This window comes from Mustela lutreola, chromosome 3 (assembly GCF_030435805.1).
Source record: "Mustela lutreola isolate mMusLut2 chromosome 3, mMusLut2.pri, whole genome shotgun sequence".
In the NCBI taxonomy this organism is placed as follows: domain Eukaryota; kingdom Metazoa; phylum Chordata; class Mammalia; order Carnivora; family Mustelidae; genus Mustela; species Mustela lutreola.
The window spans coordinates 107,084,290-107,155,282 of record NC_081292.1 but is presented as its reverse complement, the minus strand read 5'-3'; the positions used below and the strand labels follow the sequence as shown (position 1 = coordinate 107,155,282).

At 50.8% G+C, this 70,993-nt stretch overlaps 2 long non-coding RNA genes across 2 annotated transcripts; one reads left to right on the top strand and one right to left on the bottom strand.

Moving 5' to 3' along the window:
* Nucleotides 1–46,953: 46,953 nt before the first annotated feature.
* LOC131828090 (uncharacterized) lies at nucleotides 46,954–51,312 on the bottom strand. The gene is made up of 2 exons (XR_009352229.1): nucleotides 51,156–51,312; nucleotides 46,954–48,636 (listed from the first exon to the last, which is right to left on the bottom strand). It is a non-coding gene; the product is annotated as an uncharacterized LOC131828090 (long non-coding RNA).
* An 8,048-nt stretch (nucleotides 51,313–59,360) lies between these two features.
* On the top strand, nucleotides 59,361–63,183 carry LOC131826913 (uncharacterized). Its single transcript, XR_009351804.1, has 3 exons — nucleotides 59,361–59,858; nucleotides 61,229–61,883; nucleotides 62,469–63,183. It is a non-coding gene; the product is annotated as an uncharacterized LOC131826913 (long non-coding RNA).
* The last annotated feature ends 7,810 nt before the right edge of the window (nucleotides 63,184–70,993 follow it).

Genomic DNA, 70,993 nt, shown 5'->3' with positions numbered 1-70,993 from the left:
GTAAGAAGAGCCACATGGTAATAAACTGATAAAACAGAACAAAATGGATAAAGTCCTGGAAAATACAAAATGATGAACAAGCTGGAGAAGAAATAAAAAACTTTAGTAGGGCAGATAGTGATTTAAAAAATTGAAATGATAGCACAATTCTTTTTACAAAAACATCTAGGTCCAGACAGTCTTACAGGTGAGTTTTATTAAACTTACTCTCTCACAAAATTTGTTCCAGAGTTAGACAAAGAAGGAAAGATGTCAATTAACTTAATAACACTGGTTAGTATAACCTAGATTCTGAAACATGATGAGTACAGAACAGACATTATAGACTTGTTTAACTCACAAGCATAATGGACATGGGGTTTGCCCTAGGAATGCAAGGATAGTTTAACATCAGAAAATCTATCATGCAATTCTTCCCATTAATGAGTGAAAGGACAAAATCATACAATTATTTCAATAGCACTTAAGAAATTCTAGCATCAATTTCTAATTAAAAGCCTCTAAGAATACCAAGAAGAGAAGGGAGTTTCCTCGATAAAGTTCATATACCCAAACCTACTGTGAAATCATAATCAATGGAGAATGTTTAGGTTCACTTTTATTAAGATTTGTTGTTTTAATTAATTAATTATTTTTGAAAGCAATCTCTACACCCAACATGGGGCTTGAACTCATGACCCCAAGACCAAGGGTCGCATGCTTTTCCAACTGAGCCATCCAGGTGCCCCATTCTCATTAAGATTTAGAACAAGACTACTATACTTACACTGGCATGACTGTGTTTTTTTAAACATAGTGTTACAGGGATTAGCCAAAGCTGTAAAGGAAGGGAAAGACATACAAAGTGTAAGGATTGACATGGAAGAGAAAAGACTGTCCTCTTTGGAAGACACTAGTAACTTCGTGGAGAGCCAAGTAAATCAACAGAAAAATGACAAGAATCATGATGTGGCAGAATGAAAGACTGACTTAAAAATATCCTCAGCATTCCTTTATATCAGGGGCTAGCCAGCTATCTAAAAACAGCTAAATAATTAATGATTTTTGGCTTTGCAGACCACAGATGGTTCCTATCCTACATTCTTTTTCTTTTCCTTTCTTTTCTTGACAACACTTTAAAAGCATGAAAAGAAGTGTTAGCCCCATGGGTCATATGAAAACAGGCCATGAGCTGGATTTGAACTGCAGGCCATAGCTTGCCACTCCCTGCCCTGTAACTGTAATACTGGCCAGAGCATATAATCAGAGCGGAGATACAATTCACAACATCATAGGACCTATGAACTATCTAGGAATTAATCTAACAGAAAGCAAACAAGGCTCTCTTGGAGACAACAGGCTGTCTATTGAAGGAAATTTTAAAAGATTCGAAAAGGTAAAGAGATATTCTATATGAATGAGATGAGTTGACATCGTAAGGATGTAAAAAAAAAAAAAAAAAACAAAAAACCCTCCACAGTAATCTGTAAAGTAAAAAGAAATCTTCATAAAAAAAAAGTTTGCTGAATTTTTTTCTTAAAGAAGTCAGCAAATTCATTTCAAAGCTTGTTTTGAAAAAGGTCCATGAATAGTAAATCAATTTTGAAAAAAGATCAGCAAAATTGAATGTGTGTGGCAGACATTTCTTTTTGTCCCTCCATATTCTTTCCATACTTTTTTCTTTTGTATGGAATTCCCCAGTTTGAGCCCAAGCACATGGCTGCCCATCTTTCCCAGAATCCTTTGCAGCAAAGGGTGGCTTGTAACCAGGTTTAGGTCAATGAAATGTGAGTAGGTGTATGGGCAACTTTGGGGCTATGTCTTTAAAAGGACATCTCTCTCCTTTTTGTATGCTAGAACAGTGAGCCATCTTTTCCCAGTGAATGAGCATCACGTCCAAAGGAATGGAGGACCAACTGAGTCGATGGAACCTGGAAATTTGGGTGACCATGTGCAGTAGAACTGCCTACAAGCTCAGAAATTTATACAAAAGAGAATTAACTTTCTTTTTGCTAAAGCTCCTGTTAAAACAGCCAAACCAATATCCGAATTCATATAATGGGGTATTTGTTCAGCCAGACAATGAGGATACTATAAGCTATAGTAATAAGATGGGGTACTAGAGCAGGAACACACATACACACACAATAGATCAGAACAAGGAGCCCAGAAATTGTCCCGTCAATATACAGAGACAAGTTAGAGTGTTAAAGATAGCAACATAAGACAACTGGAAAGGGTTCTGGTAGCTCATGGGACAACTGACTATGTGGGAAAAGATAAAGTTGTATTCATACACCAAATCATATTTAAAGATAGACTCCAGATAAACTGAAGATCTAAATGAGAAAGACTAATGTATAAGGTTAATAACAGAAGGTGTAGAGAACTTTTTTTTTTTTGGTGTGTGGCCTGGCATGGGAAAAGACCATCTTATTTTTTACATTTTAATACCTACACAAAAATGATAAGAACCCGTTGGTTCAATATTATTATCTCATATCCAGCTTGAGTTCAAATGGCAAAGATTCTTTAAACAAGATCTAAAAAGTACAAATCATAAGACAAAAAAGAGACAACAATATCAATATTAAAGATTTCTATTCAGTAAAGGACATTGAAAAAAGAAATGACAGATTAGGAAAATCTATAAGGAATTCTGTCTAGAAATTGCAAGGAGATGTCAATCAAATAAGGTCACTAAACATACTGTTTAGTTTACCTGAGATTTTTGTTTTTAATGGCAAGAATTTCTTAAAAAAAAATAATAGCAAGAATTTCTTGATGAAAGAAGAAAGGTACTTTGATTTAAAAGACATTTCTTAGACAGGCTTAGACCGTACCCCTCTTTGAAGAGCACTGACCAAGACTGTTCAAAGGACTCCAAATCAGCAAGATAAAAACAGGAAACTCAATACAAAAATGGGTGATGGATATGAGTGGGCAGTGCTCAGAAGAGGAATCTCGAATGACTGAAACATGTGAAGAGATGTTTCAACTCACCCATAACCAGTGAAACACACATCAAAACCAGGAGTTACCATCTGTATCCATCAGAATGGCAAATTAGAAGGGTGGATGATGGATACCAGGTGTTGGCAGGTGTGTGGGGGAGCTGAGGACTCTGTGCACCTTGAGTGTAGGAGTGTGAACAGGTATGGCCAGTTTGGAAATTTTTTTATTACAATTAAATATGTATATGTTCTTTGGCTCAGAGATCCTGTTCCTGGTTATAGGCCCCAACAAAATTCTTCAAATGGGGGGATGAATGAGGATATTCACAGTGACATTGACTATGGCAGCCAGAAATCACTGGCATCCTGGTTGTGCATTTCAAGGGAGTGAATCTGTGAATGCAGCAGGCCACCATGGAAGCAGAAGCACCCTTGGGAGTAATGAATGACACAGCCCAGGAAGGCGTCTGAAGTCACTCACCAAGTGCAAAATTGTGGAAGGAGGAGCTCGATCACATTTTATCAGCAATCCTCAAACTTTGGTCTCATACACTTAAAAATTATTGAAGACTCCAAAGAGATTTTGTCCATGTGGGTATAGTTCTTTATTTATCATCATCAGAAGCTGAAAATTTTAGGTAATTTATGAAATTATTAAAAAAGACAAATCCAGGGCACCTGGGTGGCTCAGTGGGTTAAGCCTCTGCCTTCAGCTCAGGTCATAATCTTAGGATCCTGGGATCGAGCCCCATATTGGGCTCCCTGCCCAATGGGGAGCCTGCTTTCCTCCTCTCTCTGTCTGCCTCTCTGCCTAATTGTAATCCCTCCCTCTGTCAAATAAATAAATATATATATATTTAAAAAAAAGACAAATCCATTACATGTTAATATATTTTATTAAAATATTTTATTTTCCAAAATAAAAAGATAGAGTGAGAAGTGGCATTGTTTAACATTTTTTAAATCTCTTAAATATCTGGCTTTATAAAAAACAGCTGGATTCTTACATCAGCTTATGGATTCACTCTGCTCTAATGTAACACATCATGTAGACTCTGGGAAACCCCGCCATACCTTCACGAAAGAATGAGACGAAATAGGCAAATAATGTCCGAGTATTATGAAAATACTTTGAAGCTTGTGGATCCCTGGAACATACTTTGAGAACCGCTGCATTTAATGTTTATTGACAACACATAAAACCACATCAAATTTCACTACACATTTTATCCTTCAGGCATATTAAGGCTATAGATCAAATATATTGGGTCAGTGCCTGTGGGATACAAGACGGGAATGGGAGGTAGATGGGCTAACCCAGAAAATAAAATACACAAAGCAAAATAAGAAAAAGTCTGTGTGTATTTTATTGGGGATTATGATTAACTCAAGTCTCTGTACGTGAGGTACAAAAATAAAGTGATAGAAGAAGATAGTCCAGTGTGGCTGCTAAGTGGAGCATGACTGACCAGGGCTTTGTGGGAGACAATGAGGCCAGTGTGTGTGTGTGTGTGTGTGTGTGTGTGTGTGTTTGCAGGTAACTGGGATAGACCCGTGAATTTATCCAGGCTCAAATCCATGATGATGGGCCAAGGATGAGGAGACACAACCCCCACTGCTTCCTTTCTTACTTTCCTGGACACCTCCCAATTCTGGACCAGATCTGGATACCCTCAGATGGACCCAAGCCTCCAGGGCTGAGGCTGGCCAGAGTGGAGATCTCTGTCCTCCCACCTGTACCCCACTACTGCAGTGTTATGGCTCTACAGCAGGGCTGAGGAAAGATGTTCTGGGTGACCCCAAAGGCCCTTTCAGACATCTAGAACATGACATGATGCTCATTTGATGGTCTCTGAGTGTGGAGTGGGGGTGGGCCAGCTCTGGGTCACATATCACCGGACTTCTTCCTCCTATCCTCCATCCTGCTGGGTAAGGCTCAAGCCTCATATCCTTCATGCCAGTTGAGCAGTGCCCTGCCCTTACCTCCAGGAAGGCCCCACAGCTCTGCCCAGGCCCCCTGAAGATAACTACGGTCTTCCTAGGCTCTAGGTAGAATTGAATGGATGCCCTACTCCAAGGCTCACCCCTACCAGTGATCCCACTGCTGGCAGACTAGTTCCCTGATGGCCCTGTCCTATCCTGCCTTGCCTGATGGTCATCTGTAAGAAGGCAGGTGTCCTGGAGAGATGACCCATATCTGTGTTTTACACCTTATCATCCTGCTCAGCCTTTCCCTTTCTTTGCCCAATTCAGCCCTACAGGCCCTTTGTCGCTCTTGTCCAGTTGCCCCTCCACCCTGATCTAGGGCCCCTCCTCCTGTGGCTGACACCCTGTTGCCCGCCCCCTGCCCCGGTTACAGTATAAGAGATTGGGTTGTCCCTGTGTACCCAGAGCCTGGCACTCAGAGGGGGTCTGATGTTTGAGGAATGAACCAGAGAAGTAAAGAATCATGCAGGAGTGATGGCTATAAGGGACAGGGGGAGCTTTGGTTAGCAAGGGCGAAAGCTACTTCCTGCCATGTCCCCTGTGACTCTGCCTCCCTGTCCTCTACTCTTGCAACAGCCAGTGCCCTTCTTATCTACAACCTTTTAAAAAATATGAGGCATTTCAAACAGGCAGAAAAGTTGAGAATAATATAATTAATTAATGTAATTAATAGTCATGAATCCCAAGCTCATATTCAGCTGGGATGTTCAGGTTGTTAAAATACTAAACTACATTCATAGGGGCTGGTATGTAGCTGTCATCCTGAGCTCTTGGATTACCATGCTTTCCAAAATGAAGACCTCCTAGACCTCTCTGCCACCTGGCAATTGAAGGGTTAATGCCTGCCCCAGGCTTTGGGTGTGATGTGGGGCACACCTGGGTACCACTATCTTAGGAATTGTTACATATTTGAAATATCCCCTTGCAGGAGCCATTCTCAGCTTTGTCAGAGCAGAACATATTTTTATGTTTATTCCAGATTTTCTTTAAAGAAATAAAACAACTGGGAACATTGAAGCTCCCTATGGAGCCCTTCCCACTCCATCTCCACCATAATAAATTCACTGTTCTTCATTCCCTTGCATGTGGTTATGTTTTTGTTACATAGGTAAGTATCCACAAACAAGATATTGTACTGTTTTGCATAATTTGAAACTTTATATAAATGCTACCAAGCTGTACATATCCTTCTGCAATTGTTTTTTTGCCCAATATTGTTTCGAGATGGTCCATGTTGTCACATGTAGCTTCGATTCATTCATTCTCACTGCTAAAATGTATTCCATTGCGTGAATATATCATGATTTTTAAATCTCCTTTTGATGGAGATTTGAGATTGTTTCCAATTGTTTTTTGCAAACGGTGATACAATAAACATTCTTGTGCATATCTTTTGGTGTGCATGTGCATGGATTTCTGTTGGATGGGGTTCCAGTTATCTGTGGCTGCATAACAAACTCTCCCCAAACTTAGTGACTTAAAATGACAACCACTTTTATCTCACAATGCTGTGTATCAGGAATTTGGGGGCAGGGCTCAGTTGGGAGATGCTTCTGTTCCATGAGGCATTGACTGTTGTCACTCAGTGGGGTTCACTTGTTGGAGTTACTCTGAGTTGGTCAGGAAGGTGGTTCGGCTGGAAGACTAAGCTCAGTGGGACTGGTGACCAGAGCACCTATCTTTGGTCTCTCCAGCATAAGTGGTCTTTGGGTAATCAGATATGAGGGCTCAGGGACCCAGGGGTCAGTAGCCCAGCAAGCAAGGCAGAAGCCACATGACTTTTATATTACTTAACATTACTTCCATTGAACTTATTGATTGAAGCAGTCATAGACTCATCCAAATTTCAGGGGAAGGAACATAGAGCCCAACTGTGGATAAGGGGAACATCAGGCAATTTGCATTCTTAAAAATTGCCTCACTTACATACTTGAGAGCACAGCACCTGCCTTGTAGAGTATGGACATCTTGGACTGTACTAAGTATCACCCAGTTGCTCTCTCAAGTGCAAGTATAGGAAAAGTATGAGGGTTCCTGGTTCTCCATTGCCTCACTGACACCTACTATTGTCAGACTTCTCCTTTTTTTATTTTTTGAGAAATAGTAATTTACTATGGTCTTAATTTATTTAATTTTAATCATAATACATTATGACTAATGATGAAATTGAATGTCCTCTATGTTTATTGGCCACTTTGGTTTTCTTTTCTCCAAATTGCCTGTTCATATCTCTTGCCCATTTTTCTATTGGGTTGTCCATCTTCTCTCAATTTATCAGTAGGAGTTTATTATATATATTACTTAGATACCAATCCTTTGTCAGATAGATGCATTAGAAATATCTTCTCTTAGTTTGTGGCTAATCTGCTTACTTTTGAAATATCTTTATTCTGATGTTAAATTTATCATTCTTTTTCTTTATGGTCTGTGCTTTTTGTGTCTTAAGAAGTGCTTTCCTGTTTCCTTAGTATCACCTGCTTTTATGCCTCCATGTGCTTGATTTTTCCTTACTGGTTAGATTCTGACTGTTCTTCCCCGACCCTGGTCTGACCTCCACATCTTCACTCCGATGTCATCTCCATTTGGAATGCCTCTCCTCCAGGGTGGTCATGCAATTCCACCACTCCTCACAGCCTGCACTGATCCCTGTTCCTCCAGGCATATTTCCAGAGACGACTTCTCTTCCTTTCCCCTCCTCCTCTCTTCTTTTCTGGACTCCCAGACCCACTGGTGCCTGTTTTAGTTTCTCGTTATTTCCTGTGGCTCCATGCAGGTCTGGATTTGCAGGGCTGGATTTTTAGGGTTGGGGTGTTTCTTTCAGCACTGTGCCTACACCGAGAAAAAATGGTTCTTGAGTTTGGCTGCATAGGCCCAGGGATTATATGGCCCCTGAGTGTCATCAACACAAACATCAAACTTTCAACCATGTTCACAAAACACAATATTAAAACAATCAAATATCTTTACAACAGAATATTAAAATGATAGCATAGTTTAATACCTAGACACCCTGAGATACATAAACAAAAAAGGAACACAATTTAAAGCACGAATTAAAGAAATAAAACTCCTAATTACCAGCAGTCCCTTTGTCACTGATCTCTGCTGTGATTAACTGGCATCTCTTCTGATTTTGAGGAAAGCCATCATCCTTGGAGGTTCTAGGACCAGTGTACTATCCCTTCTTCACAGCTTCCCATGGTAAGGGCAGCCCTGGGCCTCTCTGGCCATGCAAGGAACACATAGCTCCCAACAGATACACTTTTGTGTTCCTATAGGATCCTCACTCTTGGCCCTTTTTCCTGGGTGCTTAGCCTCACATGGAGCTCCTTCTCTTTCCTAAAAGCAGTGAAAATTCCCCTGTCATCTCTAAGAGGAGATTGTAGCAGCAGAAGAAGGGAGCATGCTGACCTCCCTCTGAGGGTGGGAATCAGAATGAGGGATGGGGTAGCCTCCACTGGGCAGGAATGTGGGGGGATAGAAGCAGAGGGATTTCTTAGGGAGGATGGAATCGCCAGGGTCAGGGAGATGCAGACTTTGGTGCTGGGCAGGAAGGGTAAGGGGAGAAAAATGAGGATGAAGGGGGCTTAGCTGGTCCAGGGGAATGACTTGAGGAGGGGCAGTGGGATGTTGGTGTAAAGAAAGCCTGTCCTCCCCATGCTCAGCTCAGTAGTACAGAAGGCTGAAAATGAGGGGGATAGGGACCTCTGGGTGTGAAGGTGGGGGCTGGGCAGGGACACGTATGGTGCTGGCTTGGGCTCAGGGTAGAGCTGTTCTAGAAAGGCACTTAAGGACACAAACTATGGACAGACCACTTGGGCTTGAAGCTCTTGCCCTTTTGTGCCTTAGTTTCCTTACCTATAAAATGCGGGAAGGATAGTATAATGTATTCTCTAGGGTTTTAGGAAAATTAAACTCATTTTATTTATAAAATGATTAGAACAATGACCAACACAGGTGCAATTTAATTAAACTTTCCCAACCCCTTTAAAACAAGTACCAATTACTCCTGAGAGGTAGAAGGTACAGGTAATGTTCCTTATCTGAAAAGTGAAGAAACTGAGGTCTAGAGCTTGGGAATGTTCTTCTGGGAGAGCCAGAAGCCCTGCTCGGGGTTTTCCCAGGAGGCAAGGTAGAAAGACACTCTTGCCACAAGTGCATCCCAAGCCTGGGGAAGCTTCCATGTGACCCCTGCTGTGATAAAAGCGTGCCATCCAGTCTTCTGCCAGTGGAAAACTGAGAGCAGAGGAAGGGCTGCTATCCAGTTTGCTGCCCCAAGTCTTGGCTGTACCAGGAATGTGGGACTCTGCTGCTTGGGAGGGAGTGGTGTGGCTGGCCCAGAGAGGGCAGCAGTCCCTGGAGACTGGGAAGGGACACTCCGACATCCTCTTAGCTCAGGGGCTGCCCTCCACATCCCCTTCCCAGCACTGCTCAGATCACAGGGTGCTCAGACTGCAGAGAGGCCCCTCCCATGGGATTTGATGTTTAACTGTAGGTTGGCTGAGGGAAATGCTAATCCTAAAGGAATGAACTGGGAATGGTGGGATTTCAGCAACAGCAGAGAGGCCTGAAGAGTGGGGGTGGGCCGAGCCTTGGTTTCCAGGCACCAATCAACATCACCCTAACTCCTCCTGACTCCAGCCCTTTGGGCAGATGCCAGGAACAAATCAGTGATTAACTTCAGGCATTGGCCTATTCCCTGCAGTCATCAAAGCTTGCCCACTCACCTGTTGAGTTTTTTTTTTTTTTCATTCTGCATCCATGCATTCATGCATCCACCTATCTACCAATCATCTCTCCATCTATCCACTCTTCTACCCATCTACCCACCTAGCTACTCACTTTGTGCTCGAGGGGCACCACGGTCCAAGCTTTGGGAGTCAGTAGGCTGGGTTTGCTGTCCTGGACCTAGTGTTTACAGGTTGGCTTCCCTTGTGCAGGTCACTTCTTTTCTCTCTGCCTCAGTTTCTTCAGTGGTGCAGTGGGAATGATGGTAGTACCTACTTCATAAGACCTTTTGTGAGGCTTGAGGCACACACTTGTTTGAGTGCTCAGCACACACGAAATGTTTTATGTATTAGCTCTTATTTCTTCTTCAATTCAGTCATTTATTCAGTTTCTCCATTCATTCTGTTCGCTCACTCATTTATTTACAATTACTACCCTAGTTTAGGGAAAAGAACTTGATTTTCTTTTTGGTTCTTTTTATTCCCTTCTATCTCTAGCTTTTGGTTTGAGGATTGGGGCTTTCCTTTTCTTCTTCTTTTTTAAAGATTTTATTTATTTATTTATTTGAGAGAGAGAGAGAGAGTGGGCATGAGTGGGGCGGTGGGGGTGAGGGAGAAGCAGACTCCCCACTGAGCAGGGAAGCTGGGTTTGATCTGAGAATCCTAAGATCATGACCTGAGCTGAAGGCAGATGCTTAACCAACTGAACCACCCAGGCGCCCTACGACTGGGGCTTTTCTTAAAAAGCAATGCTCCAAGCTGATCCCAGAGGCTGGATTTTAAGAAGGACTGGAAGAGGGGAGGACCTTCAGCAAATTCCCAGAGCCCTGTCCACCAGTCTCAGCTGTTGACCCACTCGGCTGCTCTTGGGGTCCTCAGTCCCATTTACCCACCTCTGTCCACTCCCTTCCAATGGGCAGAGATCAAAAGGAGAGAAGGACAAGAGAGGGATTGCCAGCCTCTTTTCCGTGCTAGATTTTTTACAGACCTCCCCTGATTTAATCTTCCTTATAGCCTTCTAAGGTTTAAGGTTAGTCCCATTTTCCATTAAGAAAACAGATTTAGGGGCACCTGGGTGGCTCAGTGGGTTAAAGCCTCTGCCTTCGGCTCGGGTCATGATCCCAGGGTCCTGGGATCGAGCCCCACACTGGGCTCTCTGCTCAGCAGGGAGCCTGCTTCCTCCCCTCTCTCTCTCTGCCTGCCTCTCTGCCTACTTGTAATCTCTGCCTGTCAAATAAATAAATAAAATCTTAAAAAAAAAAAAAAGAAAAGAAAAGAAAAAGAAAACTGAGATTCAGAGCGGAGAAGGACTTGCCCCAGGTCCCAGAGCAGGAAGGTAGCAAAGCTGGGATTCATTCCTGAGTCTCCTAGGTCCCAAATCTCAGTTCTTCCAACTCTAGTAGCCCTCAATGCTGTCACTGGTTTGGAGGGCTGCCCAGAGTTTCTTGCCTGTGGCTCCCTTACCCCTACTCTGCCAACTGTCTCAGCTCTCCCTCTGAGCTCAGTCTGCACACCCTCTTGATTTGCCCATTGAAGTCTCAGGAGTTGGTTGAGATCTGCAACAGTTTCAACCGGAGTTGGCTTGTTTGCGGGAGGGTGCTTGATTCTGGGTTCTCTTAGGAGAGCAAGACCACTGTGGTTCTCACCGTGGTGGCAAGGGTGACCAGCCAGCCTGGGAAGCCAATGGGAGTGGGTCTGGAGAGGCTGCTCCTCTAGTTTCCTTCCTCAGTCTCAGCCCTCTAATAGGCCAGGTTGCAAAGGCCCTGCCCGAAAGAACCAAGACACAGCCTTCTGCTGACTGTTGCAAAAACAGGTACAGAGTCTGTCCTTGTCCTTGCCAGGCCGGAACCTGGCCTGAGGCCCAGGCGGATGCAGGCCTCTGGGAGCTTGCAACTCACGTCCCTCCCATGGTCCTCCAGCCCAGGGTGGCATCTCTGTGTCAACTCTCTTTAATTCCATCCATCCTACACATACTTCTGGAGCCTCATCCATGTGCTAGTCAGTCCTGTGCCAGCTACTGAGAGCACCGGCCCTTGGGAGATTAGCCCATGTGAAAGTAGTCAAGAGGAGTCAATGAGGAGAGCTCTTCAAGGGGACAGCCATCAGGGTGGGATGCAGGGAGCACGAGTCCAGGAGTCCAGGATGAGATGGGATTTGCCCCGTGCATCTCACAACACATGTTAGTGCCCACACTTGAGACGCCGTGCTGGGGTCACAGGCTACGGCGGCTCCAGGCCAGAAGAGGAGGCTGACGTCATTGAGACCTTTGCGGCAACAACTAGACAACTAGGCTCTTCACACTGGCCTCAGCGTGTGTCTGCCCTCGCAAACAGTCTGGTTCGGTTTTGAGAAAAATATATGATGCCAGGATCCCAAAAGACCCATTGTTAGGCCACCAGGTAAGTAAACTGTTGCATGGTCAAAGGATAGCAGCAAACAAACAAACAAACAAACAAAACAAACTTTTGCTCTGTGTAACAACAGGAGTGCCCCTCGCAGCTCCAGTGATGAACCATGACAGACAGATGTGCACACACACTGTCTAATTCTACCTACACCATGGTCAAGAACAAACAAACTTGAATGTGGGGATGGAGGTAAGAAAGGTAGGCACCTTTGGGGGCATCAGGAATGGGAAGAGCTGGCTATCTCCATCTTAAGCTGGGTGCTGGCTACACAGGTGTATTCATATGAAGAAACTGGACCCGTGTCCTCTTTGTATGTCTGTTATCTTAATAAAAAAGTAAAAGCAAACAAACAAAAACCCAAACAATCTTGTGAAAAGTGGTAACAGACATCTGATGGATTTTGGTTTATTGGCTTCTCTATCCTGATGGCAATGCTCCAGATTCCTCCAGGAAATACTACCTCCATCAGCGGACACCACCTCGGGTGAACATGTGGCTATGTGTGGTCAACTAGACACTCCTTGGAATGTGCATTTTGGTCAGAGGAAAGAGAAAAGCCTGGAATGGTGGGGATTTTCTGACTTTAGAGGCTGTTCGTTGGCTGGCCCTGCTCTTGGATACCCATGGAGGCTGCCAGCTGGTCTGTCTTTTGGACAGCTGGCTTCCCTCCATCCTAGGGAGCCCCCCCAGCCTTCCAACTAATTCTGCTTGGCTTGGGTTAGCCGGTCAGTTTCAGAGAACCAGCCCTCTGACCCTTCACCAGCTTTGTACAAGAAATGGGCCTTGGGGGACGTGGGGTAGGGATGGGGAAGTCCAGACTTGACTCTTTAGCCTTTGGGACACTATTCCTTGAGGAAGAAATCAGGGCCCTTCTGGAATGGCCCATCTAGGATCCTGCCTCAGCCTCCATGGATTGCACAGCATGAGTCAGGAAGAAACTTTTGCCGTTCCAAGTTTCTTAGGTTTGTGGGATGCTTATTACTGAGGTGTAGCTGAGCTTGTCCCTGCTGATAACCACCACCTAAGCCGGCCAATGCTGCCTCCCTCTCCTGTGGAAATCACAGCAAAGGTTCTGGCCCACGTTTACCCCGTTCCCTCTGCCTCGTGACCAGTGTCAGTGCTTCCTCATGTGCCCCTTCCCATGACATGACTGCCCCCTTCTCTTGGAAATCTGTGCATATAACTAGTTCTCTCTTCAGTGGCAGCTGCCCTCCTCAGCTGTGGCTTTCCCCTACCTCCATGGTAATAAAATGTGTAGCAAGCAGCATTTTGTCTCTCTGTGCCTGGCCAGCTCCTTCACCTCCTCCAGGCTCCCATTAGGCGTCCCGTCTGGGGAGGCCCATCCTCACCTGGGACCCCTCCCTGTGTTCTGAGATACCTTCAGTGCTCTACATCACTCTTTACCATAATGGATGGCTTCCAAATAGGGTCGCCTTTGAAAGGCTCTAATCTCCCGTCGAACAGCAACTGGTGCTTTCTTGCTCACTGCTTGTATTCCTGGTGCATGGTGTGTAGCAATAAGTAGTCATTGTTGAATGACTGAGTGTGCGAATGGATGTTGACCACAGCCACCCCAAGAAGAGGCAGGAATAAGAATGGGTTAAAGACGGTTGCAAAGTGATGCTACTCTCCTCATCTGTTTCCCCCACCCCGTGCTTATGAGCTACCTTTTGACCAATAGAATGTACTAGAAGGGACACTGTACCTTCCAAGGCCAGCCCCAGTGCTTATAGAATTGGCAATATCTTCTTTTTCATCTTGGAATGTTCCTCCTTGGAACCCAGCAGCCATGGGGAGCATCCCACTTGTAGGAGAGCCGAGGCCCCCCAGTTAACAACCGTAGCTGAGTTCCCGGTCAGCAGGTGGGATGGACTGCCCGCTGTGGGGCTGAGACCATTCTAGAACTTCCAGCTTAGCCACAGGCCAGCTGAATCTGCTGAATGAGCCTCCATTGATGTTGTGTGGAGCAGATCTTCTTCTCACACCCTGCCAAATTCCTGACCCACGAGAATCCTGGGCAAACGGAGTGGCAGCTGATTTAACTGCTGGGCTTTGGGGGAGGGCGTTAGGCAGTGAGAGACAATGGAGGCCATGGTCTTGCATTATTTATGAAGCTCACAGAGACCCTGTGATGCAGATATGATCACCATGCTACAGATGATGAAGACTGAGGCCCAGGGATTGAGTACTTTGCCTAATATTACCAACTTGGAGAAGGTGATGGAGTGGGCTTTTGTCTGCCTCCCAAACCCGCCTTCCTTGTGTCCATCCCCCTGCCCTCTCCATCTGGGGGAGAAGTGACTCAAGACCCAGTGGATGGGCCTAGGGGTGGGGTTGGGGCTGGGACCCAAGAGCCACCGTGGTGGGAAGAAGAGGGGGAGAGGGTGTTTGGGGGAGACACCCCGTGACCGGCCAGCCCAAAGTGGCCCCAACCCTGGATGGGCATGAATGCTTGGCTGTGGGCCTGGGGGTGAAATCACATTTCCCCCACCAGGCCATTGCTCGGTCGCAGCGTGCCCCTGGCCTCACACCGCCTCGCTCCCCTTGGCTTTGCCTGGGAACAGACGCTGTCAGCAGCAAGAGAACACCCCGAGGCTCGGCCACGCTTGTCGGGAGGCATTAGTGTGGGGCTTTGAAGTGGGGACCTCCCGGCCTTGCTCAGATGCTCTTTGCAGGGCTTTCTAAGGGCCCGTGGGGGTGGGGGCCGTCCTGGGCCAGCGTGGGCACTCGCAGCTCGGCTGGTCTCCTCCCTGGCACTTGGCTGCCCCGGTCCCCTTCATCCCGGCGGGAGCTTGGAGGGCTCGGCGCTGCATCGGCCAGTGCAGGCTGCCAGCCAGGCTTCTCGGGTGCCCCTGGCTCGGATTAAAGCAGCAGTAGTAGGTGGGGACCTCGAGAGAGACACCACCCCACAGAGCATCAGTACCTGAGACCTCGTCCCCCAGGGATTTCCACCTACCGCCGGCAGGGACTTGTCTCCAGTCGCTCATCTGTTTTCGTCCTGCCTTCCTCCTGCTCCTCGTTCCTTTCTTTTCTCTCTCTTCGTTCTTTTCTTTCTCGCCTTCCTGCCCTCCTTCCTTTCCTTCTACCCCTCTTTTGCTCCTTCAGTTTTTTTCAAAGCAATTTCACACGTGGGCATACTTTAGAATCAACTAGTTTGACGAGGCTTGTTGCCAAAAACAGCAATCCTAGACCCTCTTCTCTCATTGCCTCTTTCCCAATATTGAAACTCGTGGTTTTGCCGCCCACCTCTCTGTCTCTAAATGACATGTGCGTAGGGCCAGTTCTGGGTTTCATAGCGTAACCATGCCCGCCAGGCAAGATGAGAGTTGAGTTCTTTTTCTTCCTTGCCAAGCACGTTCGCGCACATTCAGCCCCACCATCCGCGAAATACAGTTATTGCGTTATTTTGCTTGGATATCATTTTTCTAAATTAAATTAAAGCTGTGACTCCTAGTTAGATGTGAGCTAAGAGGAACATTGTGAATATTTTTCCTTTGTTGAATGACTTATTGTTTTCATGAATCTCATCCTGGGGTTCTCTTTCTCAGTGTTTGTTTCATTTTCAGAGTCCCTATCACCAATTTTACTGCAGACGGTCAGTCATCTAAATCTTGTCCCAAGGTGTTTGTTCAGTTACGTGGGACATTCTGTCATTGCTCATCAGCACAACGTCCCTTCCAGAGCCTTGACTATTCCAGTCTGTTCTGGCCACCTGTCTGCGGGGACACGGCTGTCATTGCATGGCTTCCCTTCCCCATCATCCTTGGGAGTCCTTCAGTCCCTCTCCTTTTGATTTCTGAATCCTATGTCTTCCTTCTTCTCGGTTCACTCCCTCTCAGTAGTGGAGCACAGCTTCCAGGAGCTTCCTAAGAAAGCAGGTGTGGCTGCTTTTTGAAACCCTGTCTGGTCGAAAATACTGTCGCCCTTGATGGCTGGTTTGCTGGGGTCTGACATTCCAGGTTGGAAATAATTTTCCCTCAGACTTCTGAAGACTTTGTTCTTTTGTGTTTTAGCTTCCAAAACAGTGGAGAAGACTGGAACCATCTGTATTCTTCACCTTTCGTATGAGATTATTTTATTCCCCTCTCTTAAGAGGAGGGATCTTTTCTCTGTCCCAAGGAATATCCAATTCACGCACGTTGGGGTGGGTCTATTTTCACTTCCTGTATGGGTCCTTCAGTCTTTCTTTCTTTCTAGAACTCGTGTTCTTTTGTTCTGCAGAATATCCTTGAACTACTTCAGTGGCAATTATTTCATTGGCAAGTTCCTCCCCTCCTGTCTTTCTGAAATGCCTATTATTTGAAGGTCTTGTGGGTTTAGGTTCAGATTTTCTTCTGTGTTTTTTGTATGTTCTATCTTTTTTGTCTGTGTGCTCTAGGCTGGGTAAGTGCCTCCCTTTCTTTTGTAACTTCTGCACTCATGTCTTTACTTTTCACAAGCTCATTTTTTTGTTCTCCGAAGGTTCTTTATATCATTTTTTTAAAAGGTTTTATTTATTTATTTATTTATTTGAGAGAGTGAGAGAGAGAGAGAGAAAGTGCGCGCAGGGGAAGGAGCAGAGGGAGAGGAACTGTGCTGAGCACAGAGCCCAACACAGAGCTTGATATCACCACCCTGAGATTGTGACCTGAGCCAAAAACTGAGCCACCGACTGAGCCACCCAGGCGTCCCTCTAAGTGTGTGTTTTTTTTTTTTTTAAAGATTTTATTTATTTATCAGAGACAGAGAAGGGGAGAGAGCAAGCACAGGCAGACAGAATGGCACGCAGAGGCAGAGGGAGAAGCAGGCTCCCTGCCGAGCAAGGAGCCCGATGTGGGACTCGATCCCAGGACGCTGGGATCATGACCTGAGCCGAAGGCAGCCGCTTAACCAACTGAGCCACTCAGGCGTCCCTAAGTGTTCTTTTTGACGGCATCCTCTTCTTGTTTCTGGAATGTAAGGGAATCTCTTCTCTCCTGAGGGGATTAATGATCATTCCTCGCTGCTCCTTGCCAGCCTGCCTCTTTCTCCTTTGTTTGTTTTGGTGACTTTTCCATGAAAGGCATCTCCCAGGGGTCTGGAAACCTTGGTATTCTGTGCCTATTTAAGATGGAAGATAACAAAGCCGAGCAGAGGCTCTGTGCTGGCAGGTGTGGACAGTGGGCTGCAAGTTTCACTAACAGGTGATCAGTTACCCCATTTGGCACATACCCAGTTATTTCTTCTTCAGATTCCACAGAGATTAATCTGATTTCTTTCCTAGAGGGTAAAGGCCCGGTTGTCAGTACTCGGGAGGGTAACTACAGCACAGCACCGACATCCAAGGTCATCCAGCTGAGTAAGTGGGGGGCCCGGGGTTCAAACCCTGACAGACTACTCTTGTCTCCCCACTGCACTATCTTGGGTCATACGCAGGAGGGGTCATGACTGCATGAAGCTGCTGCTCTTTCCTAAAGGATACATACCCTGTTGGCTACTTTCAAGTGAGCGTCTGTAGTCGCATAAAGTCTATGCTCACATTTCGCACATCTTCACTTCACCCTTGCCACCACAGACTGCTCTGACTTAAACAAACCAAACTTTGACAGCACACCTAAAACTATCAAAATAGCGCAGAACATGCAAGGGAGGGGTGTCTGGTGACTCAGTTGGTTGAGTGTCTGCCTTCGGCTCAGGTGATCCTGGGGTCCTGGGGATTAAGTTCTGCATTAGGCTCCCGGCTCAGTGGGGAGCCTGCTTCTCCCACTGTCTCTGCCTGCTGCTCCTCCTGCCTGTGCTCTCTTTCTCTCTGTTTCTGACAAATAGATAAATAAGATCTTGAAAAAAAAAAAGAAAAAAAGAAAGAAAACAAAAAAGAAAAAAAATGTGCAAGGGAAAAGTGCTAATTTAATAGTTTGGATTCAAGACTTCAGAGAGGTGCATTAAGCTACCCAGGATCACACAGCAGAAGCAGCAGGACTGGGGGTTTGATTCCTAAGCTTGGGACCACTGCCTTATCCCTTAATGAAGCCCTTTGCCCTGGATCACCTCCTTTCCTGCCCTGTTCTCATTGGCCTCAAATGCCCTTTTGTTTTCCTTCCCGGGGTGTGTCTGACTTGCCTTTCACCTCACAGAGCTCCACGTAGTGCCTGGCACGTAGTAGGTGCTCTGTACATACCTCTTGAGATGAGTGGAGCCCAGAGATGAGAAACAGAAGCTTAGAGAGACGGGTGACCTCTTCTAGGTGGTCATACCACAGGGACCAGGTCCTCTGACTCCTGGAAGCCAGATTAACTGCTTAAACCCTGGAGAAAACCCAGCAGGGGTCAACGGTTTGGCCAACGAAGGCTTTGTGTGTTCAGATAGCACCTGCTTGGGTGGGGTTCTGGCGGGGAGAGGGGCCCGGGAAGCTCCTGCCAGCTCCGTGGAAGCGGTGGGCTTAGCAAGAGCCTGGGAAAGGAGTGCCACAAGGCGGAGGGGCCCTATTTCGTTCTTCTGAGTTTTCACCTTGGCCCTGGGGCTACGGTTGCCCGAGAAAATGCAGAATGCCCAGTTAAATATGAATTTCACATAAGCAACCTATCATTTTTGGAATATGTATATCCCAATGATTGCATGGGATATATATATCTATATACAAAAAAATTTTTTTCTCGTTGTTAACTTGTGATTGAATCTAACTGGGAGTCTGATATTTTTATTTGCTAAAACTGGCACCTTCCCTGGTGCTGGTGGCCTGGAGCTGGGGGATCGGACAGCCGAGAAGGATAGGGGCCTCCTGACATTTACAGTGTCATTATGCTTAAGTTGGCTCTGTCACCTGAGGCAGGCTTTTGCCCTGAGTTCTCATGGCACATGAGGAGGTTATCCGGGGGCCACAAGCCCAGGAGGCGAGGTGGGCCCCAGATAGGGCCGAGGCTGTGATCCTGCTCCTTGCATTCACCTCAGGCCAGGGATGTGGACTTACTTCCGGTGCAGAGACCTATCTGACTCCAGTCATTTCTCAGGCTCCACCCCTGCCGGCCCTCCGGGCCCAGCCTCGCCCTCCCGCAGCTCCTTGCTCACTGCCCACCTCTCCCAGCAGCCCCACATGGTAGACCAGAAAACTCGCATCATGAAGTCAGGAGCCCCGCTCCTCAGAGTAAAGGGCTCCCACCAAGTTCTTCTAAGGCCTTCGCCGTCCCCTCCTAGTCTCCCTCCAGCCCTGTCTGCTCCCCACCCTGGGTTCTTCCTGGTTCTTCAGACCCATCAAGGGCTTCTGCTTCTCCTGTTTCCCGATGCTCACCTTACTTCTGTCTTTACCCCATGGCAAGCATCCCTGTTTGCAATGCGTTTGTCTTTACTTGCTGTTCTGCCTCTGACACCCCCTAAGTGGAAAACACGAGGAGGATAGGGCTTTGCTTTTTACCTGTGGATCTATAATTTATCTGTGCCCATTGGTACCCTCAAATCTGAACAAACCGCAAGACTCATTGTGTGTTGTTGAAGGAAGGTACGAGGAAGCTGAAGGTCAGGCTGGCCTGTTGGGCTGTCCAAGGCCACTCTGCCAGTAAATGCCAGAGCTGGGGTACACTTGGCCCGTTGGAGCCCCGACTACCCGTGCTGACAGATTTAAACTGAACTTGAAGATTTACTTGGGAGTTTGACACCGGAGAATAGAACCTCTTTCCTGGGCCTCAGTCTACCCATTGGTGGTAGGAAGAGGTGCACGCAAGGCTCGTCATGTTGGAAGCCTCCTCTGTAGCTGACTGGCCGATGGCTGACACCTTGCCCCACAGGGAGAAGACCTGATGGATGGTGCAGCTGCAGCCTCTGGAGAGCCGGATGGCGCAGGCCAGGCTATCACCCAGGACCGACAGTAGGAAGGCAAGTCAGGGATCTTTCCAGAAGCCTGGTTTCCCTCCCTTCTTCCAGGATGCCAGGGGCCCAGTAGGGGGATTTACTGCCCCTACAGCCTGGGCAGAGGGGCTTGCCTGATGCAGGCCCTTCATGCAGGAGTCCCCCACTGCTCGGGGGCCTGCAGGGAAGAGGGCCTGGCCTGGGCTATGAAGGCATTCATGTGCGGTGGTCAGACAAGCAGCTGAAAGAGTGAAACCTTTCCATACTGGTTGGTACAGAGTCTTTGTTGGCGTATCAGTCTTACTAGTCATTCAGTGGCATTGCTGGCAGGCTCAAAGGAAGGTAAGAGACCTGGAGGGCCTGTGGCTGCCGAGTGGGCCGGCGGGGGGGCAGCCTGGCTCCCGGGGGATCAGCAGTGGAGGCCAGGAACCCTCCCTGATTGTGGGTTGTTGGCGGGGCCCAGAGCAGGCCGACTGGGTCCAGGCCAGGTGGGAAGCCCTGGGTCCAAGTACACTAGCCATCCGGGCCCTGAAGACTCTCATGGTGGAAGTGGAAGTATGGCAGGAGTGTCCCCGTGTCAGGTTGGGTCTCAGCTCAGATAAAGGGCATTTTAAAAACCGGAAAACGGGCACGTAGCATGAAAGATCTCACCAACCAGGCCTGGGGAAGAAGTGAAGGGAAATTCAGATCGACTTGGTAAGTAATCTGCATTACAACTTACATCACTTGGTAAGCAGTCCTGGGGAAAAGTAGAACATTATTTGGCAAAGAAAAGAAAATATTTTAAAACTTCAGGTGGATATTTTAATCTACATAATGGTTCCAGGTGTTAAACATTTTGAATATCACACCTGCTGTGACTTTGCCTGTTTCTGTTGGAGGTGGGGGAAGGGTGCCCAGTGAGCACGGACAGGCTGGGGTCAGGCTGCTCTGTCTGGCACATCCTCGAGGTGTGATTGTGGCTCGGGTGGCCTCTGGGGGCCTAGTGTGGAACCGTGGACACCAACTCCCAGGACTGGGGTCTGGCAGAGAAGAGTTGGCAGGGGCCAGGCTCCCTTGATCCCAATCCTTCTGGGTACGAATGATCCAACTGCAGCCCAGCTTCTTGTCTCATGTCTGTGTACTCTGCGTGGGAGGGAGCGGGGGCCAGTGTCAGCTTCCCAGCTGTCCAACAGCCCCCTCCCCAGACTGCTTTCTTGATGGCTTCCTGTGGGGGGCAGCCCAGCCCAGCCCCTGCCCGCAGTTCCCAGCTGCTAAGAGGCAGCTCCGAGGTCACAGGGTCTTGGGGTCGAATCCCAAGACTCATGAGCTCAGGAAAGCGACACACACCTTCTAGACCCTCAGTTATCTCATCCACAAACGAGCTGAATCTGAGAATCATAGTATAACTTCTCAGGATGTTGGAACTCCATCATGGAACAGGGCTGTGTCCCATCATGGAACAGGGCTGTGTCCCAGACTTCACATGCCTGCCTCCCGCTCCCTACCTGTGTGGGGGAGTGAGACCCCTTCTGGTGACTTCTACCTTACTTGTGATCCAGACTCAAGCTCTGATGTGGTCATGCACACCCCGTCCTCCCCCCAGACCCCCGCCTTCCTTCCTCCCCTTCCTTTCCTTCCCAGGCTCTCCTTCACTCAGCCACCCTGCAACAGCCACACAGGCCTCCTCCTCACTGGTTCTCACGCCCACCAGGCATGTCTACCTCAGAGCCTTTACACTTGCTGCTCCCTCTGCCTGGAGCTCCCAGATTACCCCGTCCCCTCACCTGGGTCTGGCCTCTGCCCATGTGCACCTCCTCAGAGAGACTCTCTCCCCACTTCAAAATGCCCCTCTGTCGTGCCCTTCCCCCTCACCCATGATTTTGTTTTCTCCAGAGGAGTCGCCCATAACAAAGGTGTCCATGTGCTTGCTCGTGTCTCCCCTGGAAGGTGGGCTTGGGGCACAGGTACCAGCCTGCTCCCCTTACCTGTCTCCCATGGTGTGGAAGAGCAGAGTGAAACCCCCTCCAGTGGTGAATGAGAGAGAGGCTTACCCAGCACAGGAAGGCTGCCTCCAAGAGGGCGGCCCCAGGGCCTTGGCACGGCCATACAGTCCTACAGTGCCCCACAAAGCCTGGTGAGGGAGCTGGAGCTTTGGCTGAGGGCTCTGGAAGGAACAGAGAGAAGTTAAGTCCCCGTGGGAGGTGGTAGAGGAGACTGTGGATCTAGAAACCTCAGAGTCACCACCACATGCAACAGGTCGAAAATGGGCACTTTGAATGTCACCATGATCCAGGGTGAAGCCAGGAGGGCTAGGTCCCCTTTGCTGCAGAGAACGTGGATGGCCTCTGCCAGCTCCTGGCACCCCCTGGCACCCAGAAACCCCATAGCAGCTTCTGCCCTTGTCCCTGGTGGGTGGAGCCTGGAAGGTTGAAGGTCTGTGGGGCCTCTGAGCAATGGGAAGGATGGGCCTAAGGGGAGGGGGAGTGAGGCTCTGCAGAATGTGGGGCCGGGGCTCCCGTTGGCTTTGCGGTCAGCCCTGCGGGACCCTACTGACTGTCCATTAGCATCCAGCCTTTGGTACCACTACCTTTAGGCACAGCTGGGTACAGGACCAAAGGTTGGCACCCCTGGCCAAGGGCACTACTGTCTGTGACCACAGAAATCCAGACCTGGGGGCCTAACTTGCCTGCATGGCCAAGAGCCTTAGGATACCTTTCTCTAGCCCACCCTCCCACCTGCTCAAGGAGGGGCCAGTTTTGAAGGTTTCATGGAGACACAAAAGCCACTCAGAGGACACGAGCCGGGAGAGTCTGGTGCTCAACAGGATACGCAGGCCTTGGGAGAAGGGAGCCCAAGATGCCCCCCTTGCTCATGCTCCCAGGAGTGAGACCCATTCTCTGGGCTTGAGGGTGTGGAAAGCCTGCATGGGCCTCTTCATGTAACACCCAGTGGGAGGGGGCGGGGAGGCCCCCTGCTTCCCGATGGAGGGACTGGAAGGGGCTTTCCTGGTCTAGACACTGCCCAAGACTCTGGGCCAGAAACTTTCCCTCCACAGCAGCCTCCAGGGTTTACGGCTACTGGTGCAGCTGGGCAGACAGAAGCTTGGAGAAAGAAAGGACCCAGGGTCACAAGTGGCAGGGCTGGGACAGGACCTGAGTCTGCCCAAAGCCCAAGCTCCTTCCAGAATCTTCCAGAGCCTTCTTCTAGCAGACCTCGCCCATATGCCTCCCTCTACAAAGCATGACAGAGAGGCCTAGAGGCCCAAGTCACCTGCTCCAGGTAGCCTTCAAGGGAGAGCAGAGCCAGCCTGGCCACCGCGGCTCCCTGGGGGGTGGTGATGTCCCTGGGACGGAACCCTACTCTCTCTGCCATCTTTCATTCCCACTTAGTCCTTGCTCTCCCTGGGACCCAAAATAGTTTCTTTGAGGCAGGTGGGGCAGGCATGGCTGTCCAGCCCATCTTGCAGGTGAGGGAACTTTGGCCCAGAGAAGTCAAGCTCCCCATCCAGGGTCACACAGCAAATCAGCTGCCTCCATGCCTGGGACCCTTTCTTTCTCTTGGCTGTGGTTAAAAAACTCGGTCCTCTGATGGAGCCTGAGTTCTTAATCCCGACTCCCTTCTGTGAAAGTGAATTTACTTAAACCCGTTTTGTCTCTTTTTTAAATGGGAAGAGTTGTGTTCTGGGGTGATGCTGGGACCCTTAGCCCAGCATTCAGAATTGCCCCATGAACATGGATTCCTCCCCTTGGGAGCCAGTTGGGGGGCCCAGGGGGAGCCCACCAATCTCTGACCCAATCCTATCCCCAAATCCAGGCCCCACCTGGCCCGAGGCAGCCTGGAGAGTTGGGGCATCTGATGGGGAGTGCTGCTTGCCTCCCCAGGGCGGTGACAGGAGCGCATCAGGCACTCTGGGGGCCTTGCCATTGTTTTCTTCCGCCCCAATCTGTTTTGAATAAACCACGTTTTCATCATCTTGAGCAGCAATCCCCCGGCATCAGAGGAATATTGTGAAATGTCAGCCCTTTCTGGAGGAATCTCAGCAACATGTTTTTTAATGTTCAGCATCACATATGGGGACAATAAATACTGAAACTATGTGGAACAGAACAGGACGGGAGCGTGCTTGGCGCTCGGCTCCGGCTCCGCTTCCCGCCGCCCTGGAGCCTGATTTTTGCATCACAATAAATTAGCTTCGGGTGGGAGAGCCCCAGAGGCTCTGTGTGAGCCCCCTGACCCCAGAGAACCAGGTCTTGGATTCTCAGGCTCAGGTCCTCAGACCTCAAGCATCAGCTGCTCCTGGCTACTCCAAGTGGGTCCCTGACGGGGCTATGTGGGGCTCATCTGCGTGTACCCCAGGCCACACCTGCGGAGTCAAAGCCATTTCCCTCTTCCTACAGAAGCAGACCCTGATGCCCGAGGACTGGGACCTGGCTTGTCTCACCTTAAACTGCTGATGAGTCACAGGTGTGAGCCCTGCCGTGAGCTGGGGCTCACACCTGGCTTTGAGGACTCCGCATCCAGTGCTCCTTCCACGCGGGGGTCAAAGACTTTTAGCTGTCAGAGCGGAGAAGGTCCCAGAGACCAGTCCGCCTTGACCACCCTCTTCACTGCAGAGAGGAGGCAACCAAGGCCCCGGGGGATGTGTGTGGACTCCCAGTAGGACATCTAGAAAATGCCTTTCAATTCAGAGGGTCTGGGTTTGAGTCAGGTTCAGCCACTTTTGAGACATGTGACCTGTGACATGGCATTTCACCTCCCTGAACCTCATTGTCCTTACCTGTAAAATGGGGATGCGAGCCTTACCCTTTGCTGCTGCTGAGAAGGTGAAGGGAATTACTATCCGCAGGAGACTTGCAGCTTGTCTCCTCCAAGTACTGCCTCTCTTCCTTCCTCCCCCACTTTCCCCTCTGTCACACGGGGGGTCATACTACCTGGTCTATCTGAAAGGAAATAATGGCTAGGAATGTGTCTCAGGACTAACTTACATTGAGCATCAGTATTATCACTGGCTCACCAAGCTGTCCAGGCTCCAGACAGTTGTTGTGTGTCCTTCGGACCAGCCCATAGTAGGCACAAATCCCCCCCATGTCAGCCCTCCCAACAGAGGGCCCGGCATCAGGGGGAGGCAGGTTGGCATCTTTCTGCCAAGTGCATCCTGCCTTGTGGTTGGGAGGTCATTCTGGGTGCATGTGTGTTTCCTTTTAAAGACGAGCAAGCTTAAGTTCAAGGCAGGGATGACACCTGTGATGGACGCCGCATGCCCCCAGATGTCAGGCCTCCCTCCCCTCCCTGCAGGCTCACCCTCCCCAGGTGTTGGGGGAAGCCCCTGCCTGACAATTTTCCTCCAACACTACTACAGGCATCTCCCTGCACTCCCCAGAAGAACACATGGCGAGCTGACCCAAGATTGTGGGTTTCGGCCACAAGAGGACACAAGTCGGTCTTAACCAGGCCCTTTGTGGTCCTGTGACCTGGAGTCAGTCATTCTGCCTCTCTGTTCTGCATTTCCTTTCCTGCAGAGTGAGGCTCACCTCCTTCCCGGGGTTGTTGGGGACCAGACCGATTGAATGGCTTCCTGCCTGCTAGTAGGTGCTGGGTAGATGAGTCACGGTTGCTTTCTGGGACGAGTCCCCAGGCTGTTCCTCTTGATCTGCGCTGGCCCCATGCGGGTGGGGCCTGTTTTGACCTTGTCCCAGCTCCCCAGGATGACCCTGCTGGCGTGATCTGGGCTCTTGACTCCAGCAGCCCTCTCTGCCTGGCCGCCTCCTGCAGCAGCTGCAGCACCAAGGCCATGCAGAAGTGAGTCATCTGTTTTGGTCTGGGTCCTGTCGGGAGCCCTGCCACTGTGGCCTCAGGTCAAGTGACCTGATTCCTCGCCAACAAATAACAGGAACTACTTATTGCTCACATACTCAGCTCCCCCAGCCTCCTATCACCCACAAACCATTTCCCTGATCCCTTCTCCCCAATAGCTGTATTCATCCCCGAGTTTTTCCTGCTAGTTTGCATTTACTTATCTGTGGCTTCTGTGTTTATTCAGCCAGTTCATGGCCCGGCACATAGTAGGTGCTCAGGAAAATGTATTGATTGATGAGCTTACACATTTATTCCTTTGCTCCCTCACCCAGCCCTCCATTCAGTCTTCATCCAATGTATCTCCACACCACAGAGTGGATTTTCAGGAACAAGTTTCAGCAGGGGGAGCCCCGTGAAAGAGGTGAGGAGAGAATAGGGGGTCCTGGCAAAAGAGGAAGGAGGAGCTTGTTCAAGGTGTTGGTCGGGGGTGGGAGACAGAGAGGGGGCATCTCTGAGAGAGGGTTCACCTGAGCAGCAGGATCAGGAAGAGCCCAGGGGATATGGGAACCCAGAAGGGGCAGGATGGACCTTCCAATTATTTAGGCCTAGGGTTGTCTGGGTCTACGGTGGGCAGGGATGTGGGGCCTCAGGCAAGGGGAGCTGAAAGGGTAGGAGAAGGATGGAGGATGCCTGGCAGAGGAGGCCTGGAACTTGGTTGCCCATGAAGGGCTGGCCTGGGCAAGGATAGAAAGCCAACATTCTTTTGGGACTGGAGTGGTGACTGTAGGGGAGCCCAGCTGAGTTTAAGGCTTGCTCAGGGGTCAAGGAAGGAGGGACTTTAAGGAGAAGCCACCTGGTGGCAGCATACCTAAATTACCAACTAAACCTTCAGATGAAATAGTATCTGAGCACCCAGAGTCCCTCGAGCCAAACCCAGCCATGTTGAGAAGCCAGATTCCCTCTGAAGAACTGAAGGGGCGGGTGTCCACAGAGTCCCACCCTGTTCTTATGGGCCTTAGGCCCTGGGGTAATGAAGGAGCAAGGGGTGGGGGCTGTAGTAGAGCCCTGAGGAATCTGTCTAGGCCCAGATCTCTTCCCTAAACTGCAGACTTTATCATCATTCAATTTCCCACTTACAGAGCTTCTGGAAACTGGACCAAGGAGTCCCTGACTTGGGCAAGACACAGGGTGATATGGCTACCTCTGCCCCATCGTGTAGATCCCAAGGGAAGGAAGGGCCTCCCTACCCGCCCCCCATACCTGAGGGCATCAGGGAAGAAGGCTACCCCAGAAGTGGGGGCAGGGGAGGAAATATGGGGAGTCAGGAGTGCATGAACAGGCCAGACTGTCATTCACAAGCCCTAGAGATAATGTGCCCTGTCACTCTGTTCCTGCTGGCATAGCCCAGGTCGGCATGGGCCCTGGGCACAAGGCATCCACCCCACCCCTCCCAGGCCAGAGGAGGACAGCTTGATAACCTATGCCGCCTAGCTCAGTGGCCCCCAAAGTTGGCCATGGCCGTGCTCTGTCGGCCTCCCCTCTGGACTCTACGGTCCATCCCAGCTCAACAATGGCATTGATCATGATAACATCAACAATGACTTCCTGGCCTCCAGGCTCTACTCCAAACCCTCCACGGATGCAGATTCATGCCATCCTTGCCACAAGTCCCCCAGGTAGGTGCCTCACCACAAGTAACCCCCAGGCGGGTCCTGTTTCACAGATGAAGACACAGAGGTGTGGGGAGATTGAGTCACTCTCACAGGGTTACACACCGCTAGCGTCGGAGTTGAAGACGCTGCAGCAGGGGGCCAGGGGTTGGGGGCCAGGGCTCTTGTCTCCGAGCTCTGTCTTCAGACAGTGGTTTTGTTGCACAACTCGCTGAAGGTAGAATGTCAGCAGAAGGGGAGGCGGGATGATGGTGACAAGGCCCTCCACCTAGCAGCCACAGGGCACAACCCATGTGAGTCTCAGTGCTGTGTGTCCCATCACTGTGGGAGGAAATTCCAATTCTGGCTGGAGTCTTCTCTGTACCCTCTCCTCCCCCCTATGCCCCCCAGAGCTACCAGGATCCTGGGTCTTGTACTATGTGGATGATCCTACAGCCTCATCCCCCAGCTCTCGGCTCTGCAGCTCTGTTTCCCGCACCTGGGGCTGGAGGTTGGAAGGCCGGTGACCGTGAACATGGGCTAGGGGTGGCAGCCAGGACTTGCTGCTCACGTGATCACATTTGCTTCTTTCCCCTGGCACCACTTTGAAGAGCTGAGGCTGAGGAGCTGGATGGGGAAGGAGACAAACAAAAATCAAAATGGGGTAGGGGGGGTGTCCGCGAAGGGAACTGAGACTTACTGAGTGTTCCCTCTGACATCATTGTATTTAACGAAAAAGACAGTGAATTCAGCATCCAGCCAGGCACTAGGGCCAGCTCGGTGATCTTCCCTTTGTGCCCCTACCATGTCCTACTGTGGGTGGATCAGGCATGAGCCACCTTCCCCTGGGAGAGGGTGTGCACCCACTGCTTTATCACTATGTTCGCTGAGGACTGGAGGCTTTGACTGCTGCCATTTTCTTCCCCTAGACCTGGATTCCTCCCCTGCCTTCCTTCTCTTCTTCCACAAATCCTCTGCAGGTATCTCCCCTAGGTTGGGTTAGGTGTTGGCCACGAGAGGGGAGCCATGCTCCGTCCTGCCTTGGGTGGTGGTGGGGTGGCAGGGAGGATGGTGGTGGAAGGTGGCCAACTCATGTACTTGGGTGACATATATTTCCTGCAGTAGGAGGAAGGGGGGTCAGACTGGGAAGTGAGGGCGGGTTTCCTGGAGGAGGTGATGCCCGTGGTCCGAAAGGGCACCCAGGGCTCAGCAGGAAGGAAGAAGGGCTGGACCCCAGGGTGGGTTGGCGGGAGGAAACGTAACTCTGTGGAAGGCGTTTGGACAGCACGGTGTGTGGGCACATGCCTGGCCGTCATTACAGTCCTACTGGAGGCCAGTGGGTGGATGGTCATCAAGGGGGTGCAGAGAAAGGACAGTCTCCTCCTGGGCTTAACCCCCACTTCCTCCATACTCCTCTCCTTCTGGGTCTCAGTCAAAGCTCGCATCAGGGGAGTCATCCTGGCCCCCTGTCTCTCCAGAATAATCCCCACGTCCAATCAGTTACCAAGGAGCAGGGAACTATCCCCAAGATAGGTCTTAGGCCCTCCTCACCTCTCCATCACTAGTCCTGTATCTTAGTCCAGGCTGCCCTCATCTGGCCTAGATTACTGCATTGCCTCCCAGCTGGTCTTGTCCCCTCAAACTTGTCCTCCACTCCCCAGGCAGAGAGAACCCCCCAGCCTGTAAATCAGACTCTCTTTGTCCATCCTCCAAGGCCTCCAATGGCTCTCTATTGCTCTCAAGGTGAAGTCCAAGTGTCTCAGTGTGACTTCTAAGCTACTCCACATCAGGTTCTTGTTTGCCTTTTCAGAGACATGGGAGATTAAGGATCAAGATCCTAGAGCGAGGTGCATAAGCCCTACAGGGTTCCAGATCTGAGAAGCCCAGAGGAATCTCCATGTTTTGGACCTGGGAGCAAAGCAGGTCTCTGACTTTGGAAAGAGGCCATGCATGGCTCCATTATCAAAGCTCTCCACTTACACCATGTGTCAAAGCCCGGGATATTCTAACTATGACGGGTTCCACGTTCCGCTTCCGGCATCCAGGCTGCCCTCCTGAGTCACTCAGGTAAGGCCCTTCCTCCCTGGGTGAATGCTGCCTATGGGGGCAACAATCAGCAAATTCATTAGAAGCCTGTTTGTGACTGTTGTAAAGGCCAGCTGCCAGTTGGTTCAGTGAGGCCCGCGACACTGTGAACCATCCTTTCGGCGAAATGTTCGCTGAAGGTGTGTTTGAGCTAGTCAGGGAAGACTGAAAGCCTCCGGCCGGGATGTGCAGGGAGTCCCATCTACAATAAAGGTGGGGAGGGCTTATCCTCACAAAGGACAGTGGCAATGTGAGCATGACCCCGCCTACAGATCCGCAGCTGAAGCCCATATTCACAGCCATGCCGCGGTCTTATCTGTCATCCTTCTGCACAGTCCTGCTGTGGACCCAGTGGGCAGAGGGCATCCCTGAGGCTGGCTCTGCTCCTGGTGGCAGTCAAGCTGCCTGGGGTCTGCTGCGCATTGACTGGTCCCAGGGTGCTGCGAGGAGCAGGAAGAAGATGTTCCTGCCTTCTGAATTCTTCTCTTTGGGGGCTGACTGACAATGGAGGAGTGAAGTGAAGCTTTAAGTTATCAGAGAAAGCAGGGCAAGAGGAAGAGAAGGGAAAAATATTTCCTGCTGGTCCGGTTATATTTGGGGGCACCCTATAATTTATAAGTTAAAGGGGATCCTTTTGAGCATAAAGGGTGTTGTTAATGATTCTGGAGTCACAGGTGGAATTTGGGACTGTCCCAGGTAAAATGGGGTGCATGGACTCCCTCCACTTTATATAAGGGATCTCACTAATTCCTAAAACAGCCCTATAACTGGATCTTGCTATCTGCTTGTGAGTAGTCCGTGACTCTGAGACAGAACTGCTCAGAGTCACAGTGTTAGAGCTGGCATTTGACCTCAGATTGGTCTGATTCCAGATTTGCTGGTCTTCCTTCCCCTCCACGTAAAATCTGCCTGTCCTAAGAAGAGGCTGGTTGGAGGTAGCAGAGGACAATGATTTGGCTGGGAGATCAGGGAGCTCCATGCAAATGATAGATCTGGAAGGTTTTTCTACGGAGGTGACATGCAGAGCAGGCTTGGGGGCCAGATCCAGGTCTGGGCTCCTTGGAGCCACAGGAAATCCTGAAGCTCTGATCTTCCCATGCTGGCGGGATCAAGTTGGCAGATCCGCGCTCCCCAATCCGGGGGCGCTCCGAGCTCACAAGAGACTCCCAGAGGCGCGCGCCTGCGTAAATCTGCACATGAGGTTACAACCCAGGAGCGTGAGGCCAGTGCAAGCCACACAGGTGCCACCTGCTTGAAACGTGGGCATATGGATACCCATGACTTCACAGATGGAAGCAGCCCGAAGCAGGAATACACTCGCACAATAATGTGCGTGTGCACAGGCGTGCTCTACACACACGTGTGTCCCATACACAGACCCAGTCACCCTTACCCCTGCCTCACATACCGTGTATGCACACAGGCTTTTGGCTGAGACTTTCAACAGTAACCATGCACCTCGCCCCTTTGACACCCCCAGCCTCTCCCCTGGGAACCCCTGCCCCCCTCACTAAGGGTGGCAGCCTAGGGCCCCAGTCTTTATGCAAATGCCAAACCACAGCTCACTCCATCTTTTCTCTTCTCTCTAATTGACTGTTTTCCCTCCTTGCTGGGACTGCGGGAGCCCTGGATCGGCATTCAGGAGGGATCTCCCCCCCACTGCCCAGCCCCTCCAACCCAGGCTCCGGGCGCATTTAATCTAGTTACTTTTCCATCAACACACTGGGAGAGAGACACAAAGGGAGATAATCGTATCTGTGGCTGTTGATGTTCAATTAACCACATAACCTTTAGGCTCTCTCTCCCCCCCCTCCCTGCACCCCACCCTCTATTTCAAGACAGCTGACCCTCTGAGCCTCACTCTGGCTCACCAATACCCTGTGCTTCTGGCACCCGCGGAGGTGCCCTAACTCTTAGGGGAGATAAGCCACCAACCCCAAACGCAGCCGCACTCCCCATCTGGCCGCCGCCTGCCCTGGGCCCCGCCGGCCCCTGCCGTTCACCTGTCACCCCTCCGGCCTGCTCCGGGCCTGCAGCGAGGGGTGCCTCTGGGAGCGAGCACCCTGCGAACCTCGGCTCTCGGGCCCTTGTCTGGGGCCAGCAGCTGTCATTTGCCGGGCGTTCCGCTTTCTCCACTGTACCATGCTAATTTTTCGAGGGACAATTTTTCGACAATGAGTCCTCCAGCCCGAACAGAAACCCTTTATGGGGCCGGCCCCAGGGAGGCAGCGGCGCTGCCAAGGCAAACAAAGGCTCATTGCTGCTGCGGAACATGCCTGCGCCTTTCAGGCCAGTTCGCAGAGCGCGCCGCCTCCAGCCCGCGCCGAGGTAGCACCTGGTCCGCCGCCTCCTGGCGCCTAATCAAGATATCAATCACCGTGCCTGAGCAGGGGGGGGCTCACGGCGCGGAAGGTTCCAGAAGCCGGCATGTGCAGGTAGCCGGGCGGCCAGGCGGCCAGGGCTGCTTGGCAGGGAGCGCAGGGGTCTGGAGGGAAACACACACACACACACACACACACACACACACACACACAACAAAAACAAAAATCCAGCCCCAAAACTGAAGCCCTTAATTAGGCTGATATCACCACGCACAAATGTTCCTCCGAGAGGAAGGCTTCTGGGCACCCAAATTATTTTGTGATTAAAAGTGAAAACGAAGGAGAAATTATTCCGCCTTCTGAAGAGCTTGGAGGGGTTGGGCGAGGCAGCAGGAGGCTCTGGGGTAGGGGGTGAGCCCAAGATGGCTGGACCCAGCCAAGCTTCCCAACCGCCACCCACCCCCGACCCCCATCGGTTTTCATGCTTGGTCTTTGCGCACTGCCCAGGACCTGTCCAGATTCAAAGCTGTGCCAGGAAATGTCCGGATCCCGTCAAAGAGGTTGGATCTTTGATCGTTTCCCCATGACGGAGAAGCAGCACATGCTTTCGTCACCCTATTTTGTAAACGAGGAGAATAAGCTCAGAGAGGTGGCGTCTTGTCCAAGGTCCTATAGTGGGTTGGTGTCGAGTGGGGAGTGGCACGAGACCTATCCTGCCAAAGGCTCTTGCCCCTGGAGGGCTGTGTTGCCAGGTGGGTGCCTGACAGTCACTCTGTCCTCTGACTGTGGCTTAGGATGGAGGATAGCATCCCAGCTCCAGAGGGGAGGACCCTAGGGGCGGGGCTTGCCTCAGGCCACACCTCCTTAGTGTAGGTTCTAACCAATCCCAGACCCCGAAAATCACGCAGCCCAGCTAGTCCAATCTAGCACCTCACGCAGGCAAGCCACAGACCCACGACTTCTGGGGGCAGGCGGGTGCAGGCCTGGATCAGGACCTGGTGCAGCCACTTTGTCGTTGTATGACCTCGAATGAACAGCTTAACTTTCTGTTCTTGATGCCCTCACTCCTCACTAACATGGGACGAAGGTAGTCCCTCCCGCCTTTTGGCGCTCTTTAAGGATGGTATGAGCTTGTCGGGCATGTCAGACTCAGCCCAGGGCTGGCCCCAGCGGGTGTGTTCGGAAAGCTCTGTGTGTAGGGCTGCATCAGCTGACAGGCTTTGGCAGTGTTACACTGAGATTCTTCTGCAACGTTGGTAATAAGCTGTGTCCAAACTTCTCTAGTGCTCTCTTCTCCCCTAGCCATGTTGGTCCTTCCAGGGGACACACCCCCAACCTTGCCGGGATACAGTACTGAAGGCACCCAACAGGGGGCGCCCGACCGGATCCAGCCCTTAGGGGGATGTCCTACGTGATTGGGTGATGCCATGCTTTACTGGTGTTAAATATTTTGAATATTATCCCTGATTATACATGTAATAAAAGATTTCGCTGTTGACAAAGATTTATATAAATGATATCGAGAATCTGAACCTAGGCAATGTCCTATTCAATCAGTCATTCATCCATGACCTAAATCACTCACTTGGAGAGCTATTTATTATCGATTATTGATTTCTGTGCGTATTCCCTCATAGGCTCAGTTGTTAATTATGCTACTACAATCACTCCACCCACATATGCAAATTCCCTTTCAGGAGCCTGAGCACACCGGGCAGGCCTAGGGGGCCCTCTTGTGAGGAGCCTGTGGTCAGCTCTGGGGGGATCAAGTGTGTGCACCTTCACGAAACCAAGAACAAACAGGTCACTGCTGGGAGAGAAGTTCCTGGTGTTTAAGGAGAGGGGTCAGGTGGCTTCATGAGAAGGGGACCTCTGAGCTGAACTTTGAAGGATGAACTCAACAGTGACACGAAGGTCAGGAGCTCTTGGCGGCTTTTGAGCAGGGCAGTGGAGATGGTTAGTTGTGCATTTTAGACAGTTATTTCTCAGTGCCATGAAAGATGCATCCAAGAAGTCATGAGCTGGCTGCAAGGACTACTTCTAGAACTTTGGGCTTTGGACAGAGGACAAACATGTATTCTACTTAGCCAGCTGGGGGACTCAGACAAGTCCCCAAGCTTCTCAGAGTGTGGGTCCCTCAGCTATAAGAATGGCGGCAACAAGCCTATGCCATCCAGTTGCTACGACAATTTCATTAATACTCAAATTGCATTGAGAGCGGGGCCCACGGTAGGACCTCATCACCCAGTATGTGCTCTGCAAAGGGTTATTCAGGCTCCCAGGCTGTGGAAATAGGGACCAGAGACCAGAGGATGAAAGCAAGAGACTCTCTGGGAATCGGGGGACTGGATTCAGCGAAGAAAAAAGACTGTAATGGGGAGGAGGGGAGTACCCCTCTCTGAAACAGGGACACTGGAGGACAGACTAGTCTGCACAATGTATTAGCTTGCTGTGACAAATTACTCCAGAACATAGTGGCTTACAGCAACAATCAACATTGAATGTTGCTCACAGTTCCCATGGGTTAGAAATTGCAGGGTATCTTAGCTTGAGGTCTCTCAGGGGGTTTATAACAACATGGTGGCTGGGGTTAGGGTCATCCAAAAACTTGAGAGGCTGGAGGATTGGCTTCTGGGTCGCTCAATCACATAGCTGACAAGGCAGTGTTGGCTCTCTGTGACACAGAGAGGCCGGGGGCGGGGGGGGGGGGCGGGGAGGCATATTTTCTCCACATTTGGTCCCCATTTCCACTTCCTGAATTGTCCATTCCTTGCTGGGCAGTTGGCCTCCATGTCCCTCTTCCAAGCAATTAGCCAATGGAGGGATCCGGGTAGCCAGCAGGAAAGCATGGATGTTGTCTTTCAAGTCCGGCTGGGTTAAAGCCATCGAGGCTGATACCAGCTTCATGGGATCTTCAGGAGAAGACAGTGCCGGCAAGAGTCTGGCTAGTTTTAGTATGAAGGTATAGTGCTGGGCAGTGTCAGGAAGGGTCAGATTCTGGCCTGCTCTGGAGACAGAGGCAGGAGCACTTGAGGTCTTTCTCTTCAAACAAGCCCAAACATGTTCCTGAGGCTCACCTGCAAATTCCTGTGAGAAAGAATTTGATTGGTCCAGCGTGGGTCATGTGCTTTCTCCAAGACCAATCAGCTGTGGCCGGAGGAACACTGATCACAGCCCCCAGGGGAGCCTGTGTGTGTGCTCATGCGCATGTGCGCACACCCGCCTGTGTGTGTGTGTGTGTGTGTGTGTGTGTGTGTGTGTGTGTGTGTCTGACTTCCCAAAGAAGTCACCGTGAGCTAGGCTTCCATTCCCAAAAGGATCAACCAGAGCAGGGTTAGCACCCTTTGTCTGCAAAGGGGTAGATCGTGAATATTTTAGTCTTTGGAGTCCCTGTGATTTCTGTCGCAATGACTCACCTCTGCTGTTGCAGGGCCAAAGCAGCTATAGGCAGAAGACATAGACCAAAAAGAATGAGAAACGATGTGCCAATAAAACTTCCATTCCCCAAACAGGCAGCGGGCCAGATTGTGAACCCTAGTTCAGCAATCCTTGAAATGAGTGCTAAAATCGCTGTTTGTTTTTCAATTTTCATGTTTTTCAATTTTCATTCATTTCCTGTTTGTGGTGGACGTGGAGAGGCATCCCGGGCCCCCACGCTCCCGACCTCTACTCTCCTGGCCCGAGGCAGGGAATGTGGCCAGTGGACCACTCAGGTGGTCATCTTCCCCAGGATAGCCCCAGCTGCACAGAAATCCCCACTTGTTGCCCAAGGCACTGAGGGCCCCGGATCACAGTTCAGCATCCGCTCTGTCCAGTCCTATTGTTCTGATCATATACGCATTCTTTGGAGGAAAATTTTCTTAGAAAAACCAAAAAACACAAAAAGACAAAAAAACAGCTTAAATTTGTAAGTCACATGAGTGTGGTACAAGGAATAGCTGCTCCGAGGGGCAGGAGGAGGAAGAGGCCTCTGAAGGCTGAGGCAGTCAAATCTGGCTTCCTGGAAGAGAGGGCAACGGGGCTGCCCTCCAAGGATTCCTCAGTGAATGAATTTGCTAAATGCTGCTTGTGTGCAGGTGCTGAGCTCCGTGCAGGCTGGGGTGTGGCAGCAGGTGGGCCGCTTGCCAAATGCGGTGACCGCATGGACAGAGACCGTAGTGAGATCAAGGGCTCACATAAAGAAAGGGACTATTTGGCTCTCGGAAGGGAGGGAGCCCTCGCACAGGGCACCATGGGCTTCATGCCGGAAGGCCCCTAGAGATGGTGTTGCCCAGTCTGGGCGCTCTGCCTTTCTTCATGCCTGAGAAACCTCTGTCCTTGAATCTCCAATTCGGACTGCATTTTGGGGCTTCTGGTTTCCTGTCACTGTGACAGTGCAGGAGAAGGGCACAGGGAAACAAGCCCCACCTCCCCTGCCCCTCCATTATTCTTGGTTCTTCAATCATGGACTCTTCCACTGAGCCTGGTACTGGGGCCTGCCAGGGGACCTAGCTGTGGCCATGCCCCCAGCGGGGTCAGGGTTCAGTGCACCGGCATACTTCCCGGGGATGCGGTTGTAGGAACCATACTTGAGATCCATACCAGGGGCCTAGGAAGGAGAGCCTTCAGAAGGGCTCCAGGGAACAATGTGGAAGCGTCCATGGGATGCCAGGAGGCAGATGGGGGAACACGGGCTAGACGTGGGTCCTGACAGGAAGGGAGAGGGCTTCTGGGTGGGGTCTGAGGGCTCTCGAGGGGGCAAGATCCGTGAGGCCAGAAGTGTGGGTGAGTGCCAGGCCTCGACAGGGTTGACTGCTGTGTGAAGGTGCCCCGGTTGTGTTCCTTAACAGGGCCTGGAGTGCCCCTCATGCCATAGTGACAGCTGGGGTCTTCCCCTGGTCAGTATGGAGCCACAATGCAGGTATTAGAGGTTTTGTCATATCCATTTTATAAACAAGGCAAGTGAAGTCCAGAGGGAAGCTGCTTCCTGGCCACACAGCCAGTCAGCAATCAGGCCAGTCAAGCCTCCCTTGCCTTTGTGGATGTTGGCTCTCTGGGCCCCGCGGCCTGGGGCGCTCTGAGCACTGCCTTCCAGTCACAGTAACAGGGACAGTCTGCCCTTGCTCCACATCCTCTGGGCTCAGACCCTGCTGAAGGCAGGAGACATCTGCTTCCAAGATGGTCATACGTGTGTCCGTTTAAATACATACGGGCTCCAATGGTACAGCCTGTGTGGGGGAAGGGAGGGTTGGGGACATTTGGCAATAATCAATCACTCACCAGAGAGTTACTAAGTGTAGGTATGTGACAGGCCATGAATTCCATGGTGAGCAAGGACAGACAGACACATGGACCAAAAAGCCTCACATGTGGGAGAACATTTGACCTGGATATTTCTCTTCCCCCAAATTACCCTACGGTAAGTATCCCCACTGGGCAGGGAGGTCAGAAAGCCCTACAAAGCACTGGCGGTGCCAGTCAAACCGGAGGCAGCCCCTTACAAATGAGCAAAAAAATACGTTTAAAAATGAATTTACTACTTTGGGACGCCTGGGTGGCTCAGGTGGTTAAGCAGCTGCCTTCGGCTCAGGTCATGATCCCAGCGCCCTGGGATCGAGTCCCATATCAGGCTCCTTGCTCGGCAGGGAGCCTGCTTCTCCCTCTGCCTCTGCCTGCCTCTCTGTCTGCCTGTGCTCACTCACTCTCTCCCCCTCTATCTCTGACAAATAAATAAAATCTTAAAAAAAAAAAATGAATTTACTAATTCAAACGAAGCGTAATGCATCAGGGGAAAGCCAGAACTTTGCCAGATGTCCAGAGCCCTGTTTTACTGCTCGTATTTAATAGTGTGTCTTGTTGGGGGGAAGGCCAGCGAGAGTGCACCAAGTGGTTGCCAGGGGCTGTGGGGGTCTCTCAAATCTTAATCTGCCCCAAGAAGGATCACGAAGAGAGAACTACAAGAGTCGTCGTGGAGAATTGGTGCACATTAGGGAAAAATTAGAAACAACCCCAATGCCCAACAATAGGGGATAGGTTCCCTAAATCAGGGCATGTGGTCTGGCTGCGCTCTGGGTGTTAGAAAGCGTGAGGAGTTTTTAATGGCTTGGAGACATGGTAGCCTGCAGAGCTCTGCCAGCTCAGCAGGCATCAGAACAGGGCTCAATAGAATCTACTTTTTTTTTTTTTTTTTTTAAACATAAAGGCATAGAAAAGCCTGAAAGGAAGTATTCTGGAATGGAAGAAGTGCACATCTGTAGCTAGTGGAGCTGGAATTACAGGTGACATTTATTTTATATTATTTTATTTTTGCTGTTAATGTGCTTTCCAACTTTTCCATAATGAATATGTATGACTTTGGTGATCCATGAAAAACTTGAGTGGTTCATGGGAAGCATTGGCCCAGCCTCCGCTGAGCTCTCCAGGGCTGTGTTGGGAGCAGGTGGGGTGGCTCAGGTGGGGGCACTGGTCTCTGGGAACTCCCAGCTTGGAAGGGCCTCCAGCCTTGGCTATAGAACTGCACAGAACCCTTTTATTGGGCAGCCCTTAGGGATGAGGGCTCCCATTGAAATGTGGGATTCTAAAAGATGAGGTGCCCCACATAGAAACTGCCCGGTTTGGTTATGAAGACAATCCCACAGGGGCTGTGGCCCCTGCTGGCAGGGTTCAATACCTGCTTCTCACCTGTTGACCTGCCTAGGGAAGCTCCAGATGCCATGCTGGGCCCACCTACAGCCTGGGTTCCCCCATGCACACCCCTACTGAGCATGGCCCAGTGCCCAGGCTGAGATCTGGAGGATGCAGAGTCCCTTGTGAGCAGGTGATGTTTGGTGGGCAGGTGACATGCCCAAGGCTTCAAGGCTGGGTGAGGAAAGCTGAGAGAACCAGTCACCCAATCTGTGCTGGTCACCAACTGTCATTTGTCCTTGAAGCCTCAGAGTGTCTTGGAGAAGTGATGTTGAAACCACCATATTTAGGGTCTTCTGAGGGCCAGACACCATCCTGGGGGCCCTGAATGGGGGAGTGTGACAGAATGCAGACCAGTATGTGAAAGAAGGCATTTACAGAAGGCTGGGGGTTCCCAGCCCCCTTGGAATTAGGGTAGGCTTCCCAGAAGAGGTGGCATTTAGAGCCTGCAGAACTCTTGAGACAGTCGGAGCTGCCAGGATTGATAAGAATGCAACAATGATGGAATTGTAGGCGCTCTGTCTAAGGATAAAGGTAAGATTTGGGAGGTAGTGGAACTAGGGTAGACTTTCCAGAATATTACCTGTGTATGGGATTTCCTGCCCTGATCCTTGGGCCCCTTAGTACCTATCCCTCGTGCCCTGGGCCTCCCAGATGAGAGAAGCCTGGCTGGCCTGCTTATGTGTATTTGTCAGGGAATGGACAACAGCACCAAACTGACTCCTTGTCCCCATGTCTGCCCTGGCTTCAGTCTGAAGTCCCTGGTGCAGGAAGATAGCAAGAGAAAGGGGCTACATTTAATTCAAGTTAAAAGAATATTTATTGCATATCTGCTATATGCCCATTGTTGTAGGAAATGGATAGAGTTCAGGGGATAGTTCAATCCAGGAAATACTTGAAAGATTTGAAAGATAGTGTAAAATTGTGTGTCCTCTGGGAATGACTTTTCTTTGTCGGAGGTCACTGTCCGATATCTGTTATGAATCGCAGGGAGGGCCTCCAGGAGAAGGCGGGCTTAAAGACCGGGATGACTGGGGAAGGAAAGGGGAGGCGTGGCAAGGCAGGCAGGGATGCTCTATGTGAGGCCAGGAGGCTGATGGCAGCAAGATGGAGCAGGCCCTGCATGAGGCTGTAGGTGCTCTGGGAAGGGTGAGGGCTTTGAGGCCACGAGGCTCTGCCCATTATCAGCTGTGTAACCTTGGGCAAGATTCCAAGCATCTCTGAGCTACGGTTCACTCGCCTGCCAAATGAGTCTGGCAACCCAGACATGTGTGACTCCTAGCACAACCCTCCCCCCACCCCCAACTTGGGGCTGAAGGGTCTGGAATTGGACTCCAAGACCTGTAAAGAAACAGTGAGTGGTGCCCTGGAATCAGTGTTCACAGGGAGATGGATGAATGATGAATGTTGGTCGCTGTGTGCTTGAGAGGGCAGAACTTCCCAACACCCCTGACACCATCATTCAGACAAGTCCATGCACGCTGGCCTGACCTTCTTTTCCTTCCTCCCTCCCGGCCCTCCCTCCCTCCCTCCCTCCTGGTTCAGAGGGAACCTCCCCAGGGACAGGTTTGGAGCCCCCAGTCCCTTGGTCCCTCACCGTCCTTCAGGATGCTACTCTCAGCCTGAAGAGACCTCCGAGGTACCCCTTTCCTAGCAGAGTTCACTCCATTCAGACCACCAAGTACATCAGGGTAATAATCTCTTCTCTTGTGGTTCCTCTTGCATAGGTGTATTCCAGTTGGCGCCTTGGGTTTTTGCTTTCCAGCTTATAAAATATTGTCTGAGTTTCCTTATCGGTAAAATAAAGATGGTAATACTTGTTTGATTTATGGGTATCTGAACATGGGGTTTGCAGCAGTTTGCCATCCAGTGAGTGACCTGGAGACACTTTGTGCCTGTGTGGATATGGGGTGGGCCCCAGTTAGCCTACCGGGGCCCCAGTAACTGGCATCCAAGGAAAGGTGCAGAAGATGTGAGCCCAACAGAGAGTTCAGGGGCTGGATTTGAGGCCCTGTGGAGAAAGAGGCAGAGCCAGAGGGTGGGGGTCCTGGGAGAGAATCTGGGCTGCCAAGCGAGTGCACTTTTAGCTCCCAACATAGATCCTGGCAAGCCCACAGAAATGGGACAAGACACCCTGATGAGAGTCCAAGCAGAGGACCTGAGTGGGAATGCTGCTGAGCAAGGGGGGGTGGCAGGTGGAGGCCCTGCGGGCATGTGGAGGGTATGCAGGGTCACCCTGCCTTTATCATTGATGCCAGCATAGGTTCACCAATGAGACTGGAAAAGAGAGCTATGCGTTGATGCACCTGCACGTGGTAGCTCCCCATTTCTTTTCTTTCCTCCCCTTCTTCCTCTCCTTTCTCTTCCTCCTCCTCTTCTGCTGCTTCTTTTTCAAGTAGGCTCCACACTCAGCGTGGAGCCCAGTGAGGTACTTGAACTTGTGGCCCTGAGATCAAGACCTGAGCTGAGGTTGAGAGTTGGACACTTAACCAACTGAGCTACGCAGGTGGCCCAACTCCCATTTCTTAAAATCTGCCTTGTTCTGAAAGGTGTGAGTTCCCTGGGACCACAGGGAAATTACTCCAGGCTTCACCAGAGGGTCTTTGGACAGTGCTGGCCCAAACCTTGGACCATGAGAGAGTGGTCCCCCTGATAGCATTGGCAACAGGGACCTGAATGACACAGAGTTCCTGGCTTCTGGAGGAGAAGGAGCTAAAGAATGAGAAGGGGGTAGGGAGACTTGGTGTTTCAGGGAAAACAGGGCTGTTCTACAGAACTCAGATGGGCCTGGGCCTGGCTGGATAAAGGATAAAGAAGGGAAGGTTCCATTCAACAATTTTAGAACCACCGGGAACGTTTGGATATTGGTCCAACCCTTCCAGGAATCCAGTACCCACAGAGGGGAGGGGGTTAGTCTAAGGCCACAGGGGAAGATGCAGAGAATGGGTTCTGGAGTGTGGTGGCTGGAATTAGGCTGGGAATTATCCTCTGTTCCCTGGTGGCTTCCTGATGGTGATACGAAAAGGCTGTGGATTTGTCTGTGTGGTCAGAAATGAGACTCTCGATGGGGAGGAGCCTGGGAGTCCCCACACCAGGAAGAGGAGGAGCCCCCTTCCCCTCTTACCTTCAGGGTAGGTGCTAGGGTCCTCCCCAAAGTAGAAGATGTCTTCAGAGCACTGAGTCCATCCTGTTGCTGGGAAGCTGGCCCCCCAGACCTGTGCCCAGTGATGACTGTCATCTCTTCCTCCCAGCCTTCCCTGTAAGGGAGCCACATTAGGTGTGGATACACCAGCCCCACTCATGCCTTCAGATGACTGCAGTCCAGCTGACATCTGGATTGGAGTCTCATGAGAGGCCTGAGCCAGAGCAGCCTAGCTTAGCCGCTCCCAAATTCCCATCCCTCAGAAAACTGAGGTAATAAATGCTCATTGTTGTTTCAGCTACCAAGTTTGGTGGGAATTTGTTCCACAATAACAGAGGCAATGGTAGAGGAGCACAATGGCTGAGTGAACAGAGAGGGGGGTGTGGTGCAGGTGAGGCCGAAGATGGGGCAGGATGTGGCCAGGCGGGCCCTTATGGGTCAGAGGAGGAGAATGGGCTCAAACCTCAAGCCCTGGGGAGCTCTGGAGGACATCAAGCAGAGGTGTGGCATAGTGCAGCTTCATGAAGGGCACTCTGGGATGTGTGGGATGGACTGGGATCTGGGGAGGCACAAGAGGGCAGGCAGAGACAGCAGTCAGGAGGTTCCTGCAGCACACAGGTGGGAGACCTGGAGGCCTAATGGGGTGTCAGTGCAGGTAGAGAAAAGAGGATCTGAGAGAAATCTAGGGGTGAAGGAAAGTGACAGCGCTTGGTAACTTGTACATGGAGAGTAAAGGGAAGTCAGTGCTGATCCTGCCACTCCCGCCTGGGGCAGCAGAGTAGCCAGGGGACACCACTGAGCAAGCCTGGGGGCCAAGTGATGAGGTATAGCTCAGGGGTTGATGATAAGTTCAGACATCTGAAGGAAGAGTCACTGAGGGCCATCCAGGTGACAGGTGGTGGGCAGGTCTGGAGCCGATGAAGGAGGAGAGAGCTGCCTTATGGCCTTAAGGTATTTAACATCAAGGGTGGGAGAGTGTGACCCATAACACACACAGACCAGGAAAAAGAGGGAGGCTGAGGGGCTGGGTGCTGAGGGGCCTAGGGAGAGCTTGAGCCCCAGAAGCCTCATGGAACCAGGGGAAGGGTCACCAGTGAAAGGGGATGGTGGTGCCATGGTGGAGGACACTGAGGGGATGAATAAATGAGGATTACAAAGCACCCAACAGGTCTAGCAAACAGAGGGTCACAGGGGACCTTGGCCAGAACAATTTTGGCAGATTGGATGTGGGAATAGCAGGAAATCACCAAGGGGTTTGAGAAGTGAGTGGAAGGTGAGGAAGTGAATATCTGGGGTGTGGTTATTCTGTCATAAAGAGAGGATCAAGACAGGGCAGGAAGTTTCCCTTCTCACTACATGGGCCTCTCAGAGGGCTGCTCGAGTGTCCTCACAACATGGTGGCTAGCTTGCCCCACAGGGAGCTATCTTGTCTCCAGGCATTTGCACATGATGTTCACTTTCCCTGGACTGAACTTTCTGTGCTCTCCTGACATGACCCAGCTAACTCCTGTTTATCCTTCAAGTCTCTGTTGAAATGACACCTCCTCAGGGAGGCTCCCCTGACTACCACAGTAGTTAAATCATCCTGTGTTATGTTTCCCCACTATACCTCTTCTCTTTCTAGGAATGTGGATATGGATATATTACCTACTAGACTCCAAGGCTCTGCTTTGTCCATTGTTCTATTCCCAACACAAATCTGTGCTTGATGGACAGCATGAATGAATGAAGGCAAAGGCCGGGCTGGCTGTGGAGAACTAGGTTTGCAGCTTGCCTCCCAGCTCCTCTGGCTTAAGCATCATCCTTGCATTCATTAGAGGGCAGGGGAAGGGTCTCTAAAAAGACAGCCCAACTTTCTTCCCTACTGGGGGTGACTTTAAACACACAACACTTCAGCAGGAATTTGTTCTGCACAGAGCTCTAGTCTTAGGAGTATTCAACCCAGTCTTTCTTGTTATCTAGAAGGTTCAGAGACATAGTGACAGGAGCAGGACAGCACAGCAAGTGAGGTCGGGAATCTGGGTCTCCTTAGCTTTCCTGTGGACATTTGGACAGACAAGGACAACCTAAGCAAGTGCTGTCTGCTGGGTGCGGGGGCTGGGACGCTGTGAGCAGGGGAGACCTGGCTCAGCTTGGCAGGATGACTGGAAGCAGGGACAGCAAATCTTCATGAGAGGGGTGAGCATGGGGCCCTCCTCTAGAGATCCCTTTATACTTCACACTTACCTCCACTCCCAGCCAATGGTCCTTTCTATACATGAGCATTTGAGTTTCCGCAGTCATGGACATTTGCCCACGATGATCTTCAAGTGAGTCCTCAAGGGTTGGTAAGATGTGCATTGGATGGTGGACTCAGTTCCTCTGAATCCTCCCAACCCCCCAGGCCTAGCCCAGAGTAGGTGCTGTGGAATAAATGAGTGAATGTATGCATGGATTATTATAGATGGAGAAAGGGAGACATTCTCAGACTGGCATTTACAGATGGTTGAGCAAGTGGCTACCATATCCCTGTGCACATGACTATGTACTATAAATGACAAAGCTTCCTCCTTGCATCATGACATTGGCAGCAATTCAGAAGGTCACACGGTTGGCCATTTTGTCTCAATTCAAGAGTCACACTGCTTACTAGAACAATTTCAGGTGTGGCTAGTCCATAATTAAGTGAGTAAGGTCATGAGTGTATGGCAGTTGTTGCACCAGGAGGGCATCAAAGTCCGAGCCTGTCCAGTCCAGGGAGGATGGCCTTAGTGGGGCTCTGATAGGTCATGGCCTCCCCAAAGCCCAGGCCTAACAGCAGATGACAAGACACTCAGAAGCTCTGTTCAAGAGAAAACTCTTCAACCAAGCAATAGCAGGAGACCTGTAAATAGTCAGCAGGATCTGACATAGGGACTTCCACTTGGCCAACACAGAGAAGATAGCCAGAAGATGGTGGGACAGGTAGAGTGTAGGCAGAGAAACCGCCAGCCTCTCTGGAACCCATCCTTCTAGATCAATCACTAAAAATCCTATACAGAAAATACACTCAAAACCACTACAGATAAGTCAAAATGGAATTCTAAAAATATTTAAATAACCTACAGGAAGGAAGGAAATAGATAAAAGAAAGATGAAAAAAAAGTACAAACAGAAAAAAAAATAAGATGGCAGACTTAAGTCCTAAATATCAATAATTACATTAAATCTAAAAGATCAAAATATACCAATTAACAGACAGAGATGGGCAGAGTTGATTATAAAACAGAACCCAACCATATGTTGCCTTGAAGAAATCCCCTTCAAATACAGTGATATAAGTAAGTTGACAGTAAAAGGATGAAAAGGATGAATCATGAAAGCATTAAAGGAAACCAGAAGTGACTATTTTAATATCAAAGTAGACTTCAGAGCAAGGAAAGTTCTTGGAGACAAAGAGGGACATTATGTAACAATAAAAGAAGACATAGCATCAAGAAGACATAGCAAAAATAAATGCAGATGCACCAAACAACAGAGCTGCAAAATACGTGAAGTGAAAAATGGTAGAACTTAAAGGAGAAGTAGATAAATCTATAAATGCTGTTTGTGAGTCTAACACTCCTCTCTTAACTGACAACGAGGCAACAAACCAGCAAGAACACAGAATAACCTAACACCCTCAACCACCAGGATCCAACTGACTGAACACTACCCAACAACAGCAGAACACTCATTCAAGTGTTCATGGAGCATGTATTGCTATAGATCATATCCTAGACCATTAAAAAAAAAAACAAACCCTCAATAAATTTAAAAGAATTCAAATCCTACAGTGTTTTCTCTGACCCCAGTGAAATCAAACTAGGAATAAAAAATTTAGCTATGAGTCAAAGTGAAAGTCTTAAAAACATATTGAAAAAAAAAATTATAGGGTGTGGGTGGTCCTCGGGCTGGCTCATGAGACTATCTTGGGTTGTGAGTTCAAGTCCCACATAGAGTAAAGCAATTACTAAATAAATAAATAAATAATTTTAAAAGATTTTATTTATTCATTTGAGAGAGAGAGTGATAAAGAGAGAGAGAATGATCAGGGGGAGAGGCAGAAGGAGAGGAAGAAGCAGTCTCCCCACTGAGCCAGGACCCCCACCATGGAGCTCGATCTCAGACCCTGGAACCATGACCTGAGCTGGAGGCAGATTTTAACCACCTGAGCGATCCAGGTACCCCTAAAAAGTCTTTTTTAAAAAGGTGGGGGAAGTGTCAAGGGGGGAACAAAAGTCCTGGGTTCCCTCTGACACCACCCAGCAAGGTAATGGGGCTCCACATCATAGCCTGAGTGGAAATCTAGGCTCCCACATAGGTTTTGCTGGCAGGGTTGTGACAGTGCCGTTTTTCCCCTCTGTGATATTTCACCAGAGTAGGGTGGTTACTGACTAAAAGTTATCTGTCTTAAGAAACCCTCAAATACAAGGTCAAATTATTTTCAGCAAGGGTGCCAATGAGGAATGGAAGGCCATTCAATGGAGAATAAATGGTCTTCAACAAATGGTTTTGGGGAAATTAGATATCCATATATAAAAGAGTGAAGTTGGAATCTCACACCATACCTATAAACTAACTCCAAATGGATATCAAGGATAAGAACTTAAGCCATAAATCTCTCAGAGTAGAACACAGGGGGAAATTTTCACGACATTGGACTTATCAATGGTTTCTCAGAAGGCTCCAGCAACCAAAGAGTGAGCAGATAAATTAGAATTCATTGAAACAACACTCTTCTATGTCTCAAAATGCATAACCAACAGAGTGATAAAAGCAGCCCACAAAATGGGAGAAGATATTTGCTGATCATATATCTGATGAGGGGTTAATATCCAGAATACATAAAAATTTCCTACAACACAACAATAACAACAACCAACCTGCTTTAAAAATGGGTAAAGGATTGGAACAGACACATTTCCAAAGAAGACAGACAAATGGCCAATAAAGACAAGCTCAACATCACTCATCATCAGGGAAATGCAAATCAAAACCACAATGAGATACCATCTCACACCCGTTAGGACAACTGCTATTAAACAACAACAACAACAACAACAACAGAAGACAAGCACTGGAGATGAGGTAGAGAAATTGGAACTTGTGGTTTGCTAGAGGGAATGTAAAATGGGGCACCTGCTATGTAGCGTCGTGTTTGCTCAAAAAATTAAAAGTAGATCCAGTAATTTCCCTTCTGGGTATATACATAGAAGAATTGAAGGCAGGGTCTTGAAGAGATATTTGTACACCTGTGTTCCTAGCAGCATTATTCACAACAGCCAAAACACGGAAGTATCCCTAGTGTCCACTGATGGATATAGAGATAAAATGTGGTGTAAATACACGTACAATGGGATAGCATTCAGCTTTATGAAGGAAGGGCATTCCAGCACTTGCCACGATGTGGATGAACATTGAGGATGATATGCTAAGTGAAATAAACCAGTCACCACAAGACAAACACTGTAGGATTCCATTTATGTGAGCTATCTAAAGTAGTCACATTCGGAGAGACAGAATATGGAATGGTAGTTGCCTGGGTTGAGGGCAGCAGGAATGAGGAGCTGTTTCATAGGAACAGAATTCCAGTTTTGCAAGATGAAAAGAGCTCTGGGGGAGAATGGTGGTAGTGATTGTGCAACACTATGAATGTGCTCGAGGCCACCCAACTGTAGAAATGGTTAAGGTGGTATATTTCTGGTTACGTATATTTCACCATAGTTCAGGGGGAAAAAAAGTTTTCTGTCTTGCTAGGCTGCCCTTTCCCTGGTCTTGTGGTTAGTGTGAGCAGGTTTGGTTGGGACATTTTTTTGTTTGTTTGTTGGTGTCCTTTGGGGTTCCTGCTTTGTTGACTCTTTTGGTCCAAATCTGGTGTATATGAAGCAAAAGACAAAAGAACCAAAACACTTGGCCATTTCACCACTGTGTGATTCCTTGGGTTCCAAGTTCCCCAGCCAGCTGGCCTTCTCCTGTCTACTCTTCAGAGTCCTCTCTCTTATGTTTTTTATATAGGTGATGATCAAGGTTTTCAGTTGTACTTAGAGGGTAAAATAGAAGAAAGAACAGCTACTCCATCTTTCCGAAAATGGGAGTCTTGGTCAGCTATATTTTGTTAGTTCTACAGGTAACACTGATACTCTCCAAGGACAGACTACTTAATTCGCATCTGAGTCCCAAGTTCCGAAGGGCAAGGACTGGCTTGTCCTTGTGATGGTGAACCTGAGCTGAGCACTGTTGATCTGTTGATCCTGGTCACCCTTTCCTCTACAAAGCAATGAAAAATGGCTTCATCTGGCCCTTGGATACCATTGCTGGGAAATGATGGTAGCAGATGACGTCCATTCAGCAAAGCTACTGTCTCTGCCGCCTGGCTGGCTTTGGATGTGGTCCAAGAACGTGTGGTCATGGTCTCCAGTTCCAGCCCCAGCCAGTCCTGGCCACCTTGGGTGAGGCTTTCAGCTGGGCCGGATTCTTGGGACCTGATTTAATACACACTGAGCATGTTGCTCACTTCCACTTTGGCCTACTATGTCTCAGGCCACTTGGCTGTCTGCAGGCTGGGTCTAGGAGGTAAGCACATTACCACCCCGCCCATTCTACAGATGGGAAAAGCAGAGGCAAAGAGCAACTTCAAAGGGATCCTGTTTTCATGAAGTACTTCCCCCAAATTTAGGTTCTTCTCTTAGTGTGAACTGTGCACTCAGGAGAGTAGCCAGCATGGGAGAATTCATAGCTAGGCACTCAACAGTGAACACTGGTTGAATGAAGGAAGGAGGAATTTCTCATTTCTTCTTCATGATGAGCTTCTATCTTTGATGCCATTTACTTCAATTTCCCACTCAGTGCAGGAACCCCTTCTGTAATCTTCCTGATGGATGGTCATCCACCTTGAATACCCCCAGGGATGGGGAGTTCACTCCCTCCAGAGACAGCTCTTCCCACCTTTGGACAGCTAAGAAGAGCCCTGCTCCTGCTTGAAGTTTTCTTGTTTGGGGATTTGGGGGAGGCTGGCCTGGGTGTCGGAGTCTCAGACCCAGCCACAGGGGGATAACCGAAGGAAGAGCTACATCTGCTCAGTCTGGGGAAGAGAAGTCGTTAGTGAGGTGAGGGGGTGTGACTGGAGCCCTCAGTTCTTTTCGAGGCACTGCAGATACAAAAGGAGAATAACAGAGCAGGAAATAAGTACGGTGGGCACAGAAATAAAAGCTTTAGCTAAGAGCTAAAAGCTTTCGTTGTGTCATCTCACTTAGACCCCATTACAATCTTCTGCAGTGACTCCAATTACACCCCCTTTACTGAGGGAACTGAGGCACAGGATGGATAAATCACATGGGCCAGGTGTCTCAACTGGTAAGGGGAGCGGCTGGCATGCAAACCCTAGTGGGTCTGACCTGAGCCCGCCCTTCCACCCCCATATGTATGTGGGATGTGCAGTGCTGGGGTGGCTGGAATCTGGACAGGCAAGTGTCTGGTTACCTGAAGAACTTTCTAGAAGTCAGAAATGTTGGGCCAATGGAATTAGCTGCCTCTGTAAGGTGATGGGCACCAACATGGCAAAAAAGGAAAAGTGAGGAATGAGTGGTGTTTGCAGTGTAACTCTGAAGCTAGAAACTTCTTCTCTGGCACCTGTCTCTGAGTCTCTCCCCAAATACTAGGCCTCCTGAAAAACCAGGGTCCTTGGGGTCTGGTCTTGACCTTGTTTCCAGGAGCTAAAAAGGGGAGAAAGGTTGATGGAGGTCTGGGTTTTCCCAAGCAAAAGACCCAATCCCTCAAATGCCCAGTGATATGGTGAGATGAGCCTCAGAGAGAGCAAGTCACTTGCCCAGGGCTGCACAACAAATACACAGCTCAGCTGGGGGACCTGGGAGGGACAGCCCTGTGCTTGGAGGGGGCAGGGAGCTTGTCCTCATTCAGTCCTGGGAAGCCTCAGAGGAGGGGCTGAAGTCAGTATTGGTCAAGGGACCTCCCTCTCCCTCTGGGTCGCCAGGGACTGGTTCTGGACCCTGGAATCGTGTGCTGAGAATAGTTTAGCCTCCGGTTTCTTTCCTGCTGGTGCCTCAGGCTCAGGGTCAGCTGATAGCTGGTGCCTGACTGGGAGTGAGGTGTTGGGCACGTGTCTAGTCCACTGCTGCCCTCAAGAGACCAAGCCAAGGTCCAGGCGGCGCCGGGGCTCATGGTGGAGGCCGTTCTGTGGTCAGTAGAAGCCTCTGTCATGTCAGGGCTCTGGGCCTTTTTCCATGCGGCTTTCCTTCAGCTCTTCCTGTACTTTAGGAGAGTAATCAGATTATTCCATGCTGGGGCTCTGTCCCCTGCAGGCTGAGGAGTGACCTGGCATCTGGATGACAGGGAGGATGAGTCCTCTGCTGGGACAGGCCAACGGCGGCCGGGGGTGGGAGGGGCGGAAAGGGAGGTCCGAAGGGGGATAGGATTGAACGGTGGTGGCAGCATCAAGTACAGCCCAGCTCCTGCTCATTCGGGAACCCTCTGTCCAGGAGACTCACCTAGGGAGTGGTTGAGCCCCCATGGGTGTCGTTTCATGGGCCAGGAGGCTGTGTCACGTGCCTGAGGTCAGCCTTCTGGTGAGTGACAGGCTGGAAACCTGACGGGGTTGGAGTGCCCCTAGGCCTGTGGTCTTATTGCCTCATGACAGTGCTCTCTTCCCATGGCAGGACACTGCTTGGAGCTTTGCCAATGCGCCCAGGGTGCCTGCATGCACCGCCTCCTTGGCCCCCTGAGTGTCAGGGGTGGGCAATGGGGTTCAAGTGGCCCCCTCCTTCCCAGAAGGGCTGTTCACCCTCCTCCATCTGCTCCTCCTAAATGGAGGCATGTGCCCTCCCCAGACATCCCTGCTGTCAAGAGGGGAAGGGCCCATGGAGAGCACCTTATGTCCTCTTTGACAAACCAAAAAAAAAAAAAAAAAACCACACACAAAAAAAACAAAAAACCAAAACAAAACAAAAAAACCCTGCAGCCCAGAGAGGGCAAGAGGCTTGCCTGGGACCACAGAGCAAACTGGGGGCAGGGCCTGTGTGGAAGCTGGGCATCCTGACTCCCAGGCACACACATGTCTGTGAGCAGAGCCTCCATGTTTGCCTTCTTCCGAAGATGATACCCTGTCACATAAATGTCAGCAGGAGCAGGCACAACCATTACCAGCCCTGTCCAGATGTTTAAATATTCCAAGCACCTGTAAAACTGAGCAGTTTGCTGGTGGAGGTGGTTCGGGCTTCCTAGGGCTCCCCCCAATCCACTGGAGGCACTGCTTCTAGAAACCACGCTCCACTAATTCTCTTGCCTCCCGCTACCTCTCATCTGAAGAGGGGCCCTGCTTTCCTTGCCGTGGACAGCTCCTGGAATGCCAGGAGCTCCCTTCTGTTTGGGCGAGAGGCTGCTGCCAGCCTCAGTTTCCCCATCTGTGACAGTGGCTCCATGCCCGGCAGGCTGGCTGGAGTGAGGCAGGGGAGAGAGGGCTGTGAAGGCAAACCAGCCACTGTCCAGAGCCTTTTGTCCCGACTTAAACTGCAGCGGCCGACCTGTGCGCGCCAGCCAGGGCCTCTCATTTCCTTTGAGTAAAGCGCTGTCCCTGCGAGAGGGAGCCACGGACCTCAAAGGCCGGCCCACAAAGGGGCCCTGACATCGTGGGGAACAATGTCGCCTGTTTACCTGACAGATTGTCCGCTTTCTTTTCATCTCCGAGGAAAAGAGCTCCCGCTGGGAGCCGCTAATCCCAGAGTAAACAGATGACCTCGTGGTGCTTTTCTTCCGGAGGTGGGGTGCCTAGCAAGCGCCCCAACTGTGCAAACAGACACTGGAGGCCTCCTGCGCCTCCGGGGGCGTGGCCCGGGGCCCGCGCGGGAGGGGCCCTTTGCTCCAGCCCGCCCTCTTTCTCCCTTTGTGGCTTCTGGTTGAATGGGGAGAAGCTCAAAGGCAGGGGCCAGAGAGGTCAAAGCCAATTTGCCCGGCCAAGCATGGGGGAGGAGAGAAGGGGCCAGACCAGGCGTTTGGGGAGGCCTGACCTTCACCTGGCTACAGCCCCTGTGGCCTGTCCCCAGCTCTCCTGTGGACACTATCCTTGACAGAGCCTCTGTGTCCTGGCCACTCCCTTACTGGCTGTGTGGCGGGAGGCCAGCAGCTGCTCCTCTCTGAGCCTCAGTTTTCCCATCCAGAAAGCAGGGATAAAGACACCGGTCTCTTAGGGCTGTTGCAAAATACTGTGTGCTCTCAACAAGTGGTAGTGACTCACGATTAGAGAGGAAGGAGGCTGAGTTTAGAAAGCTGGAATTAGATGCCAAGAGAGTGGGGAGGGTATTCGGGGAGGGGGCAGAGAGAGCCAGGACAAAGCCACTCAGTTGGAAATGAATAGCGCTTGTATGCGAGACAGCAAATAAGATAACCTCTGAAATAGCATAACACATTGTGGGGTTATCTCTGGGAGGGGACCCAAATCTTCCACTTCCTAGGGGTGTGACCTTGGGAGAGCTATTTGGCCTCTCTGTCCTTTGGTTTCCTCCTTTGTAAATGGGGATGAAAAGTCCTATATCAAAGGGCTCTCCCGAAATGAAAAGAACCTGGTACGTAGTATATACTCAATAAACATTAGTTCCTAGGGCTTAGCAAGGGCAGGATCTTTATTCCCTGCAAGGAGCTGAGGAGGGGGGGGGGGATCTGGAAGAATAAGAGACGTAGGAGTCTGGTCTCACCTTCTTTGGATGCTTCCAGAGACAGCCCTTTCCTTGGGCAGCGGGGAGCTCGGTGCCCCCTCACACATGCTGAGCCCCCCAGGTGCCCACGAGGTGCCTTCCCACCTACCCTCTCCTTGGCCATGCGGCCAGGCAGTGCGTGTCTCTTCTCAGCATTCAGGGCTTCTGTGCCTCCCAGCCCCTCTTTGGGGTTGAGAAGGTGGCAGGTGACTAGGTGAAGTGGTGTCTTCTGGGGTTCCTCAGCTTTTCCTTTTTATTTTTAATTTTTTAATTTTTAAATTTTCAGTTTCTTAAAAGATTTTATTTGTTTATTTGTCAGAGTGAGCACAGGCAGACAGAGTGGCAGGCAGAGGCAGATGGAGAAGCAGTCTCCCGCTGAGCAAGGAGCCTGACGTGGGACTCGATCCCAGGACGCTGGGATCATGACCTGAGCCGAAGGCAGCAGTTTAACCAACTGAGCCACCCAGGCGTCCCAGCTTTTCTTTCTTTCTTTCTTTTTTTTTTTTTTTTAAGATTTTATTTATTTATTTATTTTTAATTTTTAATTTTTTAGATTTTTAAAATTTTTAAATAAACATATAATGTATTTTTATCCCAGGGGTACAGGTCTGTGAATCGCCAGGTTTACACACTTCACAGCACTCACCATAGCACATACCCTCCCTAATGTCCATAACCCCATCAGCTTTTCCTTTTTAAAGGGAAGCAAGGAACAAGAAGGAAAGGCGGGGAAGGGTTGTAACATTTGATGAACGTTAAAGCAAGCTTGCATGTATCAGAAATGCCTTTGGCCCCAGTGAACAGCAACTTAAACCGTAGCGTCAACAAATGGAGTTTTATTTTTCTAACAAATTAAGAATTCTGGACATGGGCGGTTTCTGGTCTTGGTCAGCTGCTGGTGATGCCGGCAAGGGCTGGCCTCTTTCCAACTTTCCACACACGCTCAGCACATAAAAGCCTACTGATCACCTCAAGGTGGCAAGATGGCTGCCTCAGCTCCATCGGGAAAGTAGAGAGTTTCCCGAGAGAGTCTCATTGGTCAGAAGCGGTCACATGGCCACTCTTAGCAGCAAGGGATGCTGGGAACGCAAATTCCCACGTATACTTCCCCCACCCCAGCAGGGTCCGGGTGCTGGGTGTGTCATGGGGGCCAAAGGAATGGGTGTCCAACCATGCGCTCAGTTGCCTGCCAGAGGAGATCGTGTTTCTCACATCCTAGTCTTACAGACGGCCAACCGGTGCCAAGGGCAGAGAAATGCTTTACTCAATAAGCACTTTGATTGATTTACTTTGACATTCTGGGCCAGCAACCAAAGATGCAGAGATAAAAGCCACTCCCTTGTCTTTCAGAGAGAGAAGGAGAATAATAATAGCAATAGTAACAATATAATAGCTAAAATTCACCAACCATGAATGTGGCACTAGGTAGTGCCAAGTGCTTGCTGCGCACTTTCTAGACTTTATCACCTCAAGCAACATGCATGATCCTACCTGCAGTGGAGGAAACTGAGGCACAGAGAGGCCCACAGCAGGCCACCCTTCCCCTCACAGTGCACAAGGCAGTAGATAGAAGAGCCCAGTTATGAACCTGGGTATGAACTGGGTTCTCTGGCAACCCAGGGGATAAAGGAGACCCCAGAGAGTCTCTGGAGGTTGGGTGAGGTGTATAGGGTCTGAAAGTGCCAGTTGGAACTCCACAGGCAAGCAAGGTGGGGAAGGTGTCCCAGGTAAGGTTAGACAGCTGGGAGGACGCATTAGAAGTGACATTAGCAAAATCTGAGAAACTGTAGGGGATGTCCACCCACACTTCCCCAGAAACTTGTTTCTTTAAAAGGAATATAGAAATAAAATTATACTTGTAAAATCAATAAGCGACATGAATAATCAAAGAAATAGAATAATATTGAAAATAAAATCCTGTAGTTTATAAAATTGTCAAAGATTAAAAACAAATAAATAAACAAACAAAACAGCCCTCAGACTTAATGCTGATGATGGGGCAGTGAAAAAGGAAATGCTAGGGGGCGCCTGGGTGGCTCAGTCTGTTAAGCATCTGCCTTCAGTTCAGGTCATGATCTCAGGGTCCTGGGATCAAATCCTGCATCAGGCTCCTTGCTCACCAGGAGCCTGCTTCTCCCTCTGCCTGCCACTTCTCCTGCTTGTGCACTCAATTAAATAAATAAAATCTTTTAAAAAAAGAAGGAGGAGGAAAGGGAGGGGAAGAGGGGGAGGAGAAGAAATAATGCTGGCACATAGCGGGGAAGGAATTGGTGTAAACCTTTAGAAAAGCAACTTGAAACATATTCCTTAAAATGTGCTGATCTTTTGGCTTGATTTCTAGAAATAAATGCTAAAGAAATGACAAATAAAAGTAGATAACGGGGGATGCCTGGGTGGCTCAGTTGGTTAAGCGGCTGCCTTCGGCTCAGGTCATGATCCCAGCGTCCTGGGATCGAGTCCCACATCGGGCTCCTTGCTCGGCAGGGAGCCTGCTTCTCCCTCTGCCTCTAGCCTGCCACTCTGTCTGCCTGTGCTTGCGCTCTGTATCTCTCTCTTTCTCTCCCTCTCTAACAAATAAATAAAAATCTTAAAATAAATAAATAAATAAAAGTAGATAACGGCACAAGACATGATTTATTGAAATGAGATTTGGGGTTTTCTCCCTTGCATTTTCTTTCTCAGTGTCCCCAGATTTGTAGCCAGACCCCTTCTATTCTTGAATCCTAGGGGGCATTTGTAGAACCCAACCAGAAGCTCCTTGAAGGCAACATTTTCTCTTGCTGTTTTGGTTTTTTTGTTGTTGTTGTTGTTGTATAAAAAGAAAGTTCAAGAGAGAAAGTATGTGGGCAGTCACAGTAGAACAGTGGGAGGAATTTTAAGAAGGAAGGGGGCAAGATTCCTAGCACTGGCAAAGGAGCCTTAAGTCCCAAAGTTGGGACCTTGGCCCCCTGCATAGCCACATCTTAGGACATGGCTGTGATTTTCCAAAGCTCACTGTCCAGAAAAACTGGAGTCATAGCCATATCCCAGTGTCCTGAACCTCCAACCAGGCATATAGCAGCAGCCATTAGATATCAAAGAGCATGCCCTCTGGGAGGACAGGTGTTTGTACAAACCCCTGGACCTTTGCATGGCTCTAGCAGACATGTTCTCAAAATGACTGAGGCCTCCAGGGTGATTTAAAGAAAACTGAATGTGACATTTTCACCTATCTTCATTCATGAGGAAAGAAAAAAAAGGTTTTAAAGGTAATTGAGTATAGAGTTATTATCTTGTTTTGATTTTTTAAAAACTATTAGTTAAATATTTTCCATAGGAAGATACCAAAGTCCCCTGCCCTGTGTTCCCTAACCTCCAGGCACATACCTTTACGGTAGCACCAACCTTGCTGGGAGGGTCATTATCTATATTTAGTGCCTCACTGTTCTTCGAGGTTCTCAGGTCCTAGAGACTCATCAAGACCTGTCTTGTTTACCTCCATATCCCTAGTGTCTTGCACAATGCCTGGCAAACACTCAAGGAATGATTGAGTCCACGAATAAATGAATGAATGAAAGGACAAATGAAGGAATGAACGAACGAACAGGTGTCTGGTATCTGGGATAAAGAGCCCGGCAAGGCCCATCCCTGTTGTCCCCACACAGATACTCCTGGCAGGCTGAAGGACTGTGTACTCAGAAACAGAGTTGACGGCAAGCACATACTCCAGGGAGTGTAAACAGCCCTCCTCCGGGCCAGGGCCGACTGGCAGCCTCGCGGGCAGCTTGCACAATCCTGTGGGCTGCTGTGATTCTCATTTTTGGGGCATGGAGTCATCTCTGCCACGGGCCTCTCCCTCCTTGCCCTGGATTGTCTCTTGGCAACATAAAAGGAACTGTAGGTTTGTTGTCGGTGGGAAGCAGTTCAGACCCCACCCCCACCCCCCCCCATCCCTCCGGAAAGCCAGTCCTGATCAACTAGATCTGCCCAAGTACCCCGGGAGGCTGGAGCTGAAAGGGAGCTTGGAGGTCCCCCAGATGGAACTCTTCATTTTACAGATAAAGGACCTGAGACCTTAAGAGCTGGGGACACTGAGCGGACTGTGATCGTGGCAAAGTTTGGCATAGAGCTGGGTGTCCTGGGATGGCAGCTGGTTCCAGAAGCAGCCAAACAGGGCTGTCAGTTCCTGCCCAGCCACTGTCCAGCCGCGTGAACTTGGATCGGGGCTGTGTCCTTCCTCAGTCCTCATCCCCCATCTCTGTGGGGCTGCTTGCAAGGCCGCCGGGGAGCCTCTGGTGTGATGGTACTGAGCACAGTACCCAGCTCAGACTAGTGCCTTCTGCCTCCTGCCTCCTCCCACCCTTTCTTTCCTAACTTCTCCCACTCACCATTCCTCACCATTCCTCCAAGTCCGGGCGTGAACGGCCCGGGCTTCCCTCTGAATCCCCCACTGCAGGACAGTTGGCTTCCTGATTGGCTGTCCCTGCTGTGGTTGCTTCTCGATTCATCAGTGGCCGCCCACTTTCTCTCCTGCTTTTTCTGTTCTCACACACCTCCTCATCTTGCCAAATTCATTCATATTTTCCTTTCTCTCTCCCTTCCTGCAAACTTTCCCAAGCCTCTGCTGTGTGCCAGGCCCCTGCTGGGAGGAGAGGCTCACGGTTGCCACCTGCCCTTTCAGGCCTCATCTCCTATTCCAGAACAAGGGCAAGACAGGAGAGGAGCGCTGGATAGCTGGGGCGACGCTGAGTGTCCACGGAGTCCTCTGTCCTAGCTCTGGTTTCTGGAACACTGTAGCAGACAGAAGAGTGACCATGTCCTAACCCCAGACCGTTGAATGTTACCTCGTGTGGCAACAGGAGCTTCAAGGATGTGGCTAAATGAAGAGAAGGGGAGACTGTCTTGGATTAAGCAGGTGCACACAAGGCCCTTGCAAGAGGGAGAAAGAAGGTCAAAGAGGAGAGATGTTATCCTGTGGGCTCTGAAGATGGAGGACAAGGGTGCCTGTGCCCCATGGCACCCTGGGAGCTTTCCAAAAGAATCCACCCCTGCTGACACTGTGATGTTAGCTCCAGAGACTCATTTTGGACTTCTGACTTCCAGAACTGTTAGCAGAATAAATACGTGCTGGGTTAAGCCACTAAGTTTGTGTTAATCTGTGACAACAGCATGGGCAAACATAGAAGACCACGAATCTCTGTCCTCTTGCTGGGAGATGGTCCAAGTGACTAACTCTAGCTAATGCAACGTGAGTGCAGGGGACACACCTTGCTTTGGCCTGAGCCTTCCCTCTCACCCTGCACAGCCTGTGATGATATTGTAGCAGGCAGAAGTGCAAGATAGTGGTGCTGCTGGCAGCCTGGGTCCCTGAGTGACTGTGTGGAGAATAGTGCCCCCACCCTGCCTTTCCACTGACAGTCAAAACCTCTTAGGATCTGGGGACTATTTGTGACTGCAGTGTAACCTAGACTTTTCTTTCTCTGGGAGCTCTGAGGAGGCTCTTGCTTCACAGAGGCAATGATTAAATCTTGGGAAGACAGATAGGCCCTTAATTGCATGAGCAAAGGCCTGGAGGGGTTGGAGTCTTTGGGGCTGGCCCCGGGGTGCATGGTGGGAACAGAGGCTGGCTGCAAACTATGGGGAGAAAATCGGGAGCAGGGCACTGTCATGACTCAGGCTATCCTGTCTCCCCCAGGTGGGCTCCAAGAGACTTAAACGCCTTTCCTAGTGTGCTGCGGAGTGTGCATCTAGGGTTCCCCTTGGTTCATGTGTGTACACGCGTGTGCTGTGGTTGAGAGGCCTCGCTCTCTGGGCCCGGCTACGCATGGGACTGTGGGTGTGTGCGGCTATGGGTTTGGATAGAGCTGTATCTCCAAGGGGTGACCTGGGACCTAGGTGTCAGGCTGTGGGCGGGGCTCTGGTGCAGAAGCAGCAAACCGAAAATGTGCGGTGAGGAGGATGGTGCATGAGTGTATCAGAGCGAACAGAGCAACTTTGCAAACCCCCAGCAAAGGAAAAGCTGTGGGACATGGCGGTATCTTCGAAGGTGAGTGGTGGCTCACCATGCCTGCCTTTTGAGCTGTACGTGCCATGATTCAGTAACCTGGGCCCTCTCCAGGGGTGGCTGATCGCCGAACGAGCATGGGTCTCTCTGGAGGGGCCCGTGTGAGCCAAAGAACACTCTATCACAGGCCAGACTCGCAGGCTGTGTTTATCGCCCACATTACTCACCATTTTGTTACCTGAAATACATTTAATTCCTATTAATAACGAGCACTGTAGGGCATAGATTTCATCATGAGCATTAAATTACTTTATTGCAGTTTACAAAGCAGCTGCCTGTGATGTATGACGCACCACTGAGGCCGGGGCCTTCCCACACAAGCTGCTCACCTGCGTGTAGATGTTGACCACTGGGTGTGTGGAGTCAGGGGCAACGTGCTCTCTTGCACACTCACGGCAGCACCTGAAGGAACCTGTGGCTGGCTTGGCCAGTCTGTGTGGCGCTGCCGTGTCCCCAGCTGGAGTGACACCCGAGGCCGGAGACAGGAGCCTGCTTTCCCGAGAGTCTTCTATGAACCAGGGGCACAGTGAAGGGCTTTTGGGGCTCTCGTCTCAGTGGACACCAGGGTGCCCCCCCCCCCAGGGAGGGGCTGCATTCCTCATGTCACAGAGGAAGAGAGAGAGGGTCACAGAGGACCTGCCCACGGTGCACGGTGGGGCCCCCCTTAAATCCGGCTGGGCCAGCTTACATGCTGCCTGGCACTTTTGTCACATGCTTGCTTCCGCCTGTCAGAGGACTGGGTCTTCTTTGCCCTCCCTGCCAACCCCGTGGGCCCCTTTAAGATCAGGTCAGATGCTGTTTTTCTGCTGAGAGCCCGCAGGAAGATTACTCATTCCTTTTTATTTTCTTTTGTAATACAGTTTGTATCTTCCATTAATGGCTCAAAGAGGCTCCCCTTGCATTTGTTACCTACCGGCCCCCCTACCCCTGCTCAGTGCAGGGTTAGTAAGAAATGACGTCAGAGCCTATGAGGCTGAGCAGTCAGGGGCCCTGCTGGAAATGCTGTCCTCCCGCCTGCCGGGCACACACACACACACACACACACACACACACACACACTGCCTTTGCAAAAACAATTCCCTATTTGGCAAAGGGCAGTGTTTGCCCTGGGATGGGACCTTTCAGCCCCGCGCCAGGCCCTGTTTATTCTGGCACAGAGCACAGGGATGTCCGAGCCCTCTACGCTTGTTGAACTTCCTGGTTTTCTTATCATGCAGCTGGCCCCGCCAGGGAACAGGTGGAAGGCCGACTGGTGCCCAAGGGACCAAGAGAGGATATTGAGAAATGCCACAAATGCCTCTTGGGCCCCCCAAGGGAGAAGGAGCCATGGGCAGGGCCGCTGAGGGGCTGGTGGGGGCAAGGCAGAAGGAGCCGGACAGATTTTATAGGTAAAGCCTTCCCTCTCCTTCACCTGGCCTGAGCCTCTGTTCCCTGCTCCGGAGTTCTCTGCTCTGTTCGGCCAGGTCTCCTCGATTTCTTTGGACAGATCTTGCCTTGGCCAACCTCCACACCTTTGCCTGGGCCGTGCCTCAGAACTTTCTTCCAAGTCTCCCCTGGAAAGCCTAGTTGGTGGGTAGAATAAAAGAATGACCGAATCCTGAATCGTTCCAAGGGTAGGATGGGGTAAGTGAAAGACTGTCTCCCACACTATACTTTTCTGCTCATTTCCCTTCCCCTGGGCTCCCTTGCCCTCGGGGGCTCATCGGGATGTTTGCCCAGGGAGGCCGAAATGAACCCCCAGGAAGCCCTATGGACCCACGGTAGAACTTGTCTCTGCCCCGTCAGGAAGTCACAAGGCACAACAGCTGGAGAATTCTGCAGTAGGAGTCGGGGGTGATGGAGTGGGCGTAGGGGGAGGGATTCCAGGCTCAGGAGTCCGTCAACAAGGGTCAAGTCCTAACTCGCAGCCCTCTAGCTCTAGGACCTGAGGAGGTAGCTCCACCCTTCCCCAGCCAGCACAGAATGAGTCCAATGGCAGCTCCTTGCTTAGGAGGTTGAACCACAGTGAAGGGTCAGTGAAGCACCTTGAGCGGGAAAGATGTATTGTGTGAGCCTCTGATGTCACTCAAAGAGGATTTCAGACAAATGGTTGACCTCCCATCGCCTTTGTGCCTTAATCGCGCTGTTCCTTGACTGCCTCCTACGAAGCTCCTTATTTCACAACATATGAGTTTCTGTCCTTCATTGTCTTGGCAGATGAAGGGACTCGGTAAGCTGTGGCCAGGGTCCAAGAACATGCATCCTATAGGTGGCGGGGCAAGGGTTCAATGCTTGGTGGCTTGACTTGAAATTGCTCCTTCCTCTCTGTGACCTCAGCCCCTCGTGCTGACCAGGGGCCCTTGAGCTCTCCTGGCCTTCCTGGGTCTGGGGGCCAAGGCAGGAGAGGCAGCTGTCAACACGCATGAGCTAGAGGGGAGGGCCTCGAGTGCCCTCGTCAGACACCCTTGTTCGCCGCACGCCCTAAATCCCCACCATTACTCATGCTGCTGTGCTTCCTGTTGTGTATAGGCAAGACCCCTGATACAATGCAATCCACCATCTCCCTCCAGTGGCAGGCCGCAGCCGCCAAGGACACACCAACACTTGGTATCTAAGGAAGAGGTCCCAAGCCAGCAAGGTTCTGGTGAGGGGAACAGATTTAGATTGGGTCCCAGGGCGCCACCCTGGGAACTGGGTCCTGCTGTCAAAGGGAGAAAAGGCTTTACCAAGGAAAACAGAGAGAAGGAGAGAATGGTCTTGAGTTCCTCCTATGAGATTTTATGTATGATGTCTCATTCAGCTCTCTCAACAACCTTGTTGGGGATCGCCTGCTCTGGCTCCCATTTTATAGACGAAGAAACAAAGCACAGAGAAGTTAAGCGATTTGCCCAACGCCACACAGTTAACTCGGCAAAGGCAGGGTTCAATGTAGGCCTGTGATGACTTTCTACTTCTGCCAGGGCATAGTTACTCCTACCGGGGATGTGGTTATGGGAAGGGTTTCTTGTCTTTAGGCAGAGCTAGCTGGCCTGGCTAGAAGAGAGGTTTCCGGAGAGGAACCATTGGCACATCGATCAGGGGTCCGGCTCTGGCAGTTCCAGCTGCCCACCCAGGAGGGTCAGAAGCTGGAGGGGCTTTCACACCATTAGTCATCCCGGGTGAGTGGCAAGCAGACACCCATCGGGAGTGGGTCATAGCGGGGAGCAGGTGAGCGTCACTGAATTACTCATGTCCCCTCACTGGACCCCGTGGGGAACCAAGGTGAGCCAGGACAGCGGCCTGAGCCTGGGGGACCTCTACCAGGAAGATATACTACATTAGAATAAAGTGATTTGGCTCCACGTTGAAGGTCAATTGCAGTCTTTAGAGAAGATGGAGATGAAACTGTAGAGTTCAACAACGAGAAACCTGGAGACAACCATGGGGGCTCTCGTCCCCATCCTTCACACACGTGGATCTGATGGTTTGTGCGGCTGCCTCGTCACGTTTACTGGGTCCAGAGTGCCCCTGGGGTTCCTGGAACTGTTTACCTGTTCTTGCCTTTGTAGGGAAGTGGTGTCACTTGGTTTTCTGGATGCACAAAAGGAAGCTTCAAGAGATTGGCAGATCCAGGCTTACATGTGGTGAGAAGAACGCAGAGAAGGATTCAGACCAGAGTCCACGTTCTTGGTGAGTACTGTAGACATTGTTGGGAATCTGTGTCTTCTCCCTAGCCTCTTGTCAAAAGTACATCCCCCCAGCCTGGTGAGAAGTTCACTGCCAACAGCAGGTGTAGTGTCTGCATGCTAGTCCATGCAGAGAACCTATGCCATCCTCTCCTGGGGCCGGATGCGTTAGTTGTTTCGAATTTCTCACCGTTACAAGAACGCTGCCAGGAACTGCTTCAGGTTATGGTGATTTCGCAGGGCAATGCTTACTGTGGAGTTGGGGGGCTAGAGAGTGGGGACACTTGGAAGAACTCCTGGAGGCACTGCCCCATGTGGGCGTCTGATGTCACCTACCTCTTTTTGATGCACACATGTGGGGCGTTATTGGGCCCAACTCTTCTTGGTGTCCTCACCAAGCTTCATGAGGCCTGGGTGCCAAGGGCTCTTCATCTGGGCCACTTTTCCTCTATGAAAATTCCCACCCTCTGATTTCTACTCTTTGTTGATGTCTTCAACATGGGAGTACAGACAAACTAGACTGCAGTTAAGGCTGTGTGGTGGGACCACGAGACAGGGAGGGAGCCCACAGACCCTTTTCTGTCTGCAGACGGCCAGGCCTGCCCAGGCTCCTGGACAGAGAACTCGATCCCTCGTGAGTGAAAGAAATCAGCCAGATAACAGCAAGACAAGTTTTTCCCCGGTGGAAAACCAGGAGTTCCAGAATAATGAAGCCAATGAAAAGATGGGCTGAGTATGAGCTGGCATGTGTGACCATGTGTGTCCAGCGGCTTGTGCCACTAAAGCTCGGGTAGGGGCCTCCTGGGTGCCAGCCCCAAACTGGGCACTGTGAGGACCAGACACGGTCTCTGCTTGCGAGAGACTGAGGGGTGGAAGGGCCTGGCCCCAGTCGGTGCCTGGACAAAGCTCTCCTTCTCAGCTTTCTGTCGATGAGTTGAGTAACCCTGGACGTCCCCTGTGGGAAATTGTTCTTCCAGCCCCAGCAGAACCTGGAGAGTCCTCCTTTGGGAGAAGTCGGACTTCTCTTAGAACGCCATTTCTCTCCTTTCCAAAGGCAGAAATGTCTCTCTTTCCCATCCTGAAACTCTGTGCTTGACCCATAGGAAGGCATTGGCCTTCTGGCCTGTCTGAGCTGGGGCTCCCTCATTCTGCACCCGGGGGCTGGGTGTTTCTCACCCACCTTCTGGGTGTCAGGCCATGGGTGAACCTAGAAGAAAGGAGGGGTGATGGTACGGAAGTCAGCTATTCCTTCGTGACCCCAGATGAGGCCAGGCTTCTAGGTGGGGCATCGAGGCACCTGAAGGGAAGCTCAGAACAGGGGAGGGAGGGTAGGGGAGCTGGTCAGCCCCAGGGCTCACAGTCAGGAGTGGGCCTTTTCCTTAGGCAGCATTTGGTGAAAGAGAAACCTGTGCCAAGCCAGCTGCCCTAGGACAAGAGGTTTGCTTGAGGGAAAAAGTATATAGGGGTGTGTGTGTGTGTGTGTGTGTGTGTGTGAGAAAGAGCTGGGCCACTAGAATTTTCACACTTTAGAGCCCAGGAGATACTGCTAAGGGTCCTGCTCCACAGCACACAAGGCCTGGCCCAGCCAGCGGCACTGGCTCTTAGGCCCCGGCCAAGAGTAGGGACACAATAAATATTGACCCCCTGACAGCCTGGGCTGCTTTCTGTCTCTCACTCAGGGCTGGGGGATGCATGGAGGCCGGTGGGAATCTCACCTTACGCTCAGCAGCAGACTTGAAAGTACACAACCCCCAGGTATGAGGTTGAGGGTCCCCAACTCCTGACAGGACTGGCCTTGGGCAGGTGAGACTCCCTCCAGCTTCCCCAGTGAGCCTCACCTGCTTGGATGGAGCCCTGGCCCCAGGGTGGTGTCCCAAGCAGCTCTGATGGGAGGGAGCTGGGAGAAGCCCGCACTTCCTGCAGGTCTAGCAGAGGACGGGATGGAGCAGAGTTGAGGCTTTTGTGGGAATGCAGCCTCACAGGACGGTCAGGGGCTACTTCCAGTGAGCAGTCCCTTTCATGCCACAAATATTTACTGAACTCAAGCCAGATGCCTGGTTTTGCCCCCCAGAGAGCTGTTGTGAGGTGACGGGATGTGACGTGGTGGTGGGAAGGGCTCGGGGCGTGTTTGTCCGCCGGAGTCGCACTGCCCTCGGGCCCGCGGCTCATGGGAGGACTCGAGACCGAATGTCTGCAGCAGCAGAGGGACTTGCCTTATCTCCCTCCTCTCCTTGGACCCACTTGGCTATGGAACAGACAGATCTGAGCCTTGCCTATGTGGAAGCCGTGGTGGGAAAGTCCTAGAGCAAAGGACCAGAACTCCAGCTGAGAGCTTTTTGCTTGTAGACAGGCCGCTGAAGGCTCAAGGCTGCTGGCAAGGGTAGAATTGCCTTCTAAAACTTCCTTGATCCTTAAACAATCCTCAAAGAATGGTAGTGTCTTCGTCTTCTTGTCTGGTATTGCCTTTCTCCCCATTCCATCGGCCACTGGGGTCTTTCCTTCACCTTTCTGCCATGGCACAATCCATATTTGAACACCTTCCAAGACAGGGAGCTCAGTACTCTCCAAGCAGCAGGGTAGTCTCAGGAGGTGGCTGTCCTGAGGCTGGGCAGGTGGCAAGGGGCAGCTGGGGCACATGAGAAGGATACAGGCACTCAGGAAACACTGGCATGCTGAGAGAGGCCACAGGAGACAAAGAGACAAGACAGGGCACCCGACCTGAGCCCAGTCGTAGGCTCATCTCCTCACCTCAACAGCTTGAAGGGCCAGTGTCCATAGGACAGATGGACTGATTGTAGACCACCTGTTGCTTTGAGGGATCCACAATCTGAACCCCTGGGGACCCTCGGGGATGGCGAGGGCCAAGCCTCCACAACTCCTCGGCATAGCACACGCCTGGGAGCACATTCGCACACACGCCGGCTGCCCTGGAGGCCAGAGAACAAATGGAAGTCAGATTCACTCTCCCAGAAAGGCCTTCCAGAAAGGAACCAGCAGACCCAGAGCTAGCATGCTCCAGGTGCGTACACTGCCCCCTTGAGCATCCATCAGAGACCCTGGCTGTCCTCGCGGGCCAGTGTTGACCAAGCAGCAGAGCTTACTCTCAGCTTCTGGCAGCTTCTAATGAGTAAGGGGAGTGAGTAGATCCAGTTTGGACAAACAGGTGATGGGCCTGAAACACAGTAGGTAAACTGGACTCCAGAGGAGGAATTTGCTCACTGTGCTGCCTGCGGGAGACCAGGAGCACCTGCTCCGGGGAAACGCCGTTTGGCGTTTCTAGTTACGTTCCTGCTCGTTCTTCTATCTGCATATCCAGTAGGAAACAGGTTTTCTAAGGCAGCCGGGCTTGCTCAGCCACCATGAGGGCTTGGTCCTGAGAACATTCCTCAGACTCTTTGGACATCAGGGGTGCTCCGTGGGGCTTGGGAATGGCTTCCTGCCCTGTATGGACAGACAAAGACAAAAGTCATGTGTGTGGTTCAGGGGGCGAGTTTAGACTCCAAAGCTACCTTTAAAGGTCCCTTTATGCCTCCCCCTTACCCCTGACCTCACACTGCTCTGCCTCTCTCTGTTGGCCACGTGATAGGCACCGTGGGAAAGGTGTGAACTTCAAGGTCCTGGAAACTGGGTTCCAGTGGACATTCCCTCACTTACTCATTGGTTGCTGTTGAGCAAGATCACGTGTACAAACATTTTCTGGGTTTGTACCTGGGAATAACAAAAGTGATCAGCCTGAAAGTTGTCAAGGGAGCTGAATGGTTAAGACATGTGAGAGTCCCTGCCGAGCTGGGTGTCCGGACTCTGTAAGTACTCCCTCCAGCATTGCTCGTTCCCTGCTCTTGGCCCAGGGTGGCTTGGGGGCCACTTCCTTCACAGGCAGCCCTGAGTGGGGGTTACGTCCCCCACCCCTGGACCACGCTGAAGCCCCACTCTTTTAAGTCAGAGCATCCACCTGGCCCCATTATTCTGTACCCATACCCGAAGGACCTGATCCTAGCTCTGCAGACAGCCCAAACCTGACATGGTCAGCATACTCCATTGTCTGGCCTTCCTTGGAGGGGTTCTGGTAGCTGCAGATTCCTGGGACTTCAGGATAAGCCTGGAGACCTCTGAGCATGCTCTGCCCACTGGGCAGGGACAACAGGGGTTGCTATTTAAGAGAGACATTGGCCCAGTTCTCTGGTCCTCTTCATGTCAGTCAGTACAACCGAAAACATTTGCAAACATTTTACCAGGGCTCAGCGGAGCCCAGAGGAGGAGAAAATACGCATCCCACCTTGACTTTGCAATCTCATGAGAGAGATCAGCTGAGCACCCAGAAAACTATCAGAGAACAAGAGCATGTCCTAATAGCAACTTCATGTGCATTTGAGGGCACAGATTGTGAGTCTTCATTTACTCAGCTATTAAAGGGTTTTCACGCCTGGTTTCCCAGGCCCCTGGGGGTTTTTGTGGGCCTCAGGGGATGAGGAAGGGACTGTGGGTAGGGACCCAAGACCCCCCACAGCTTAGCTCCTTAACCAGAATGATCAATACCTACGTTTCCTTTATTGGCAATTAGGGTTAATTTTATTGGAGGGGAAGAAAAGAGTGTGGAAACCACTGGATAAGCTGAATTCTAAGTCTAGAAATTCTGCATCTAGAATTGTTATTTAGAGAAGGAGAATCGAATGCTGTATGTAACTGTACGGGAGGAAGAGAGAGTGTGATGCCTATGGGGAAGGAGACTCAGTCTGTCCCAGGATGATGACTGACCCCTCCCACCATCTGTCTGTCGGGCCGCATGTGCTCCTCTGGGTGGGGTTCCCAAGGCTGTGTTGGTCCCAGAGCTCAAGGAGGAGAAGTTCTTCATGCACCCTTGCCCCGCGCACAAGCTGCCTCTTTACCTGCTATTCCATGGAGGCACACAAGCTGCCTCTTTACCTGCTATTCCATGGAAGACCCAGCAGTGGGTTTTGCTAGAGGGAGAGTCTGCGTTTTATGGTCCATTTTGGAAGGTCTTTATCTCTTCTACTTTGTTCTATCAAAGCAAATGATACTGCCATGAAATGCAATATAAAATGTATAAGGCACCATAGCATAGTTAATATGGCCCATTGATCCGTGCCTACTGTAGGCACTTAATAAGCTCAGGCACACGCTGTCTTTGTCCCTGTGGGGTTGCATGAAGACAAAGGCACTGTTTACTGAAGAACACCTTTGACGGGTCCATCTCCTCGTCTTGGTATCATCTCAGCCATCTTCCAAGAAACCTCAGGAGGCAGGAACTTCTGGTCCTATATTTTAAATGAGGAAACAGGCTCAGAGAGGGTGAGTGATTAGCTGAGGGTGTTGGAGCCTGCATTTGACCCAGGGATGACCCCCAAGTCATCTCTGTTTCTGTGATTCCACCCTCATTGTTTCTACACAACCCTTGCCAGGTCTGAGGCTGTGATTAGGAGGGTACTGGGCAACAGGGAAATGGGGATCGGCACTTCTTCCCCCCGACACACACCTCTGCTTTCTGGGGCTTAAAATTCCAGAAGGTTGAGGGAGGAGGTGGGGCACGGAAGAGCCAAGCTCTGGAATCCAGGAAGTGGTCACAGGGTTTAGAAAACCCCAGGCAGTGGGGCCACCACTGGCAGCAGGGACTTGGCCTGGCCGGGGAGGGGCACAGGGGCAGGTCCCAGAGGTCTCGACGACCAAGAGTCAGGCGGCGCCGATCAGCACCCCCTTGAAGGACTGGCTCAGTGAGAGCAGGGCTGGTCAGTGGGCGCATGGATTTCCGTAGGTAAAAGCACAAAAGGGAGTACAGAGAAAACAGATGCCCAAGGTCCTTGAGCGAGTTAGGGGCAAAACCCATCTCTTGCCTGTCTCCTGCATAGTTCCCAGTTCCCAAGATTCCTTGCGCCACACACTGAGCTCTGGAGTCCTTTGGTGCATTACCTGTTCTTGTTATCTCTGCCTTTTGTACGTTACCTGCTCCTTTCTCTGCCTGTTGAAAGCATGCTTGGCTAGGACCATGCTTTCCCTGGTCCTTCCTCCTGCAGCTCCCAGCCTCAACTTTACCCACAAACACTGTCCACTGGGTCCATGGGTGTTTGTACAGTGTCGCCTCATCCGTTGACATCAGGTCCCCACATCCTGAAGACAGGGTGGTGGGAAAGACGAGGTCCCTGAGGGCGAGTTCCGAGACTGAATTCCAACACGGCCATTTGCTCTGGATATGAGCCTAGACCTGACTCCAGGGAACCTCTGTTTTCCGCGTGCCAAATGGGCAGAATGGCCAGCACCCCCCACCCCAGTGAGGGACACAAAGCCCTGGACGGCGCTGCCAGGTGAGACATTTCTGTGACCTTTGCCATGCAGAGCTCTCAAACAGTCCCTCCCCTGCAGAGGAAATGGTTGACTTTTCTTGCTTTCAGGGTGGTCTTATAAAGCCTGAATCTGCTGGCACCTTCCCGCATGGGCCTCAGCGTCCCTTCCCATGTCATCACTGGCTTTGGAGCTCTGGCAACCTCCAATTCCTATAGCCCCAGCACATACTTGGTCAGGCACTTCCCTCCCTTGATAGAGGGTTGGTAGAATAGTGTGTGCACGTGGGTGGGAGAGTAGTGTGTGCACGTGTGGTTCACACATGTGCAATCTGGTGCAGACCAGGCCCCGTGCTGTTCAGCCTGTGACCTGGTTTCCTTCCCAGCTGATGACTTTATCTTGGCATTTGGCTGGAGTCCTCAATGACTTCCCCATTCTGCGGGCTTCCTTCCTCCTTCAGGCACTGTCGGCTCGCCAGACAGGTTTTTTTCCTGGCCAGGTGGCTTTTGCAGGCCAGGAACTGAGCTGGCCCAGCTGGAGCCCAGAATGAGGCCCTGGTCCTCTGCTTTCTTCTAGAGACTTCCCCTTGCACTCTGCTCTGGGTCTGGCTTGAGCACGGAGCTACCATAGCTGAGAACCCCTGAGGAGGACGTGAGAACTGTCCTCCCCCATTCCCTGGGCTTGGCCTGGCCCCACACCCCCTGCTCCCAGATCACTGATGGAACTGTAGGTTGAGAAGGCTGTCTCAAAGCGTGGGTCCCAGTCCCTGTTCGGGGGAAGGGGCTCCCCTCTGTGACCACTGTCTGGGAGCTCAAGAAATGGGCCAGAGCAGGACCTACTGTTTCTCTGCATTGCCCAAGCACCAGGCATGGCGCTAAGCCATCCCAGTGATGGTGACATCCGATTGTCACTATAGGAGAGGGGGCCATCAGTGGTCACGTGCTGAAGACAAGATAGTTCCCAGCCAGAGCCCATGCTCTTGCTCCTGCAGCTGTGATTTCATGTGAAAATGGATCATTTAGAAACCGTGCACCAGCACCAGGGAAGTGAAAGTGTCAGGGTCACACTATGTTATAGGAAACCCCCACATCGCTAAGGGGCGCCCCCTGGTGGAAAAGGCCATGTGGAGATACCCAGGCAGTGGCAACGCCCACAGCTCCCCCCTACCCCAATGGCCCACGCTCTGGCTCTGGGCTATAATGCCCAAGCTCAGTGCCCAGCACCAGATGGTTCTCGGTGAAGGCCAGTCCCCTTGACCTTCTGCCCCAGGAGCTCCGTCCCACTCCCTAGATCAGCGGAGCCTAGAGTCATTCCATTGAATGTGATGAGCCACCTTCTAGCACTGGGAGCTGAAGAGCTGGGTAGGATAAGAACCACAAATGTGGAGTCAGGTATCAGGGTTTGGGCTCTGGCTCTGGCATTCCACATTTAAGTCTATGTGGACAAATGGCTTCATATCCCTGGGCCTCTATGTTCTCATTACGTGTTGTCATTCCTACAGCAGAGAGGCTCCTTAATGCCAAGTAAGATATAGTTATATGCTACATGAAGGCAATTAAAACGTTTTTAAAAGTACAATGAGAGATCTCATTATCACCATCATCACTGCCGAAGGACCTCAAGTGAAATCTACAAAGATACAAAGTCCGGGGTGCAGAGACGAGCCTGCAGCCGGCCCTCCATCAACATTGGTTCTCTTCCTTCCTACCCCTGCTGGACCTCCTCATGTGGGTGGGTAGGCAAATGCCTGCCTGGTGACCCCTAAAAGAAAAATTAAGACCTGACATGCTGCTCCGGGCCTCCTAGAATCATTCCTAACTGCTAGCCAGTCTTGTCCATTGGCTTGGGATCCCCGGGGCTCCAGCTGGCTGCCTCCCTGCCAGGTCAGGAGGTGTGGGCTCAGGCCACCCTGTGGGTCACCCGGTTCAGCTCTGCCTCTGGGTCCTCTGGCATGGTGACGTCTGCTGTAGGCAGTGTCCCAGAAAGTTCTGGGTCCCAAAACAAATAGGTACCCTCCAGCAAGCCCTCTGTTGCACTCGGCATCTTTCTGAAGACTTGTCTTTATTTTCCTCTTATCCCTCCAGTTCCTCATACAAATCATGGCCTAACTTGAAATCCAGGCTCTGGCTCTGTGTGTGTGTGTGGCGAGGGGGCTGGCGCACCTGCTTTTCTTATCAAGATCTAGAATCCCTTTTCAGGTAGACGTTCACGTAGAGGTGCTATGGGCTGCTGGTTGTTTGGTTTGGATGTGTGTGCCGTGGCAAACACGGGCTTCCTATTCTTGGAACCTGGTGTGTTTGCAGAAGTTCCCAGGGGACTGGATTTGGAATTGTCATTGCTTTTGCCCTGATATGAAGGAGCTGTCTTGAGGGTAATGCTCCATTTTTGTTTGCTCAAGTCACTTGAGCTCCATTGTCCCTGATGCCCCCTGCCTTTGTGAGGTTGGACAGTCTGGGGTGGGTTAGGCACCTGGGGGGACCAAGGCAAGGTCTCTGTTCAAGGAGAGTCTCCTGGGTCTGTCTGAGTTAGCCATGTGCAGATGGACCATGCCAACAAGAAGTGCCACCTGCATCCGACAATCTGTGGCTCAGGGACTTTGGGGGTTTTCTCTGGGGCCTGAGGCTTCACGGATGGGGAGAGGTGGTAGGGGAGTCAGGGAGGGAGCTCCTGCATGTATCCGGCAGGGAATCCTGGACTGGAATTTGTAAGGAGACTTCTAAGTGAAGGCACCATTTGCAGAAATAGCATCGAGTTTAGGGAGCTAGGAGGGACAGAAGGCAACAGGGGTTGGCCATTGTGGGAGGTGTTACCACCCCAGGG